This window comes from Lactuca serriola, chromosome 4 (assembly GCF_051521515.1).
Source record: "Lactuca serriola cultivar US96UC23 chromosome 4, Lser_US96UC23_V15, whole genome shotgun sequence".
Lineage (NCBI taxonomy): Eukaryota > Viridiplantae > Streptophyta > Magnoliopsida > Asterales > Asteraceae > Lactuca > Lactuca serriola.
Window position 1 is genome coordinate 70,458,191 of NC_136411.1, and position 72,089 is coordinate 70,530,279.

Below are 72,089 nucleotides of genomic sequence, written 5' to 3' on the forward strand. Positions count from 1 at the left end.
TGAGGAAAACCATAGTTGCCAGAAGTAGACATCTACAGAAGGGAGAAACTCAAGTTAGTTGATTTAATCCTTAATATAACACCCAAATGAAATATTAAGGCTAGGACCAACACAATAATTCACAATTCAGAAGAGGGATGCCGTAATCCAGTTGTAAACATTTGAAGGTAGGTAAATGGCGATTTACCAATTCCACCACGAAAATAAAATTTTAACGACTTAGGTTTTAGATCAAACTACTAGATCCTTTGAGACTCATTGGACTTTTCAATGACATGCTTAATCTTGATTATGCCCTTCAAGTTTGTGACTGGGATACCGAGGGTCACAAACAAGGTATGAATAACCATGCAAATTAGCTTGGTACTCTTGATGTCATTTATCATCTAATCAATTTGTCGGTTAACCACACACGCTCCATTGATCAATGATAATTTACGAGCTACCCATTACCATCCTTTACTAGTCCCATATTAGTGTGTCAGTTAACCACACACGCTCCATTAACGACCAATAAGGTGTAATGTGCAATTTTCATGGATTAGCATCGAATTCACATTTTCCTAAAGTAACTAAGATTGGGAATTTATAAAAGCAATTAGTTAGTTTATAATTCATTATACTTATAATGAGAATTTAATTTCCTATCCTACCCGTTCGGCTAACGATCCTCCACTCGTCAAGAGTGCGGTGGGTAAGAGTGGATACCTAAGGGCGGTCATTTTACTGGCCGCTTCCTTAAACATCCCTTATATACGAGCATCGTAAATGAGGCCTACTAATGGTAAGACTGACTTTTCTTATATATATATATATATATATATATATATATATATATATATATATATATATATATATATATATAAATTAAACTATTAATATTATAATAGTATAAGGGTGTATTTTAAACTTTTAAAATACTAGGTGGTTTAATCTTTTAATAAATTAAACTTTTTAATTTAATTAAATCTAAACCATATTATGGATTTATTAATTCCCTCTTTTAATTAAACACTTAATTAATTTTATTAATAAAATCCGTGAAGGTGTATTTTTAAAATATTCAAAAAATAATAAGGTTTAACCATTTAAATTTCTAAAATCAAAACTTTTAATTTCAAATTTAAATTATAAAACAAAAATGGTACACTTTTGAAACTTTTCAAAATACTAGGTTAAATTTAAAACCAAAATAATCTTATATTATCCAAATTTAACTAAATCTTTAATTTTGATAAAGATATTGTGTTACCCATTCAGAAAAATCGATTTTAGGCAATAAAACGAGTTATGGTAATTATCCTATTCAAAATCTGATCAAAAATTTGAAAAATCTGGAAACTGACGAGTTAACTCGTCGAGTTCAGCCTCCAGAAAACAATTTTCGAATTTTTCCTGCTTTGGAAAGTCCACTCTTGCACCAATTCAAGTGAAAAACATCCTAGGCTTTGATACCACTGATGGGTTTTGAGCATATCTACATTCCTATGTGATCATGCAATTCTAATTGCTTTGGATCTAAGTTTTTCCCTATTGAACATACAAATATGAATACCAAAGCAATAACCCTAGATCTAGTATATACAATTTCGAAATCCACATATATATTAGGGTTAGAAGATTACTTCACTTGTTATATTGTAATAACAAGACAATCCTTGAAGTCCTTGACTCTTGAAAGCTTAGTGCCCCAAGTGTTACACCTCTAATGGAGTTACAATCACTTAATACAACAAGGATGACAATGAGAGACAATAAATCGGATAGGGAAACTCTTAGAAGTCATAGGCCGAAATTCCTTAGGTTAAAGGGTTTTATATAGGGCTAGGTTGCTTAACCTTTAAGCTGGACTTGAATAAGGAAACCCTAGTTCCTAACTTAAGCCCAAAGAAACCCATGGAGCTCCTTAGTGAAACTTTGGATGAAATCTTATGGGTTTACCCATATATTTCGTCCACTCCACTTACAAGGAGTCCTAAGCCCATTTTCACAACTATCAACGATTTGCAAAACAGCCCTTCCATTATTAATGAGTTCCTTTAATCCTAAAATTAATATCAAATTAATTTCTGATTCATTACTAATTAATAATATGATTTCCCAACAATATATTAATCTTGTAATATATTAATAAAACCATTTTGAGTAGCAATTTATTATTCAAATAATAAATCCTACTCTCTCTCTCTCTCTCTCTCTCCACTAGTCATCCTGTCATGTTGCATAAGTGAAGGAAACCCAAAAGGACCATGCTACATATCAAATCAAGTACATACCAATTATAGTTATGGGCTTAGATACCTAATCAAACATTATCATTATATTGTACATTTTTCTACCAGAATATAATGATAAATCACCCATTCTTTTTGGAAGATTGGAGACCATTGTTCATCTTCATCTCACACACTGTTACATCCAACCTTCAGACCCCTGATCATCTTGTTCCCTTCACGTAATCTATGAGGATAACTGTCATGATATCGAATTATGTAAGAATAAAATTAAGTGAGAATGTTATTATGTGATAAATAATAAAACAAACTTTATTAATTATGACATAATACATACCACATGGTTAGAACCAAGTAACGTCAATAATAAACAAGTCAAAATTCTCTGTGTTCTATTAGAATATGAACATCAAACTTTCTTTTAGACTTTTCGACAAACACTTGCCGTGCAAGATATATAGACAATATAAAAAATATTTTTTTCGTATTCATTTACAACACATGAATTTCGGAAAAAAAAACATTTTACTCAAATATAATAGACATTTTGACAGAATACACATGTCTATCACTCAATATTTTATTGAAAAGGTTGTCCTTCATTGTCATCAAAGGGAATAAATTTAACCATTTTTATGTTATTGTAGTCATGCAAGGAAGTCACTTGCAATGATATAAAACAGAGTTTTAAATGTTAAAGATACTAAACAACAAAAACTCAACTGATAACTATAAAAAATACATCTCAAATAACATTTTAATTATGTATTTAAAAATTGCATACACCAAATAAGATTTGAATGAAAATAGAAATCAATAAGACATCTTCAGTAATATTTCAATTAATAAAAACATGTACACAATAAATGGAATTTGATTGCATATAATTTCTAACATAGAGTAATCAACACTCTTTTTTAATAAAAAGAATCGAGTATAACAATACACATTACACCAAAATAGATACCGAGTTGAAGATTGAAAAAAAATAGGCAAAGCATACAAACAGGAGCAAGTATTTATGAATTAAATTATAAAGCATAACACCATGAAAGTATGCCATGTAATCATTTGGATGAAACTAATAGAATTCCAATTAGAACTTTATGCCCGTTTATCATTATTCGCATTTGGTCCTCAATGAATTGCACATTTTTTTTAAAAAAAGAACCAATAGAACTCAAAGTTATAAACACCACACCAAAAGAATTTTATAAATCTCCTGTGATGATGTTTATCCCACTTAGGAACTCACCTCACCCACTGTACATATATATATTATCCCATTAATTGTTATTCCATACTGATAAAGTCGAACCTTTTGGTGAAATTAATTAGATTAGGTGGTATTAATGCAAGAAAATAAATTAGAACTTTAGGTCAAATGTGAATGAAAAGTAGTTAGAATGACTTACCCAATGCCTGGAGAAAAAGAGAAGGAGGGTGGCACCAATAAGATCCTCCAGTAACAATCCCACAGTTGGTTGCCATATCGTAGGCTGTTGGTTCACTGTGAACTACTGATCACAGACAACCAATGAATTGTAGAGATCTTCGAGAAGTGTTGTATGATGTTTGTGGCTGATGAAGATGATGGTGCAGAAGATAAATAGGAAGAAGAATCATGAAATCGAGTTTGCTTTCTAAAACCCTAAATCAGGCGACGATGTGTGTTGATGGTGATGAGGGATCGGTGGTTTTGTAAGGTTGAAAAATTAAATCCCTGATTTAAAGGATATTAAATGTTTGAAATGCTTAATATAATTAAGTATGGCCAAGATTACTATTATACCCCTAATCGGATTTTTGAAATGATTGGCTCACAATCATTCCTACATCCACACAATAATTAGTTAGAATAATTGAACCTAGCTTTCTCTCTCTCTCTCTCTCTCTATATATATATATATATATATATACATATATATATATATACATATATATATATATATATATATATATATATATATATATATATATATATATATATAGGCAGTGGTTCAAATGAGAACACAAAAGCTTAAGAACCCTAAGAACCCCCATTGCATAAGTAAAATGTATTGTGAGTATTAGTAAATAAGGGATTGAGAATATACATTATATCCCACCTAAGCTTAGGTACGAAAGCTCTAAAATTTGTCGTTCTTATTTGCTAAATATAACAGGTTTGGTTTTCACTTGGTAAATATACCATCACCGATAACATTAATGTCCTTCATTATCATTTTACCATCCGTGTTTTCTTTCCTCCATTATTGTTTATTACATCACCCTAGTGAACATTATTGTTTTCCACCATCACGAAGGTCGAATATAATCAATATTCTTTCTTCCCTATCAAAATTGTTGTTTCAATTTTGAATCTGCAGCTTAAAGTGTTAATTGTGAATCCCCTAATGACAATCTTTAGTTAATAAAATGATGTATTTTTATAAGGCTTAATACCTAAGCTTAGGTGAGGCTATATTGTATATTCACTTTTCCCTTGTAAATATGTTAAAATCCAATTTTTTTTTTCCTTTTGGTAAGAAAAGGGCAAAATTGTAATTTTTTAGTCTAATATTTTCATTCATACATTCATTCATATTTTAATACAATTTAAATAAAATACAAATTTATACAGTCCATTTACAGTTTAATACACCAAATTCACAACTTAATACAATCAATTTTATACTAATTCACAAATTCAGAGAATTGTCAAAATCAAACTCTACCACCACCAGCTACTTGTGACAACATCACAACCATCATTCCTCACAAATCAGATATGTATATAAAGTAATGCAATGACAAGTTAAATACTACATTCATAGTTTAATAAACCTATATATTAATTTACTCATTTTGAATTTAATACAAAACAATTATAAAAACTAATGCATTCTTACATATATATATATATATATATATATATATATATATATATATATATATATATATATATATATATATTCAAAAGAACATTTATACAAAAAATCATACATAAATCATTCATATTTTAACACAAAATTTATATAAAAAAATTCACAACAAAATGCAATCAATTAACGGCTTAATATAGTCGATTACCATTTAATACAAAAAGTTTACAACATAATATAATAAATTAACAATTTAATAGATAGAAATGTCATAATCTTATCTTAAAACTTACATTTATACCTTTAGATCTGGAGGTTGGTACTTTTTTCAAAGTTTAATTTACACAATATTCATTGTAAAAATTTTATATAATTTATTTAAATTTAGGGAAAGCATATATGTGTATAATGTTTCTTTCTTTACATATTTCTGAAGCAAACAAAAAATTAATTCATAAAAAGTTGACAGATTAATATAGTCAATTCAAATTTAATACACAAAATTCACAACTTCATACAATAAATTCACAGTTTAATACACAAAAATTATGTATTCACAACCATATTTTCAACTTAAAACTCACACTAATATGTTCATATCTAGAGGAATTATTGTATATTAAATTGTAAATTTATTATATTAAGTTGTGAACAAAATTTATAACTTAATTCACAAAATTCGCAGTTTAATACAATACATTCATAACTCACTTACAAGTATAATCTCATATTTCATTGTATAAATAGTTCATTCATAATTTAATACATACATAAATTATCGCATATTTCATAGGAAAACAAGAAAAATAAAAACATATGCATGAATCATAAAAGATGATAGTTTATCTAAAATGAGCGAAGAAGATGAAGATGAGTGAGAAATATAACCTATCATTACTCTACCACCATCATTAGCATCAACACCGTCAACTACTATACGTTGTTATCAACCATCTTCACCAACAACCATTGGTGCTAACACCGCCAACATCCTTCCCTCAAAAATCAAAAATCATATTTGGATAAAAAAAATTAGAATTCACAATTTAAGTCATCATTTTATACACTAATTCACAACTTAATTTGATCTTTCAGACACCAATTCACAACTTAGTGCATCAAAAAAATACACATTCACAACTTAATAACTTGCATATTCACAAATTAAATACGTAAAACACATATTTACAATTTAATACACTATATTCAGAACTCATCTACAAGTATAAAATTCAGATTTGGATAAAAAAAAAAGTAGAATTCACAGTTAAATACAACATTTTAGACACTAATTCAAAGCTTAATTCAGTATTTCATACACAAATTCACAAACTAAAGCATAACAAATCAAAATTCATAATATAATATGCATTCTAGACACCACTTCACAACTTAATACAAAATTATAAACAATTATTCATAACTTAAAAACATACAGTTCTCGTTGAGGCATTTCATCAAACACTTTGTGTGCACATTGTTTCCAGATCTGAGGTAGTTTACAGATTTGAGATTGTGATGTTCCTTAGAGTCTCTAGATATTGTTTTTCATCAAACACCTTATGTTGGCATTATTTGTAGAACTACTTTATCTAAAGACCACCACCAATGAACATATCAAATAAAAAGAGAACGTGGAGGAAATGAGGCGGTGGTAGTTGAATAGATCTGATGCGGTGGTGGAACCACCGTTAACCACCATGAAATGCCCCTTAAACACTAGATCCATGCTTGAAGATAAACCAAACACAACCAAATGTGATCGGATCTGAGAAATCATCTCGTCTTTGGCTTTAGATCTGAAAGGTTGATGGTGATTGGTGACTTTTTCAGGCAATATGAAGCGAGGAAGCTTGCCGAAAAACAAAAGTCTTTATTATATAGAATCTAAATATCAGATCTGATCAAATCTGCATAGAAAAACTCCATGAGGAATAGAAGAGGAGGAAAGATGTTATGTATATATATATATATATATATATATATATATATATATATATATATATATAATACTTATTGCAAGATTAAAATTGAGAGTAATTCTGAGTCTGGGGTATAATCTATAAATATGGAAAAGTTATGTTCTGAGTGCGGTGTGATATTTTTGTTGTGTTGGGTGTTTTTTGTATTAACTTTTATCTTGCAGGAACCGGGGATCGTTTTTGTTAAATGTAGAAAACACGTGAACCCTTCCAGACGAGTTTGAGTCGGGTAAAATCCGACTTTGATACATGGTTCTGACCCAAAGTATATATAGTTTGGTTCCAGTTGTGAGAGCTTAATTTTTACAAATCAATTCACACACACACATACACACACTCTCTTTTATCTCAACTTTTCTCTCGTCTTCTCCGTTTTAGGGTTACAGTCCAGATTTGTGTTTCTCTGTTTTGTTCTGAAAATCTTGTTCATTGTTTTGTAATTAATTTGTTTTTTTATTTTTTGATTGAGTGAGATTGATTTCTTGTAGGTGAGGTTTCAGTTGTAAGTTTCTGAAAACCAACTGGATCTTGTTGTTCATAATAAACGATATGTTGTCGTTGTCATTATTTTTATGTTCTGTACATTTTTAACATGGTATCAGAACGGGTTTATTTCTTCTTTGTATTCGTTTGATTTTTGTTTCTTGAGTTAGGTATTTTATTCACTTTTCTCTAGTTTGGTTCTTCAGAGAGTCTATGGGGCATTTGATTGGTTCTCTTCTGTTCCGATCATTTTTCGATCTGTTTGATTGTTGTTTTCTATTTCGATCGTCGTTTGATGTGTATGCTCCTAGTGCTAAACTATCTCAGACATAGTCGATCTTGAGAGCAAAGGATTTCTGACTGTAAATGTTGGATTTAACATCTTGTTACTTCTAAGGACAACATTAAGCGACAGGCAACGTCAAGGTTGCAAACGGTGCAATCTGAGTCGTTTGGTGGTTGCCTGACATTTTAATACATGTCTTCTTCAGTGTTAGAATCTGTTTCATACTGATCCAATGGTAAACTACTTTGCTGCTCACTGAGCATTATTTTTTGGTGGATCACTATAAGGTTTTTGCACACCTTCTATTTATTTGTTCGGTTTTATTATCTTTGGTGCTTCTGTGTCGCCTATGCTTATATCTGTTATTTTTTATTATTCTTGTGTTTTTTTTATGTCTCTTACAATTTGTTGATAACCGAGAACTATGGTCTTGTGGTTGTACTAGTTTTTCTTTCCCAAGAAAGGTGGTTTGAATCTAGTTTAGTACAATCATCGGGTTTGCTAAGAGAACACAATTTGGTTATTGTGTAACTTATATCAGTCATGGTTAGAGATACTCCATATTATGGTTTTGGTTCCAAAAGTCCAAATGGTTATGATTTTGATGATCACTTGTTTTTACATCGAGTGTTATAAAACTCACTAAGTTGGCTGATTACTCATCCGAGTACTCACTAATCAACCCCTTACCAAGGCAAGTTATAGGATCCGAGTACTCCCCCATCGACCCTTTATTGAAGCGAGAAGTGTTGTAAAACGCGGCCAACTCGGTGATTAATATAGATAATATACTTAATGATTTATTATTTAACACACACATATGTGATTATTACTATATATATATATATATATATATATATATATATATATATATATTAAATTTGAAATAATTATTCACAAAGTGGGGTCATTGTGTGTTTTTTCAATTTTTGTGTATTCACATGTATCAAATTTTGTTATATATTTCAATCAACTTATGGTTTTAACTTATGATTTTTACATATATAATTTCCCTAAAAATATTTCTACATGAATTACCGAATCTGAGTACTCATCGAGTACTCGCTACTTGGTAGTCTGCCGAACAGGTACCAAGTAGCGAGTTCTACAACCATGTTTACATCCTTCTGATAATGGTGTGGTGTCTATTGTTAGTTTCAAATTAATCCGTACTGAAGATTTTAGGATTTGGCAAAGTTCTATGACTAACGCTTTGAATGGTAGGAATAAGTTAGGCTTTGTTGATAAAACGTTTACTAAAGCATCCTAGGATGAAACTAAGATTCGTAAATAGGAACGTGTTAATGTTTGTAAGCCCCTAATTTGTTTGTGTATCAATCAGATCCATTTGATGGTGCGGAATCCCAATCAAACGGATCATGTCAGATCAAATAGAAGAGAAGGAGAAGAAGAATAATATGAATCTTGTTTGAATTGATTAGAATGAAGTTCCTTTACATGAGATACACACACATAAGCTCCTCTATTCTCTTCTGTTCATCAATCTCTACTCCTCAACCCTAACACCTATATATATACTAGGGAATATGGGCTTGGTGAACATGGTCCGTAAATGGGTTTATGGCTGTAAACCTGTTTACGGCCGTAAACACCAAATTGTTTACGGTCCAAGACACAAAAATACATTTTTCTAGAAAAGTAAAGTATAAACCATATTTTTGACCCAACAATCTCCCCCTTGGTTTATAACTTTCTTTTCTAAATGACCAAAAAAGCTCCGCTAAAAAGTAGCTGGCTTTTCTTGTTAATCTTCAGTTGGAGATTGGCTTCAGCATTTATCTTCGATGATTTCACAGCTTCAAGATGAACTTTATGAATCTTCAATAAATGACTTCATCTTGAGCAGTTGGGCTTTTCTTCAGAATTTGACATTGAACGCCCATTGGGTGAGAAGGCTTGGCGTATTGATTCTTGAAAGATAGCGCTTTTAGCTTGAAAATCTTCAGAGAGAACATCAGAGAGAAATAATCTTCTGGATCGCTTCAGCATGTTTAAGATAGCATCAGACTGATTGAGGAGGCTTCGATGCAATCCATCACATAATCCTCAATTTCAGCTTCACCTTGCTTCTGGGGTTGAAAGATTGAATTTGAAAGAATAATCTTCATTTCTTGCTCCTTCGAATGAGAATTCTTCGATGCTCATGGACGAGGCTTTGGCTCAAAAATTTTCGACACAAACTCCATGAGTTTCATCTTTACTTGAATTCACCTTTCAAGACAAACAAAACTAAAAGAAAACTTAGCAAACAAATTAAACAGAAACAAAAATATTTTTGGATATATTTTTTTTAATTTTTCTGAACAAGAAATAAAACAGAAATAAAAATATTTTTGGATTTTGAATTTTCTAATTTTTGTTTGATTTTTGATTTTATATATATATATATATATATATATATATATATATATATATATATATATATTAAATTCTCCCCCTTATATTTAAATTAGAAGAACACTATGAACAAAATTAACAAAAACAAAAATAATAGCTAACTTTAAGAGTAATTTGGGATCAAAGTTTTTAGACAGCCTTTATCCGTTTATTAGTTTCTCTCCCTTCATGAATAGAACTGGTCAATCGTCGGTATTGTGGTCCACTTAAACACGAGAGATTGTGACAAAATTAGGACATATTATAAGTGACAAGACAATGTGATCCTAAGTTCCTAGATAATATTCCTTAAGGGTCATTCAGCTGACGATGACCAAAGATATTGTTGTCCACCTAAATTGAGCAGGAAGATCTACAGATAATCTGGTGATTGTTCAATTTTAAATGTACCAGAATGTGTTTCCCACTTCCTGATATGCCCCGGCCATCAATGACTTCCAAAATACTCCTTACACCGAGTGAGTAGACAATTATTATGAGAGAAGATAGATTTAGAATGCATATGTTGTACATCCAGGTCGGATCTCTTCCAATCACGCAAAAGTTTTAGAGGGATTGAGAAGAGAATGGTGCATATACTCTGTACCAGGTCGGATTTTGAGTCACGCAGAGGAGACAGTATATGGCTAACAGATAGAAAGAATTGCATAGATAGAAGATGCAGAGAAATAGAGTTGCATATGTTATAGTCCAGGTCGGATCGCCCCATCACGCAGAGGAGGCAACATATGACTAACAGACAGAAAGAAAAAAAATAACCTTCTACAGACCTAGTTTATCAGAATTCCCCAGTCACCTTATCCAACCGGAAATAATGACAGAATCCACACATCGAGGAAAAGTGAATCCACAGTTCTAGATACGGGTTATTTAATGTGACCGGTAGATTCCCATGTATATCTCCCTGCTCAACCTATCCGAGCGTCGTGAAGTCAGGCTAAATGGATCTAATTAGGTCAAAGTTTGTCAAGTCCTTAAATTTATTAGATTCAACTTTCCCTAGTCAAGTCCGTTTAAAAACTTTCGTGCCTACCAGCGCATCAAGCACAGAGCGTAGACGATTCAACTTAGGTACGTTACGCAGATTCAGATTGCCCTTTATCACTTGTTAATTTCATTTCCCAAAACATCTCCTGCAAGCACATTCCATTAACACCATATTTTTTATTTTCTAATGTTTTTGGATTTTTTTTAAATTAAAATTTTCTAATTTTTGTTTTGTTTTTATTTCTCCCCCTAAATTTGTGCATAGGAGAGAATAAAAGTAAATGCACAAATTTAAACTATCCTAAAACTAAAATTAGTCTTTAAAGCGAATCAGCTTAAGAAAAACTCAGGAGTATAGAGAAGAAAATTCAAACCGTAAGTCACCGATTGAATTTGCATCCAGAAGGTCTGAGAACAACACGCGTAATCTCATAACAGATCCAAAAATTCTTCACATCGTTAAGTAGTAACCCCATTAGTGATCTCTTCCTTTCTTCCTTTCCTGCAAAAGGACACATACTCTCAAACAATGTTCTGAGTGTTGTACAGTTGAGAGATGCCCCCTATCATGTGCCTGGAACAACCACTACCAACAAACCGAAGTCTAATGATATGCCTCCATAGCTGCTCCGACACAGAGCGGGATCAGTTGGTCTTTGGAACCCAGTCCATTTTGAAACTGGGTCGACCTTTGTCATCAATGCACGATACTCTCTCCCATGACATATCTTGCTTATCACAAACAGAAGACGATGAAATATTATAGTCATTAGAAGATTTGGGAGTTTTCACCTTTGGTACCCATCTATATTCGGGTTTAACCCATTTCTTGTTCGATCTGATGGGTGCCTCGACACTTGATTTGGAACTTGAAGCCGATCTTCGAGATGACTTTGATTTTGACTTCACAGGATCATCTCTTTGATTTGGCTTCTTGGCCTGCATTCCCTTCTTGCCTTTGGGATTTGGATTCTTGGTCTTGTGGGCTTGATTCTTGGCCTTCTGCGCGTTCCAGTCATCATGTTCTGAACATGACCTGGAGGGGTTTCTTTTGAAGTATCTCCTTCTTGGCGCGTTCTTCCGGCCTTGAGCATAGTAGGGAACGTATGCGCGATTAGGACAATTTCTGGCAATGTGTCCAGGTGTTCCACAGTGAAAACAAGTCTTTTTCTTCACTGTAAAGTTGTTTTTTCCTGCCCATGGTGGCATATCCATGCCTTGTATCTTCTTGATCCCACATGCACACTTGCAACAAGCACTCTGTTGCGCTGGAATTGGAGGCATGTATTTCTCAATGGCAGGTTTGTTAGGAGTAACAGAATTCAAAGCAACAGATTCTAAGTTCAAGGTGTCATTGGTTTGTTCAGTAGTGCTCTCCTTGTTCTCATCTTCTGCTACTTTACCTGCACATGAAATAGAAACATTAGTATTTTCAACATTAATAACTCCTCCTGACATAAATCCAGCTCGTTTTCCATATTGAAGATGTGCCTCCCTGACAATTTCTTCCTTGTCATAGGGATGGATGTGTAGTGATGATTGAAAGGTGGACGAACACTATCATACCCTAGACCCTTGTTTTGGTTATCTTTAAATTTTAATTGGGTTTCAAATAAGGACTCGACTGTCTGACTTGACGCAGTATAATTTTTGAAACTGACATCTGTTTTTCCACACTTAATTTTCAATGTGTCAAGTTCTTCAGTTACAACAGCAAGTTATCTCTTAATATAGTCATAGTTTTCACACTTGTTGCTATACTCTTCCTGAAGCTTCCTAAAGTCTTTGGTTTTTGCTTCTAATTCAGCCTTCAGGGGTTTCTGTCGTTTCCTGAGTTGATATCCTTCGTATTTTAGGTCCTCAACTTCTCTTTTTAATAAATCAATTTGCTCCCGAAGAAATTTAATCGTATCTTCACTAGATAGTGTACATGAAACTTCACATGATTGAGAACATGAAACTTCATTGACCGGAAGGTTTGCGGAACTCATTGTTTCTCAACATTTCAAAGCATCAAGCTCTTCAATTACATCAGCAATACTAAGACGATTGAGATCTTTTGTCTTTTTTACGACAGCAACGTTCATATCCCACGATTTCGGAAGTAAATTCAGTAGCTTTTTGTTTATCTCAGATTTGGTCAAAAAGACCCCCAGATATATTCATCTTAGTAGTGAGAGTGGTGAATCTTTGCAGCTGAGCCTCCAGGGTTTCTCCGGGAATATAATTGAACATGTTGAAGTTTTGTCTTAACATCTCCTGACGATTCTCTTTCATGTCTTTAATTCCCTTGTTAACCTCAAAAGTCATTAAAAACACAGCTCAAAGCTAAAATAAAACTTAAACGACAAACTAAAATTTAAAAAAAAAATTGCCTTCTGACTATAAACCTCAAAAGTCAACCTTAAAATTCAAATTTAAAAAGTCAAACTCGAAAAGTCAAACTTAAAAGTCAAACCGAAAAGCTAAATTTGAAAATTTAAAAGTTAAACGAAAAAGTCAAAGTTTAAAGTCAAAGGTCAAACTTGAAGGTCAAAGTCAAAATTTTAAATAAAAAGTCAAAATTGAAAAGAAAAAAAATAAAAAATAAAAAAGTTATTATTATTTATTTATTTTTATTTTTATATTATTATTATTATTATTATTATTTATTATTTTATTTTATTTTTTTTTATTTTGGATGAAAAAGGAATTTAAAATTAAAAGAAATTGATTTTTGGGCTGATTTTGTCAAAATTTCGAAACCTGCAAGCGAGAAAGACGGGTTATGAATTAAATTCGGAAGGGAAGTAACAAAGGATCATGTAGCCGAGTTGGATAAGGCGCTGATTTGATGAGTTGGAGGTCACGGGTTCGATCCCTGGCACCCTCAAAATCGCGTCGTCTTTTTTTTTAATTAAGATGCTGCTTGCGAGGCCGAGGTGCGAGGCCATAAACCGAAGACCGCAAACTTGGACCGACCGTAAACTCCGAGGCCGCAAGCCCGGACCGCAAACCGAGGACGTGAACTTCGGGCTGCAAACTCCGGAACCCTAGCCGCCGGCCGCAAACTCCGCCACACCCTCGCAAGTTTCAACCAAAAACACCGATTTTTTCCCATTTTTGCTCCAAAACTTGATCAAAACCCCGTTTTTATGAAAAATGCAAAGAAGAAACCCCCCCCCCCCCCCCTAATTTTCAGAGATCTATCCAAAAACGCTATTATCTTTTCAAAATAAGACCAAATAAGCTCCAGATATGACAAAATAGACTGATATAATCCATGCTCTGATACCAATTGTAAGTCCCTAATTTGCCTGTGTATCAATCAGATCCGTTTGATGGTGCGGAATCCCAATCAAACGGATGATGTCAGATCAAATAGAAGAGAAGGAGAAGAAGAATAATATGAATCTTGTTTGAATTGATTAGAATGAAGTTCCTTTACGTGAGATACACACACATAAGCTCCTCTATTCTATTTTGTTCATCAATCTCTACTCCTCAACCCTAACACCTATATATATACTAGGGAATATGGGCTTGGTGAACATGGTCCGTAAATGGGTTTACGGCCGTAAACCTGTTTACGGCCGTAAACACCAAATTGTTTACGGTCCAAGACACAAAAATACATTTTTCTAGAAAAGTAAAGTATAAACCATATTTTTGACCCAACAATGTTGTGGTTTGTTCTTGGTTTCTTGGTTCTATTTCTATGTCTTTGTATGCCAATCATGCTTGTAATGAAATAGCTTCTGATATTTGGTATGAATTAAGTGAAACTTATCATAAAGCTGATGGATCGGTTGTTTTTACTATACATAAAAAAAGAAACTCTCTCACTTAGAGTGGTTTGTCTATCTCTAAATATTATAACAAAATTGATGCTTTGTGGAAAGAATTTGATGGATTGGTTAGTTTAACTGATTGTACGTGTGAGGCCTTTGTTCATTTTACAAATCATTTAAATTTTATGAAGTTAATGAAGTTTTTATCAGGTCTTGATGATACATTTAGTCAAGTTAAGAGTCAAATCTTGTTGATGAAACCTCTCCCTAACATTAAATCTACTCTTTCAATTGTTTCTCGTGAGGAATCTCACCAAAAGGGAGATTTCGTCACTCGGTCTTCCACTAAGACTCAGGCTATTTCTTTTTTTTGGTAAGTTCAATGATCCAGAAACATAATAAGGCTCGTGGAAATTCTAATCTTCGTTGTAAAAATTGTGGTCTTAAGGGACATACAATTGAAAGATGTTATAAACTCATTGGCTTTTAAAAATATTTAAAATTTAGAAATGAATCATAAAATTTTAATAAAACCTTTTAAACTAACATTTACACTACTTCTGATGTAAGTGATCATTCAGTTTCTGATGTTAAAACTAACAACTCTTCTGAAAAGTTTTTCCTTACAACTAAACAATATGCTAAATTTCTTAGCCTCATTAATGAGAAATCATCTACAAGTGAAGTATCTGCTAACATGGAAGGTATTTTTTGTAACTCTTATATGTCTAGTAATAGGAAGTGGATTGTTGATTCAGGTGCTAATCATCACATGACTACAAATGAATTTAAATTAGATAACATTGTTGATGTTTCGAAGCTTGATCATAGAGTATATCACCCCCAATCGGTCATCTTCCAGAATAACAAGATTGGAAACATGTACTTGTCTAATTTTGTTGTTATATTTGATGTTTTGGTTGTTCATGATTTTAATTTTCATATGTTTTCGGTTTATAAGCTTTGTAAGGATAATAAATTTCAAGTTATGTTTGATAAATTAAAGTGTGTTGTTCAGGATTCATAGTCCAAGGTGACTGTGGGGACTGGTAGTGAATCTGGAGGAATGTATTATCTTGAAGGCTCCTATTCTTCAGGTAATATATCCTCTTTAAGTAAGGTTAATTTTTATGTTTCTAAAATCACTTGGCATAATAGAGTAGGACATCCTATTATCCAGTCATTAAATCTTCTTAGGAATGTTCTTTCTTCTGGTTCTAAGTCTCTTCGTCCTTGTGATATTTTTCAAAAGGCTAAGAAGTCTAGGAAGTCCTTTCAGTTGAGTGAACATAAGAGTGTTTCTCTAGGTGATTTACCACATTTAGATGTTTAGGGTCCTTATATGGTTGCTACTACTGATGGTTACAAATACTTCTTAACTATTATGGATGATTACACCAAAGGTACATGGGTTTATTTGTTGAAGTCCAAAACTGAAATGTTTTATTGTTTTTCTGTGTTTTATAATATCTTGAAAAATCATTTTAATTCAAGTGTAAATATTTTTAGGTCAGGTATTGGTACTAAATTTGTTAATTTTCAATTTAAATATTTTTTTTATAAAAATTGTATTTCTCATCAAACTACTTGTTTATATACTCCACAACAGAATGGTGTTGCAGAGAGAAAACATAGACATCTATTGAATGTTGCTAGGTCTCTCTCGTTTCAGTCTGGTTTGCCTCTTAAATTCTGGGGGGAATCTATTTTAACTGATGTTATTTTAATAAACAAACTTCCTATTTTGGTTTTAATAGGGAAATCTCCTTTTGAAATGATTTGTAATTGTTTATCTATGTTTGAAAATTTGAGAGTGTTTGGGTGCTTGTTTATTCTATTAAACAAAATCTTTTTGATAAATTTGTTGAAAGGTCTAAAAATGTATTCTTATTAGTTACTCTAATGAAAAGAAAGGATATAAGTTGTTCAGTCATGATAATTCTACTATTTTCTTTTCCATGGATGTGATGTTATATGAGGATGTTTTTCCTTTCCAAATGAAAAAGAATTTGGTTGATGAAAATTTATTTTCATTTTTTAACAATCCTTTTCTACTGACCCTATACACCCAAGTCCCTATGATGAGATACTTTTGTTATCCTACATGGATGAAATACCTGAAATTGGTACACTTGTGATGAGCCACCAGACTGAAAACACTAGTGCATCTACTCCTTTTGAGTCGTCTAGTGTTAATAGCTAGGATGGCTTTGTACAAGTGTCTCGGTCTCAGGAGGTTGGTCTATGTGTATCAAGTTCTTCTGAGGGAAATAGTTCTGAAAATGTTGAACCATATGGTAGTAATTATATTAGGAGGTCTAGTAAGGAGTCTAGGATGCCTCTTAGGTTTGATGACTATATTGTTGAAGTATAGAAAAAACTTTAAACTATGTAAATTTGAATTCTAAGAATTTTTGTTTTGTTTCAAATCTTAATAAAACTGTTGAGCCTCAGAATTTCTTTGAAGCTACTTTTGACTCTAATTGGGTAAGTTCCATGATTGATGAAATGGAGGCTTTGCATCGTAATAAAACTTGGGAAATTACTGATTTGTCCCATAATAGAAAACCTATTGGTTGTAAATAAGTGTGTAAGATTAATTATAAGGCTAATGGTAAGGTAGAAAGGTATGAAGCTAGACTTGTAGCTAAGGGTTATAGTAAAAAAGAGGGTATTAACTACGAGGAGATCTTCTCTTCTGTAGCAAAAATGTTTACCGTTAGGATTGTTATTTCTTTAGATGTTAATAACTCTTGGAAATTGTATCAGTTGGATGTCAATAATGCGTTCCTTTATAGGAATATTGACGAGGATGTTTACATGTCCTTTCCTCAATGGTATCATACTCCTAGTGATACTCGTGTTTGTAAATTATTGAAGTCTTTATATGGTTTGAAACCGGTTCCTAGGAAATGGAACAAAAAAGCTTCTTTGTCTTTATTTGAATTTGGATTTGTGAAAAGCATACATGATTATTCTTTGTTTATTATGAATAAGAATGGTACTGTTGTTTTTTTTACTCATGTATGTTGATATAGTTATAACTAGTAATTTGAAATTGATGTAAATAAAGTAAATGATTTTCTGAAATCTAAATATTTGATTAAAGATTTAAGGAAGTTAAAAAAAATTATGAATAAAGGTCATCGATAAATATGATGGAATTTGTTTAGCTTAATGCAAGTATTATTTGGAATTGATTCATGAGTTTGGGAAATTAGGATGTAAACCTGTAAGAACTCCTTTGGATTTGAATATTGTTATTACTAAAAAAGGAATTGATGATAAAGATATTTTATTAAGTAATATAACATAATAGAAAAAGCTTATCGAGAAGTTAATTTACTTGACTATAACTAGACCTGATATTTCCTTTACTGTTCAAACACTTAGTCAGTTTATGCATTTTCCAAGAAAATCTCATTTGGACATTGCGATGCATGTTTTGAGGTATTTAAAACAAAATCCTGGTAGAGGTATTAGTATTTCTAAAAGTTAAATTCTTCTTTTATGTGCTTATGTGGATGTTGATTGGGTAAAATGTATTTCTCATAGGAGATCTATTACAGGCTATTGTGTTTATTTTGGAAATTCATTAGTCTCTTGGAAAAGTAAGAAACAAGAAACTATATCCATATCATTTACTAAGTTTGAATACAGGGCCTTGGCTAATGTTACATGTGAGATAATATGGATTCTTAAACATTATTATGATTTAGGTGTTAAAGATTTGTTTCATGTTAGTGTTTATTATGATAATGATTATGCTATAAAACTTGCACTTAACCCTGTTTTTCACGAGAAAACTAAATACTTTGAAATGGATGTTCATTTTGTGAGAGATAGAGTTTCAAAAGGAATTTTGAAGATTATTAAAATTGCATCAAAAAAGCAAAGAGCAAATATTTTTACAAAATATTTAACGTCAAAACAACATGAGTTTTTATGTTCTGAAGTGGGTTTATATGATCCGTTTAAGGTTGAGTAAGTTTGTTTCCTCTCTCAATGTTCATCTTGAGAGGAGGTGTTAATATATATATATATATATATATATATATATATATATATATATATATAATAATAATAATAATAATTATTATTATTATTATTGCAAGATTAACATTGAGAAAAAATTCTGAGTCTAGGGTATAATCTATAAATATGGAAAAGTTTTGTTATGAGTGTGGTGTAAGATTTTTGTTGTGTTGGGTGTGTTTTGGATTATTTTTATTTTGTAGGGACTGGGGCTCATTTTTGTTAAATGCAGAAAACATGTGGACCCTTCCAGATAGGTTTGAGTCTGGTAAAATCCGACTTCGATCCATGGTTCTGACCCGAAGTATATATAGTCTGGTTCTACTTGTGAGAGCTTAATTTTCACAGATCATCTCACACACACACGCTCTTGCCTCACTTGTTCTCTCGTCTTCTCTGTTTTAGGGTTAGAGTCCAGATTATGGTTTCTTTGTTTTGTTCTGAAAATTTTGTTCGTTGTTTTGTACTTAATTTATTTTTTATTTTTCGTTTGAGTTAGAGAGATATTGTAGGTGAGGTTTCAGTTGTAAGTTTTTGAAAACCAATTGGATCTTGTTGTTCGTAATGATGATCGGTTGATGTTGTCATTTTTTTTTATGTTCTTTACATTTTTAACAAAGGTGCAACAACTCTGATCACCATGAAGTACACAACAACCACTAGATCTGCACCTGAAATTCAACAAACACATCAGATCTGATGGTATGTCACCGAAGATCATTGTTGGAGCATTATCAAAATGAACACACAAAAAATTAACACAATAATATATATATATATATATATATATATATATATATATATATATATATATATATATATATATATATAACCAAATAATAATATATATTCCATATTTCCATCGCCATGATGTTGGATATGAAAAATCTAATTTTATATCTTCATTGGCATTATATATGATTCGAATACGACAAATGTTTGACAATGTTAATGTACATTATATTTTGTGAGACAAAAAAATCAAATTTTCTGATCCCAATTGATTTCTTTATGCCCATATCTTCAAACATATATGATTTAAAACATTATCATGTTATATTCTTGTGATATATAATATACTTTTCTTTAAAAAGTAATAGCTAAAAGTGACATACCTTTGAAACACAAACCTACTCTCAATAATTATTTAATCTTTTGCCCCCCATCTAGAAGAAGTATATATATTTTTATACAAACTACTTTTTTTGTTCTTTTGAGATTTAAAAAAAAAAAATATGTAAGTTAGTATCCTAAAAATATTTAATTACATGGCTCATTTTAGAAATAGTTTAGTTGCATGGTTATGGCATCTAATATATGAAGTCAAGTGTATGTCGTTAGCTCATGTCACGTACCAAGCATAATTGTATGAAAGTGGTATAAAAATTTCGATAAGTGTTTTCCAAACTTTACTAAATCTTTATAACGTTTCAAAAAATTATAACTATTGTAAGTCTTATTACAATTTTTAAATAACCTGAAGACATCATCTGTAACTACTCATTAATATGGTTGACCATCTAAAACTACCGCATGTGGAGACCAACAATGCAATAGCAGAGAAGATACTCCACCCCCACCAATAAAATAAAGAAACTAAGTTATAGAACTGAAGAACCATAATATCATCTATATATGAAAGCTAAATGATCCACGAAATGCGATGTGAATGTTTCGATTTTATTACTGCAAATTGTTGTAGCAGATCTCATTGTATCTCAAGCAGAAACTCTGTTAACCTGTACTTGGAGTAATCAACAATATACATAATACATACATGACAACAATTTCCAAAAATAGTTGAAGAAACTTGATCAACATTTCACGGCTTAAGTAGTAAGAGAGATATTGACCTCAAAGATCTTAAAATCACATAGGTAATACATAATGACCACAGTTCGACAATTGCAAAATGACTAATATATTAAAAATCTTACAATTTCGAAGAGCATAAAGTTTTAGCCACATATATTCTTTATATTTTATTCGAAATAAACTAATTTTCAAACTGCTTTGTTATACATTAAGTATTCTGAAATTTTCTATCATGTATAAAAATTTTCTAATCTATGAAGATGACATATAAAAATTTTCATATCTATGAAGATGACAAGACATTTTCTAAATAGGTAAAATTACTTTAAAATTCGAAACATGTTCATATCATTTGTCTAAAGAGAATCTTAGAAAATTTCAATGTTTTAAAAAACACACTCTTAGAACCGTAAAAAACCTGAAAATAGGTCTCGCATTCCAAATATTTATAGGTGTACTAGACTCTTATTTTTTTTTACTTATAACCAAAATTCATTAATTCTATCATAATTGTTATAACAATAATCAAAACAAAAGAATGATAATACAACAGATAAATTTACATAGTTATATAAATCGCAAGACTCTCCTAGTAATTTTGAAGACAGTTATTTAGAAACACTTTATAATCAAATCTCTAATATCGTTCTTAATGACTATCATCGTCAATTCATTAAGTCTTTATTGTGACATTGAGGACCGCAACTAGGGATTCAACAACTTTAATTTTAAGAAACGTCTTTCTCTAGAAGTCATCATTACTGGAATACTCAACAAGATTATGTAGGCAATAGTTGTATTAGAAAAACAATCGAATTTTTCATATATTTTAAAGCTAATGCCATAAAAGTCCTTAAGTTCCCCAAAATATTCTCTTTTACCATTTGAGGTCTTTTAGGTTCATTAAAACCTAAAATTTGGTTTAATTTTTGTGTTTGAGCCCTTGTAATGGGTTTTCAGGTAACCAGCCAGTTACGGGGGGCGTCACATCAACTATGATTGGATTGTTTTTGCTGACATAGTGCTGACTAGGCACATGGTTATATTGCTTACTTAAAAACAACACTTATATGGAAGAAATGAGGGAACACGATTCGAACGACCGACCTCCCACACCAAACACACCTTACCACGAGGTTGAAACTTCTTTTGTGTGAATATACCATAATTAAGGGTGTCAAAAACTTCTATAGGACCCCGATACTGTACGATATTATTATTATTATTTTTTTAAATTTGGGGGTGGGCCATGATTAAACCCCGTTTTATTTTCGGGATCGGGGTCGGGAGTGGGTATTTCCATTTCGTAATATTCTGTTAGAATATGTATTCTTTTATGGTTCATTAATATTTGTTATTTTTCAATATATTGATAAACATATTCTTTTATGGTTCTAAAATCCGAAAATTTCCTTTTTAAATTTGTGTTTCATTATTTTGAAAGTAATCGAAATGTATGTTTTTACCCTTCTTTTAATTAAATGGTGTTATTCTATTTTTTTTAATTTAATAATAGGGATAAATGTCTTTCATAAAATAACTAAAATGATTGGTCCACAATCATTTCTACATCCACACAATAATTAGTTAGAATACAGTTACCTAAGCCCATATATATATATATATATATATATATATATATATATATATATATATATATATATATATATATATATATATATATATATATATATAGAGAGAGAGAGAGAGAGAGAGAGAGAAACATAGGCCGGTGAGATTCCGAAGAAATTGAGATCTTGAGATTCAATTTCAACCACATATTTTTCATTTGCTGCTATAGCGCTCCGGCGTACCGGCATGACGGAAGAGTTATAATCATAAATGATTATTCAACATCGCTCGTTCTTTTTTCCCCCCACCACCACCACTGCCACCATATGTGCCACCAACCAACCCCATCACTGCCACCTTTGTCACTTATGTCACCGCCACCTTTGCCACCACCACGTCCTCCACCACCAACCATCATAATCATATATGATTACTCAATTTGTGAACACACACACACACACACACACATATATATATATATATATATATATATATATATATATATATGCATAATAATTTATGATTACAAATATATGTATAAACATGTATAATTATATATGATATGGTTGTAGATGACACTCCACCAAACTCTCTGGGTGACAATCCTCCTTCACCTCCATCGACAAATCTCCCTCAACCATCTCATCCTCCTCCTCGCACTCCTTCAGCTCCTCCCAACTCTCATCCCTAATCTGATGCTGCCAAAAAGGGGGAGAATAATCAACGGTTGTCTGATCATCAAATGCGCATGGTTGTAATTGCACTAACTCCATCTCAGCCTGAGATGTATGAAACTAGAAGGGTTAATCTTCAAAAAGAAATTGTTGTTGCTGATATTCTACATGCTAATACAACAACTGATCCGCCCAGTCCAGACACTAGTGGCCAATAAGAGACCGTTGACTAGCAAGGGTTTGTTGATCTTGGTTTCATGCCATAAGTTGTTGTTCCTTTGAATGGTGTCTACCTTGATTCTTACTTTTAGGGGGAGATTCCTCAAGATGTTCCTCAAGGAACTAATAGTGACACTGACTCTGACAATGATCAGGTCAATCCTTGAAAGAGGAAGGCTTCCTTCTCAGGGGAGCTCATGACGCTGGAGTTGGAAGCTCTTATGTTGCCATTGTTAGTGATCCTTCAACACCTCCTCTTAAAAAGAAAATCAAGCTCATATTTGATCTAAATGAATTAGTAGAAACATGGAGGTTACCCATTGAGGAAGTTAGCAAAATGATTTAGAGTATAATGTTGTTGTTTGACAAAAGAAAGAAGCAAGAAAAGAAGAACGTATGTCTGCCGAACTTGCTCAAGCTCTTGCTTCTGATGATGAAAGTGCTTATGTTCAAAGCACTGATAATCAGGTTAAGAAATCTTTAATAATAATATGGAGAAACAACATATTGTTTCAGACTTGAATGACTAGATCGATCAGAAGAAGTTTGGAGACATTCTTACTCGCAGATCAAAGCTTGATCCCATTATCAAACTAAGATGCACCAAACCAAGAAACAAGTCAATAAAGCTTCATCTGGCTAGGAAAAACAATGAGTATGAGTACACAAAAGTTATATTTGCCCATGAGTTAGTCAAATTTGGATACAATGAGTGGATGCAAATTCAAGAAATTATCGACAAACACAAGGATATTCATGCTTAGGAAGTGAAGATGGAAATTCAGCAGCAACTCAACGAAGTCAAGAAGGTGAACCTTGTACCATCCGCTGGTCCATCTAGATCATCATCCTCATGAAGAACAGGTGCTCCCAGACAGTCCAAGAATACTAAGTTTCTTCATCCTTATGGTACTAGGTACATCAACAATAAATTGGCAGCGGGTGTTGAACAAATCCAATACATCTTTATTCCAGAACCGGAGCATGGGATATTTTATCTTTACAGTTAGAATCAAATGTGCTTTCAACGCACTGATGATCTTCCTTCTGCTCCCACTGAACATTTGTTTCATCTTCGCTTGGAAGGACTTAGTCACTTTGAATTTGAAAGAGGATGTCACGTGCTGATATCTATGGAGCTTAGTAGAAGATTGGATGACGTTAAACTTGATCAATTCAGATAGGTCAAGCCTAAGATCTTGAAAGAAGCTGACAAGTTTTACAATGGCTCTTCTGATAAATATGAAGAAGATTAGTTTTGACATCATAAGATAGGGAGACATTGTCAAGTCACACCTTATGATCTAATGAACCAAACACTCTATACTATTTGTCAGTGTCAGCGTCTTCTCAACTACCAGCGTCAACATATCAAGCATCTCAGCATCAACGCATAGTATAATTATCTAATCTTTTCTATATTAGGTAATGATATAGATAAGTATAGAATAGATAGCAGATCCAGTATCTTTGTTATAAAGATTGGTTCTAAGTATAGATAAGATACAATCCCTTATATCTATTAACCGACATATACACCCTCTGTATATTTCTGGTTTTATATTAATTGTGTAATTAATGTAAATTATTCCTTACTTATTTAGCCTAGATCTTCCCTAATTTCCTCCTGTAATTTCTCTATACAGTGGGTATTTAATCCCATTATTGATCAATGAAAGGCACGATTCCTTTGTGAATTATATGGTATCAGAGCCAAGTGCTCCTCACCTCAAAATTTCTCCCTGTCATCTCAGCTACGGTTGGACATCTTCACCTCTTTTGCAATATTTCTCTTTTCTCTGATCATCTTCTCCATTAACGATGTCAGACAAACAAGACCCAACACCTGTCAAAGCTCTCCATCCCGTCTACACTGTCACAAACATACAGAACAAGATTCATACCCTTGACGGTACAAAGGTATCTTACTCTTCATGGGTTCGATTGTTCAAACTTCATGCTAAAGGCTATAGAGTTCTTGCCCACATCGATGGTTCCAACCCTCCATCCATGACTGACCCGACCTACGAAATCTGGTCTGAAATTGATGCCATTGTCCTCCAATGGATATATGGAACGATATCAGATGATCTCCTTGCTCGTGTGCTTGAACCGGACTCTACCGCATATGAAGCTTGGTTCCAAATTCAGAACATCTTCCTTAACAACAAAGGATCCCGTGCTGCTGCTCTGGAACACGAATTCACAAACCTTACCCTTCGAGCAATGTCGTCCCTTGAAGCTTATTGCCAACGTCTCAAAGACCTGGCAAGCCAACTGAATGACGTCGATTGCCCTGTAAACGAGAAACGTCTGGTCCTTCAACTTGTCCGTGGGCTGCCATTAGAATTTGATACAGTCGGCGCCTACATCAATCAAACCCTACCTCCATGGGATACCGCATGCTCCATGCTTCAACTTGAAATTCAGCGACAACGTGCTCGAGATTCACACTCATCCACAGAAATCGTTGCTACTGTTGAACACGACCCACCCGCAAACTCAAATTTCCGACGGGGCGTATCTGGACACAAAGGCCACCCTCACCAGTAGCGCAACACCAATCGTCGCGCACCAGCATCTGCATCTCCTTCTCGACCTAATTATCCATCTTCTGGGCGGCAACCACAAACCCAATTGAATAAGCGACGAGGTTTTGTGTCCAATCAAACACGCCCTGCATGGGCTGGCTACCCACCATCATACTGGACCCAACCCTACTAGGCTTCTCCACCGCCGTGTCCATATCCCACTCAAGCTGGATGGGCCTCTCCCTGGCCTACCTCTTTTGCCCAGCAACAACCAAGACAAACACAAGCTCAAGCCAATCTCACAGAGGTAAACCCACTTGAACCTTTTGAACTTGGGGCTGCCTTTTCAGCTATGACTCTGGACCAAGAAAATGATGATTGGTATATGGACACTGGATGTACATCTCACCTCACAGCTAACGCAGGTAAAATCTCAATCCCTAGTTTGTCATCTATTAAATCTGTGTTTGTTGCAAATGGAAATCAAGTACCAGTTCTTGGATCAGGTCATACCACCTTACCCCATCCATCTAAACCTATTCATCTAAAAGATATACTCCACACACCTCACACCGTTAAAGATCTTGTATCTGTTCGTAAATTTTGTCGTGATAATTTCTTTTCCGTTGAATTTGACCCATTTGGTTTTTCTGTAAAGGACTACAAGACCAAGAGGCACCTCTCTAGACACGATAGCTCTGGCGATCTCTTCCCCTTCACCAAGAAAGCCAACACTCCAGCTTCATCCTTTTATGTTTCTTCTAGTTCGCCTCTTTGGCATTTTAGACTCGGTCATCCGGGTCATCATGTAATAAATTTTCTTAGTCAAAATAAAAATATTTCTTGCAATAAAAATGATCGTTTATCTGTTTGTCATTCTTGCCAACTTGCTAAACACAAACGCCTACCATTCAAAAATTCCACATCACTCACTCTCAAACCATTCGATCTTGTTCATGCCGACCTTTGGACCTCACCCATCCTTAGCAAAACTAATTATAAATACTACCTCATCATCATTGACGATTTCAGCCATTTTACATGGGTGTTTCCCCTAAAATACAAATCAGAAACTTTTGATAAAATCAAGACGTTCCACAAATATATCTACACCCAATTCAATACTTCCCTCAAAAATTTCCAATGTGACAAGGGTGGTGAATTCGATAACCAAAAATTCCATAATTTTGCTTCTACCACCGGTCTTCACATTCACTTCTCATGCCCACATACCTCCCAACAAAATGGCACGGCAGAACGAATGATTCGTCACATAAACGAAATCATGATGACCCTACTAACCCACGCTTGTTTACCACCTTCCTTTTGGGTTGAGGCCCTTCATACCGCTACCTACTTACACAACCTCCTTCCCACTTCATTACTTGAAAACCGAACCCCTACATCCGCCCTCTACCTAAAACATCCAACTTACAACCACCTATGCACCTTTGGTTGTGCTTGTTTTCCCAACTTAACAGCCACCCGACAACACAAACTCGCACCTAGGTCTACACCTTGTCTTTTCCTCGGTTACCCAGCCCAATACCGAGGCTATAGATGCCTTGACATGTCCACTGGTAAATTCATTCTCTCCCGACATGTAACCTTTGATGAAACTTCTTTTCCTTATGCATCTTACACACCAAACCCACCACACAATTACTCCTTCCTCGAAACAGAACCCTCTCCTCTTCTCTTTCACCCTCCAACCACATCAATCTCTGCTACCACTCAACCACCGTCTAACCACAACTCCACTCTTTCTGCTCCCACTGAAACCCCCCACTCACCCTCCTCCTCCCTCCCAACCGACCCCAACACTTCTTCCTCACCCTCTTCCAACCAAACCTCTGATATTTCGTCCGACCCTACCTCTCCCCCACCCTCGTACTACCCCCTCACTTACTCCCGGAGAAGCCAACCACCCCCTCTACCCCCACCTACGTCCCATCATCCCATGACCACCCGCTCCAAAGTCGGAATCACCAAACCCAACCCACCACTCAACCTTCACACCAACACAAACACCTCCACTATCTCCCCTCTTCCAAAATCCCACAAACACGCCCTCTCTGATCCAAACTGGCACTCCGCCATGACCGATGAACATCGAGCTCTAATAGATAATAACACATGGGAACTTGTACCTCGTCCTACCAATGCTCATGTCATATGTTGTATGTGGATATACCGGCACAAATTTCATGCCAACGGGACTCTTGCACGATATAAAGCACGCCTCGTGATTAATGGAAAATGCCAACAAATCGGAGTAGACTGCGATGAAACATTCAGTCCCGTAGTGAAACCTACCACCATACGCACCGTTCTTAGTCTTGCCGTTTCCCGATCATGGCCTATTCACCAACTAGACGTAAAGAACGCATTCTTACACGAGAGTCTCAACGAGACCGTGTATATGTTCCAACCCCCCGGTTTCACAGACCCACAACACCCAACACACGTTTGTCGTTTACGAAAATCTTTGTACGGGGCTAAACAAACCCCGCGGGCTTGGTATCATCGCTTTGCAACCTTCATTCACACATGCGGTTTTAAAAGCACCAAAAGAGACAACTCTCTCTTTGTCTTCCAACAAGGCACCAAAATGGCATATCTTCTTCTTTACGTGGATGACATTGTTTTGACCGCTTCCAACGAAACAACTCTTCGACACTTTATCACTCTATTATCCAAAGAGTTTGCTATGTCGGATCTTGGGCCTCTTCATCACTTCCTTGGCATCCAAGTTAAACATCAAAATGGGGGATTATTTCTTACCCAAGAACAATATGTGGATGATATTCTTCACCGGGCGAACATGCAACAATGCAAACCATGCGCCACTCCTGTCAACACCAACTCTAAAATCAGCGCAACCGTCTGCGACCTCATGCAAGACACTACTCTATATCGTACCCTCGCTGGAGCATTACAGTACTTAACCTTCACTCGCCCCGACATTGCATATACTGCTCAACAAGTGTGCCTCTTTATGCACGCCCCTCGCGATCCACACTTCAACTTTCTGAAACGTATACTACGATACCTCCAAGGCACTCGTCATCATGGACTTCATATTTCTCCCTCCAAATCTACAAAACTCACAGCCTACTCCGAAGCAGATTGGGGGGTGTCCCGACTCTCGCCGATCCACGTCCGGCTACTATGTAATTCTCGGGAATAACCTCATTTCACGGTCCTCCAAACGACAACCGACTATCTCCCGATCCAGTGTTGAAGCTGAATACAAAGGAGTTGCTAATGCCGCAGCTGAAACTACATGGCTCCGCAACCTACTCCTCGAGCTACATCTTCCACTGCACCAAGCCACAATCATATATTGTGAAAACATTTCCGCCATATATCTTACTCAAAACCCGGTTCAGCATCAACGCACGAAGCATATCGAGATCGACATCCACTTCGTTCGAGAAAAAGTTCGCATGGGTTCCCTTCGTGTTCTTCATGTTCCTTCCGATTACCAATATGCCAATATATTTACCAAAGGATTACCTCATCAACTATTCACCCGTTTCCGTTCCAGTCTCTCTATTCGGCCAGCCCACCATTCGACTGCGGGGGAGTATTAAACGACATATACACCCTCTGTATATTTCTGATTTTATATTAATTTTGTAATTAATGTAAATTATTCCTTACTTATTTAGCCTAGATCTTCCCAAATTTCCTCCTGTAATTTCTCTGTACAGTGGGTATTTAATCCCATTATTGATCAATGAAAGGCATGATTCCTTTGTGAATTATAATATCAAGGGATTCATATGTATAAATTAGTATATAATCTACATTAAGGTATACCCTAATGTAGGGAGTTTGAATTTGTGTTAATCGTCTTTGTGACAACCCGTCTTCTTGGTGAAGTCAAAATCATTTCTTGGTGAAAGAACAATGTTGAGAACTCTCTATGGTATTTACTTTCTGTTCTTTATTTTCTTAGATTAAGTTTTACATTAATTTTTTATACTTGAAGTGTATCTGATTGATACAAACTTCCAGTCTTTGGTGACAATAGTGAAAGAGTTGTTATGGGTATTGGAAGTTTTGAATGCAGGACGATCAAGTTGAAGGATGTGTTCTATGTTGAGGGTCTAAAAGGCAATTTCATCTCCATCAGTCAACTTTGTGACACTGGTGATAAAGTTCTTTTCAATTTCCATGAGGGAAAAGTGTTTGATTCTGAGAACAAAATTGTGCTTACTGCACTCAGGGAAAACGACATTTATATGGTTTGATTTTGTTTGTTTAGACATTGATACTTTATTTTTTTACTTCGCTACTTTTAAATTTCTGAACATAAGTTGCTACAATTTTAGTTTATTTTTTTTTTTGTGTATTAAAAGACTTCCTTTAACATTGTTTTTCGCAAACATTGCCTACATGTTTTTCTCTATCGATAGTGACCTTATCTGACTAGTCTACTTTGAAGGGATCAACGTGTCATTCCATGGATGCATCACCCTCCTTATGGAGATAGTTGACACTAACTATGCCTCTTTTCTTCAACACCAACTACTCTCTCCCTAATGTTGATGCCCACGTTGATTTACTAAGTGCATCATGTTAATGAGACCAGATAGGAGAGAACTGTGCCACTTAGTGTTCTTCTGGGAACATATCTCTTCTATCTTGAACAACCTATTTATGTTGCAATGAGATGAAGTGAAGCCGATCGATGTAGAACTTCTTATTCATAGATACTCTCACAACAACACCGACTCCCATCATAAATCCAAAGGCGTCTTCAAGAAGACAGTTGTCCCACCTTCCCTTCCCCAATGGATCACAACGAGTGGAACCTTCGATTTTTTTCTTCGTGACTCTTATAAATCGAAGGTTACAAAGATTACATCCTCTTAATTCGTTGGTTACAAAGACTAGTTCATAGTCCTCTCTTGTTCTTGGTGAACATGAAGCTTGGAATCAATGTGCAAAATCTCAATGATTAAAGGCATTCTCTCTCTCTCTCTCTCTCTCTCTCTCTCTCTCTCTCTCTTTTGTTTACTATGAATTGTGTTTCTTGTTTGAGGTAATTTATCTTTGCTTGCCTTCTTTTATAGGCAGACTTGAAGGACAAATATCTTGGAAAATGGAAGTGCATTAATGACCATTCAATTCAAAAGATTTAACGGATTGAGTCTTTATCATGATTCTGAAAAGCTGCAAAAATAGTGCTTTGTAAATATTTCCTTGTTTGACTAACTCTTTTGTTTGTATATTATTATTTTGTAATGTTTAGAGGATCTGATGGTAGCAATTCTAAGCCAAGTATGAAACTTTTTACAAATCATCGTCCCTAGAAGCATGTTGTTGTATGTGACTAAATCTCTCTAAGTCTTTCATCAGCGAGACCATCTGCTAAGAACATTGAGTCACCCCTCACGTTGATTGTTTAGCACAGTCTAAACTTTCTAAGTGAGATTTCCTGGTCCAAATATAAAAAAACTGATAGAAAGGCTTGGGTGTTTATTCTTAGTTAACTATTTCACCTGACTCTGTCCCTGGAAGCATGCTTGTCGTATGCATTAAGTCTCATGTATTGCTGAAACATTGAGCATAACCCAATGGCTTACCCTGACTGCACAATAATCAGCATAAGATGTACTTGTTAGTTCCTTAAATGACAAAGGATTGATCATGTCCCTAACCTCCTAGATTGAGGTATGACATGATACCATTATGAATTGACGGTGAATCTTTGATCCTAGACTATAACTAAACTTTATGATGCAAGGATCAAAACATTTCTTGTTGATAAGTTATACTTGTTGATGATTCATGTTGATTACACCTCAGCATGATTGAAACAATCCATTATTTCCCTTATATTCTTCTTTAAAGCATTATGATTCAGTGTAATGTACCATAAGCTGATGAGAACTTAACAAATCTATGTCGATGGTTAAGCTAAAACACCACAACTTATCACAAAGATCAATCCATTCTTTCCATATATTCTTCTTTAGAATTTCATGATTCGGTGTATGATACCAGACGGTGATGAGAATTTGAAAACCCTGTGTCAATGGGTGTATCATTGTCCGTGATATATGTAACATCCCAAAATTCAAGACCAAAAATTTCGTTTTAATTAAGTTATTATATAAAACCAACAGTATAAAAACATTCATATTAATATCTCATGTCAAAGCCAAAGTCTAAATAATCGAAACATGTCAATATAAAACAACATTAGAGTGTAATCCCAAAGATCTCATGTGCAGAAAACATAGTGTGATGCGCTGCAATCGAGCCGACTCCTTTCCTTGAAAACAAAGTACCTGAAACCAAAACTGAAAACTGTAAGCACGAAGCTTAATGAGTTCCCCCATCATACCACATACCATACAATCCCATATTGTCAGACATATCTGGGTGCCCGACCTACCCTGCTGATCATATCGGGGTACTTAACCTACCCCACTGTCAGGCATACCTGGGTGCCCGACCTACCCCATGTCAAGCATATCTGGGTACCCGACCTACCCCTTCGGTATTTTTCAACCGGTAACCGAGGACTATTTCACCCCTAACACTACCACATAAAAACATAGCATAAACACATAAATCACATACTGCCTAGCATATATGGGTGCTGGCCTACCCCTTCGGTCATGTTGACCGGTAACTGGGGACTATTTCACCCCCTTCTACCACTATCACATAACATCATATAATGCTAGCACATAAACATAACAGGTAGTAGCAAACATAGACAATTTTCACAAAGACAATCATCTAACAACAACTCCTACTGGTGGGTCGGCATTGTGGTCGTAGACCCACCGCTACTGGAAGGTAACTCACCTCACGTTGTTGAAGTCCTGTAGACACAATCCCACACTGCTGAAGTCCCGCAGACTCAACCCCAACTATTGGCTGACAGATTCGCGAACTGTCAACACCAAAATAACACCCAATTAATAATTGGGTTCTACTACACAAGCATGAGTACATACTTTGGATAATTACTACATTACCCCAAGCTTGGCTTTATGCAAGCCCAAGGCCCAATCCATATGCCCAAAGTCAATTAGGAATCAAAGCCCAACACATGGCCCAATTTTCCAAATTGGGCCCAGGCCTATACATGGTCTCATTCTAAGTTCCAACATCATATAATCATTGAGGCCCAAACCCCTTACATTGGCCTTACCCTAGGCCCATTAAATTATTTTAGCCCATTTGTTTGTTCTTGGATGGCCCATTATTATCCTAATCTTCAAAGCCCAATAGAAAGGCCCAAAAATAAACCCAAGTGAAATTAGGGTTTCTCATAAAATGGTGATTAGGGTTAAGTTTCCTACTTAACCCATTAAGGACTTAATCCACTAAGGACTTAATCCATTAAGTCAAATATTGGTTAGATTAATTTTTTTTCCTAATGATTATTAATTAATATCTCAAGTTATTAAATAATTCCCGTGTGTCCCGGTTAATTCCCCAAATTAGGGTTTTATTGGCATTAGGTTTTTCCAAACCCTAATTAGGGTTTCCAACCTAAATATTAGACCATTTATCAATTTGTTAGGCTTTGAGGTCAAGTAGGGCTTTATTGGGCCTAAGAGGCCCACTAGAATATCATTAAGCCCATCAGGGTTTTATTTGGGTCAATTAGGGTCCACTGGAGCTTACAAGGCCCATTAGGGTTTCAAGCACCCCAAACGAATCAACACAACGAGGCTAAGCACACCACCACTCGACATGGCTGCCGATGGTGGTTTGATTTTCCTTTCATTATTCCAATTTTTTACAATTTACAATGAACTCATGAAATAAACACACACACTATATTGAAACAAACACACACCTGCAACCACCCTTGTGGTGGCCGATGGTGGCACGTGGCGGTAGCCACCACCTCACGGTGGTGGTGGTGGTTGTTTTCAGTTTTCCAGCCAACCCGCTAATACCTACAACATTACACTCATCATAACACCCATACGCACACTAAAACACACCTACTGTTGGGTTTTGAGCATTCTAACACTCCTAAGTGTACATGCAACCCTAAATACCTTGGATCTATGTTTTCTCTATTAAACATGCAAATAAGAACTTCCAAGGTAATATCCTAATCTAGCATACAAATCAATGAATGTAACAAGATAGAATACATACCTTTTGATGTAGCTTGATGTCTTCAAGCTTTAAGAGCTTAGCCCCAATAGTGTGGAAGCCTCAAGTGGAATCACAATCACCAAAACACTTAGAATAGCTTGAGAGAATTCTACAACTCATGAAATCGGCTAGCCCTTTCACTTCACACTCTAGTTCCGATTTTGGTCAAGAATAAGATGCTTATATAGTTAGGGTTACACCATGTAAACCCTAATTGACATGGCCTTTCATTTCCATGATCCACGGGTACAAATACACCATGGAGCATCCATGGACCATCCTATGGGTTTTAGCCCAACTTGATTATCCATGGAGCATTAGCCCACTATACAAGTATGGATGATTTATACAATCAACCCATATATTTAATTAGACTTCTTTTGATCACTTAATTAATCCTAGATTAATTCTTGATCAATACTAATTAAATAATCTTATTATTCTTATTATTAATATACTAGAACTTATAATATATTAATAACCATAAGTGTCTTATTTCTCTCATTATAGTCTATCCAAGTGCATGATGGTATGCAACCCAAATGGACCATGCTGGGTCGGGTCAAGTCTTACCAATTATAGTTATGGACTTAGAAATTAATCCAACAGTCTCCCACTTGGATAAGTCTAAAACTATTATTGCGTATGACTTCAGGAACCAACCGGCAATCGTAGCTCTCAAAAGCTTCTGTCGAACTCTGACCTTGTAGATGAACTCTGACCTTTGTCAGTGACTTGTCCATTAGATAAGGGATCATATATTCCTCCATTCTAGATATCATATGGACTGAGACATTGATTATAATCATTCTCTCTGTCCATTTGTTGTTTCCCGATTTGCAATTTATGACGACTGACTAATTGAACAAATCAAATCAGTCCTGGCCCGGCCGAGCACTTCCATTTGTCATCATCAAATCATCGAGGGGCCCACAGATATCGCTTTTATCCCGAAGGTAAAAGGAACGGATAAACTTCGACTCATATGGCTTGTTCTCCTACTTGTTGAATCATACACAAAGGCACGTTTTATAACACCGAGTTACCGTATGCGTTTACGTGCAATCAATGTACTATCAACTCATAGTAACAACTCATATCTCTAGGTTTGAAGAATATAAGATATTATCGTCTCATGATCACTCGTGATAAAATCCATGAAGTGATTCCAATGAGCGCGGGTTGAATCCAATACTCAGAACTTATGAGCACTCATGATTGTTGTAGCCTTGTCCAACACCTTAGACCTCTACAACCCATCATGACAGTCTTAATTCATATCTACTTCCAACATATGACCGACTGTGGATGGTTTGAATAACTTAGTCATTCCGGAAGAATAACCCAGTTTATTCGGGAAGTCAAAACATGCAAAATGAAACACAATAATAATTGAATCCAATATGGTATCAACCCTTTGAACATAAATAAAACACCTTTTATTTATCACCATATGATTACACATTATTCATTGTATACTGTTTCAGCTATCAACTTTATTCTTGAATTTAAAACAATAGTTGTCCCATGCTCCAAGCATGTACACTATGTTTTCTTAAACACTAGTCATGCCATACACCAAGTATGCATACTATGTTTGTCTATGATCTTTACTTTGTGAACTAGATCAATTGAACATTACTTCAATGATTCTCTTTTCACACTCCCAAATCCTTACCGCAATTCCAAGAATTCCAAATTCATGCCATTTACTGAAATCTGTTAGATTCTAAACTTATATGCATTGGTCCTCTTGTAATGATTATGCACAAAGTCATAAAGACTTGACAACAAACATTACAGAGCATTCCAAAGGAGATCAGTTCCTTAGAAACATCCTTCTTGCATTAAGTTTCCTTAATCTTACACAGATTGAAAAATCTTAACTTTGAAACATTTCCAGATTCCATTCTGACTTATCACTTCTGAACAAGAGTTGCCTCCTTACAGATTATGTCAATATGGTCCTTCCAGAATTATCACTATACTTCCAAGTATCCTTGAGCAACCAATCTTTGGTAAACCTTAGATTGTCCTCGACAATTGTTTAATCCTTTTAGTCATATCCAGTTCTAAACCTTTTCCCTTCTTAATGCCCCAGGCATTTGGAAAATTTTAGAACGGATGAATATAGCATATGTAATCGATCCTATATCCGAAGCATATGGGACACGATTCATGATGTCTTACATAAAGACTAAACCAGTCTTTTGCTATAATATTTCCATTTCAATTTGCCAAGTTCTCATAATTCAGATTATGAAAAGGGATGCCGTAATCATAATCGAATTTTAGAACGCAAATAATGGACCCATATATAGAATTTCCTTATGTTGAGCCATTCCAACATGAAATTCATATATATATCCTTGACTAAATGATTAAAACCCCACGATCTAAGCTTATAGATTTGAGATGAAGTATAATTTCCTCTCCCTTAATTATAGCAAAACAACTTTTTCCCAATTGAAACTTTTGTTTTCTATAATTAACATTGCTAACTTGCAATACTTATCATAATTATCATGCTCCCACTAACATGATGATTATTAGGATAAAACTTATGCTCCCACTAGCTTTGACATGTACTCAGAAATCAGCTGGACAGTCTGAAATTTAGATTCATACACCCTTTCTGTAGATAGCTCACCTGTATGTCTAAGCAATTTCAAGAACCATGAAAAGGGATACCGTAATCATAGTCTCAATTGCTTAGGCATTTTCCATTTCTCACAAGTCCATGTTAGTGTGCCGGTTAACCACACGCGCTCCACTAACGACTTTTGAAAATGCAAATAACACAATTGATATCTACGTAAAATCTACTTAGTGAAAGCGTTTCCTCACCATCATTTTCATGAATCGGAGAGAAACCTTATGACACTTAGATTTATATGGTGTATGAGTTCCTACCCATATGAATTTGTCAAAACCATAATCACAAGACAAAGATAATGACAAATCCAAAACCATATGGATTGAACTCAATCTTAACTTCTTGCCACCTGGCAGCTCAAGGGCCTGCCATTGCTTCCAAGTTGTTGTGCAACAAATTGAGAACTCTAAGAACTCATATGCAAAGCCAACTTTAACTGGAATGGGCACAGAATATGTCAACACGATAGGTTATAAACCTCAAGTCGTGTGCTAGTGAAGAACTTCAGGTTCTATTCTTGATTAGTTCTTGAGACTTTCAAGACCTTTAAGACTCCCACTGTCCTCTTGACCTATAAGACTCCCTTGTCAAATATCCAAGAGATAGTGTGGATTCTAATCAAGACAAACACTTCACACATTTGGCCTAAGTTGATCTTTGTTTTATCCAAAACATCACAACTTACCAATTTCAAATGTACAAGAGTAGAAAACTTTTACTCTTACATTTGACAAGTGTTTTAAACCTTCTTTAAGACATGTCACTCAAGTTACAATCTTGGAGTATGACTCTAAGACTTGTATTGGAACGAAGTATGACTCATCTTCTTGATTTAACCACTTCAACAATTCAAGTTCCTCTTCTTAGTCATAAGAATGCACTAAGATTTTCCTTAGAGAAATAATTTTGATATGGTTTCTTAATCATTAAGATGATCACAAACATGATACTAAAGTACTCTCCCATTTTTTCAGATTTGAGAAACTTTTATCCTTCTGCCTAATTTGATTCTTCTTATTCGCTCTGCCATACATTGGAACCTTTTCCAATGTCTCAGAGTTACACTTAAGCTTGTAAGCATAATCATATTTACTGAGCTTTAGTAAACTATGACGAATAGTTTTATCAATCTTTTTGTGGTGGACTTGACCAGTGCACAAGAATGTGTACTCGATCCCTTAGTCCATTACTTGACTCACACATCCATGTGAACGAGTAATTAGTCTTAATTTTTTCCAATACTTGAAAGTTCTCATTCATCATGCTATACAACTTGCATGATTCCAAGTTCCGGTCCAATTGAAACTTGGGTGATGAGAATCTTTCCTTATTTGGTAAATTTAGACATTACCACAAATGAAAGAATCAATTTCATATTTCCACTCTTGGTGTTAATGGAATCTTATAAGCAACAATTTTTCCTCAAATGCCATTGTAAGGATATTTTAAAATAAAATCAAAAATTTTCTATTATTTTAAAACTTTGCGGAAAAACTAATCCTTACAATCCATATGAAAACTTGTTGTTATCTATTCCTAAGCAAAAATATCATAACTCCTAAGAAGTAGCTCAAGAATCCGATTTTTCAAGCTATGCGATAGAAATCCATCTACGCGATCAGATTTAGCATATTCTTTCTTTAAGTTTCTTCACTTTTCTTTGATTCTTAAACATCACCACCCAGTCACATCATGTATCAAGAATCTCAGAATAGAAACTTAATAGAGTTAGATAGTGGACTTTTATCTGAAGTAGAGTCAAACTTATTGACTTTAACATCCTTAGGTAAATTTGGCAGCTTCGTGACCAATGCTCCTTCCTTTGGCAATATAAACATATGGACCCTTTGATAATGGTACACGGGACTATCACAGACTTAGCTTTTCTCTTTACCATTTGGTCAACCGAGTTGACTATGGCCGATCCCTTTCCATTGGGAAGAGAATGCTTTCCGGGATTTCCTGTGTCACTATTGTCAATGTCCATCAAGTTTTAAGGAAGTTGATCTTAACAAATAGATCAGATCATTAAGGGTCCTGTCATAGTCTGTTTCATAGGTGTCCCAAAGGAACTCACTATGTGACTTAGAAAGTGATTGAACCACCGACTTTCTCAAGACTTTGACACCCAACTCTCCCGACTTGTCAATATGTGACTACATCTCCAAGATGTGATCACACCTAGACCTTGCCTTGCCAATAGGGCTTGAGTGACCTTAAACTTTTCAAGAACATGTGGGTTAGGGAGAATAGTTGGAGGAGGTGAAAGAAGTATGATATCCAAGCGACATCATCTTCATTTAGGAACCCTTGTTTCAAGACATTTGGGAAGATCATAGGTGTCTATTACAGACATCTTTTGGGAGATATTCAAGATAGTTGATTTAAAGTCCTTAATATGACACCCAATATGAAATATTAAGGCTAGGACCCAACAAACTATTTTATAACTTAGAAGAGGTATGCCGTAATCCAAGCTATAAAATATTTGAAGGTAGGTGAATGACGATTCACCAATTTCCACCAAGATAAACGAAATGAATTATTAGGTTTTAATTGGTTTTGAAACTCCTAGATCTTTGAGATTCATTGAACTGTTCAAAGGCATGTTTCAATCTCGAGTGTGCCCTTCAGGTTTTGTGACTGGGATGCCGAGGATCACAAAACAAGGTGTGAAGTAACCATGCAAATTACTTGGTACCCTTAAGTGTTTACCCCTCAATCGATGTGCTGGTTAACCACACATGCTCCATCGATACTATGATAAACATTAAGTCACCCTTTACCTACCTTGTTAAGTCCAAGTTAGTGTGCCGGTTAACCACACACGCTCCACTAACGACTTAGACAAAGTGTAAAGTGTAATTTCATGGGTTAGTACCTTATTCACATTTTTCCTAAGTAACTAAGATTGGGTATTATTAAGAGTTTAGTTACTTATTATTATCATTAATACTTTTAATGAAGGGAGAATTCTAGTCCTGTCAAACTCGTTCGGCTAACGACCCTCCACCAGTCAAGCAAGCGGTGGGTGAGAGTGGACACCCATTAAGTTGCCATTTTATAGGCAACAACCTTATACCCACCTTATAGACCGGCTTCGTGAATGAGGCGTACTAGCGGTAAGACTGACTTTACTCTTATACATATATATATATATATATATATATATATATATATATATATATATATTATTAACTTATAATATTATAAAGTATAAGGGTTGAATTTTAACTTTTAAAATTCTAAGGGCTAACTTGGAATTAAAGTATTCATAAGTGAAAACTTTTCAAATTCCAAAACTTGAGGGCAAGTTTTGAAACTATTCAAAACTAATTAATTCCATAACTTATGTGTTTAAAGTAGTTTTAATCCAAAAACTCTTCAAGTTCCATAACTTGAGGACAAGTTATGGAAGACTTTAAACTAATAAAAGAACTAACTTTTTCTTTATTTTATAACTTATGGATTTAATTATGGTTACATATTTTTCTTTTAATGAAGTGACTCTTGAACTTCCATAACTTGAGGACAAGTTATGGAGTCATAAAAATTATTCAATGACACAAGACTCTTCATTTTGTAACCATTGCCAACTCTTATGAATTTTATGAGTCTTTAATGTGACTCTGCATGTAACTTGAGGACAAGTTACACAAACACATTTTATACTCAACTCTTAGATTAAAATGGATTGAAAACAACTATTTCAATTAACTTTTCTATTAATCTAAGCAACTCATAAGTACAAGATAATTCAAATCAAACTTTTTCATGTAATTAGTCTAAACCTTAAACTAATACAAAACATGAATCTATTGACAATTATCTTTGAAAATGGATTAGCATGAACATTACCACATCAAAAAACTAGTTTATAAGTTCAAAAACAACTTAGGGTAATGTTCCTAGTCCATTTCTAGCCAAAAACCTCGAAAATATGCTGTCTGGGGGTCCAACTCGTCGAGTGCATGAACCAACTCGGCGAGTTGGATCGAATTGATCACATTTTAGGCATGGACTCGCCGAGTCTGATGATCAGACAGCACCAAATTCGTTTTTTCAGCTTCTATTGCAGGTATAACAAGAAAACAAGCCTAGGCTCTGATACCACTGTTGGGTTTTGAGCATTCTAACACTCCTAAGTGTACATGCAACCCTAAATACCTTGGATCTATGTTTTCTCTATTAAACATGCAAATAAGAACTTCCAAGGTATTATCCTAATCTAGCATACAAATCAATGAATGTAACAAGATAGAATACATACCTTTTGATGTAGCTTGATGTCTTCAAGATTTAAGAGCTTAGCCCCAATAGTGTGGAAGCCTCAAGTGGAATCACAATCACCAAAACACTTAGAATAGCTTGAGAGAATTCTACAACTCATGAAATCGGCTAGCCCTTTCACTTCACACTCTAGTTCCGATTTTGGTCAAGAATAAGATGCTTATATAGTTAGGGTTACACCATGTAAACCCTAATTGACATGGCCTTTCATTTCCATGATCCATGGGTACAAATACACCATGGAGCATCCATGGACCATCCTATGGGTTTTAGCCCAACTTGATTATCCATGGAGCATTAGCCCACTATACAAGTATGGATGATTTACACAATTAACCCATATATTTAATTAGTCTTCTTTTGATCACTTAATTAATCCTAGATTAATTCTTGATCAATACTAATTAAATAATCTTATTATTCTTATTATTAATATACTAGAACTTATAATATATTAATAACCATAAATGTCTTATTTCTCTCATTATAGTCTATCCAAGTGCATGATGGTATGCAACCTAAATGGACCATGCCGGGTCGGGTCAAGTCTTACCAATTATAGTTATGGACTTAGACATTAATCCAACACCTACACGGCGGCACATTGTGGCAACGACATCAATGGCGGCCAAAGGCGGCGACAGCATACACACGAATGGCGGCAAAAGCAGTTAACGGTGGTGTGGACGGTTGTAGCCACCATGGCTGCTTGCCATGGTGGTTCTTCACAACCCTACTCGACGGAGAGTCGACACACACGAACACAACACACTTCGGGGTGGCAAACAGTGACCAGAGCAACGAAACGTGCCAAATGGCGGCGACAACGGCGCTCACGATGGCATTTTACGACAGCTAGAGTTGCGACTCGAGCCAGGATGGCAGCAGCAACAGCGACGACGCCACATGTGGTGTTTAATGGTGGCGGTGCAGCCCAACAAGGATCGACTCTGAAGAAAGAGAGGGAGAGAGAGAGAGAGAGAGAGAGAGAGAGAGAGAGAGCAGCGTTCAGGAAATAACAACAGCAGCCACGGTCTCGGCCTTCACGCTTGACACCGGAGTCAACCGATCGGTGGTTAACAATATCGACGGAGGAGGGAACGGCCGTTGGAGATGAGGGAGGTATAAGATGGTAGAGGGTTGGCGGCTACAATGGGTCTCTAAGGTTAGGTTTTCATAACCTTTATATACCGGCTCCTTATACAAGTTTTCCATAATGACCAAATTGGTCCCTCTTGCTCCCATTTATTACAAAATAGATCCTATATTTACCATATAAACCCTCAGCATTAAATCTTTTACCATTCAGGTCCGGTTTTTACTAAAGCAGCCCCTCCTCTACAAATTCTTTTCAAATGAATTCCCAATAGTTACCAAGTAATCCTTGCCCTCATAATTCATTACGGAACCCATCTGAAACTTTCACTTTTAGCCCCCGACTTCTAAAATTGTGGCAATTAGCTCCTCAAGACCAACCTTTGAAATATAATTATTTATTTTAGGGCTACTATTCGTTCATTAATTAATTAATTTATTTAACTAATAAATAAACGGGGTGTTACAACTCTCGCCCACTTAAATTAGATTTAGTCCTCGAAATCATTCCTTATCATTTCTTATGCGCCAAACCCCTCAAGTAACATGGTCACCATCTTGGGCACACCCTAGCCTTCCCAGGGTAGCTATAACCAATCCTCACGAAGCCCTAATCATTCGCAGGTGAATGAATTTCTCACAACAAGATCACACCTACTCTGTCCAAATATGTTGTCTTGAGATGGTCTGATCCCTAACAGACCACTCATACTGAATCATTATCTTTGAAGAGTTTGTTTATCCCTCAACTGACTACTCAACTTCTAATAACCTGTAGTTTCCCTCTAGAAAACTGAGATCACATACCCATTTATCCCTGCAAGTCATTTAGCATAACCCAAACAATCTGGTATTCCGTCCGAACTTGCAACCTAGAACACAAATACTAATGCTGCCTAGACACTGAAATTGCCCGAACACTGAACTGCCTGAGGAGCAGTATGTTGCGACATAGCTGCCTTCCAAAATCTAACTAGACCTCCTTGGTCTCTATTTGTTCACCAATCATCTGAAATACCGGGTTTCGGCCCGACTGCGGAGCCAAGGGACTCCCGCTTTGTCGCCTCACACGACTTCCATACGAAATCCTTCTCTGGAACTAGTTGCTACTAGTTATCATTACACTGTGAATCTAACAACTTTATGATCTAACCGATCGGGTCCAGGCATCGAATCCTGTCATCATCAAATCCAAGGCTAAAAGTGATTGCTACTTGACCATTGGTAGCCTTATATCACAAGCAATCTTATACAGTCCATTGCTTCCCCGATCCCATAATTGTAGTGGCAGTCCTAAAGTCTTATCATTAGCTCAACCTGGTCTAATCCTTTTGGGCAATCCCGAAATCCAATCTGTGGGTTTCCATATCCTCCCTGCTGCACCCGAACTGGTGCGTACTATTGTTCCTTCCACGTCGTAACAACACACTCATGCTATCTACCAACCTAGTGAATGCTACGACTACACTCGCAGACTTACAACACTATCACTATTTGGCTGCTAGTAAATGCTACGGCTACACCTGAACACTTACAACACTCTAACACTATCTGGCTGCTAGTGAATGCGACGGCTACACCCGCAGACTTACAACACTCTAATACTATCTGACTGCTAGTGAATGCTACAGCTACACCCGTAGACTTACAAAACTTCCCATGCTAACTAACCACTAGTGAATGCTACGGCTACCCCCATAGTCTTACATCACTTTCCAAACCGGTTCGAACACGCACTCGACCTAACAGACCACTAAACTTGAGTTTTAACCGGAACTCTAACCTGGTTCCCGAAACTAGTTATCACGTGACCCCACTGTATTAGTATCGTACCCATGCTTGTGATCAAAGCATCACAGTAAACCATGAAATCATCTATACCCTCTGGCAGGGTGAGATTCGGTGCCTCGCACAACCACTCTCTGAGAGTCTCCAAGGCTGCCTGCTACTCAGGCCCCTAGCGAAGGGTCACCGACTTCTTGGTCAGTCGGTTCAAAGGAACCTCAATCTCGGATAAGTCTCGTATAAATCTCTGGTAATAACCCGCTATACCCAGGAAACTACGAATGTCAGATGGAGACCTCGTAATCTCCCACTGCATCACGGCCTCTATCTCGACCGGATCGTTAGAATACCCTTCTGGTTGACAATGTGCCCAAGAGATTGCACCTTGCGCAACCAGAACTCACATTTGGAGAACTCTACAAAAAGTATCTCCCCCACTTAGATTCTACTAAATCTTCACAGCATGCGAGAATTGAAGGATTCCCAATCCTTCTCGCTTTCTAGTATCCCCTTATGACAACTTGTGCTTACCAACTAGTGATTAGTCACCGGTTAAACCTTAAGATCGCCTATCCTTGGAAATCTTGATGAGTACTCTTGAAATCTGGTCCAGTCTGACACCTCAATCTAACTCCCACGCAGTCAACTGATGTGACATCCCCATTTTCACGGCCAGAAAAGACCGATTTTGTTTATGCTTTAAAAAAATCAGAGTACCTCTTTTAATAAAAATGTTAAGGAATTTGTTCCCAGTAAAACATGATAAATACGTTATCAAGGCATTTTCGAAGAAAAGTATTTTTATTCATTTTAAAACATTTGGGATGTCATAGTCAATACAGAAACATAAGCATAAACATAAACAGAACTTACATTCATTATCACTAGTGTTTTATATCTCCTTAATCTCTCAGTGTAATGTGACTTCATATCAGCACGGGTGATATAAATAAACTGAGTGGGTCAGGTTGGGAAACCTAGTGAGTACATAGGGTTTTCAACCCACAATAATATAATTATTATGTTTAATCATCAAACTGTTAACCCAATTACCCATCCCCATTATCTTCTTTACTCTTAAGGATCTACCCTAATAATCAACTATTTCTCATTCATTAATTCCTAAAGATTATCCTAAGGAATAGGTATGAAGTCAATCGTTTTCAATGACACAACTGCCAAGCACATCTGCTAGTTCTATCACTTAGGCGCAGCTGCCATAAATGTGATATTCTATATGAGGCGCAGCTGCCAGTATTGTCCTTCGAGCATAACTGCTAGGGTTATATCATTTATTCACAGTATCGTTTTCGAGAGTCCACTCGCAATACATGTCAATGGGTTTTTAGAGTACACCAGTGAACACATCGTTCACAACACCTACAGGTTGCGAGCCTGCTAGTGTTCCACTAGACTGTCTAGAATAGTCCGTGGTTGTCATCCATACCCTGCTAGATGACGGGGCCATCATTTGGGAACAAGGCTTCTCACATCGTCCACCTCTCACCCTTACCTCATGGTCTATATCACCTCTCAACTCATCATCCAACTGATATTTCATCTACCCATGTTTTACCCAACATATTACATAGATATAAATACATATATATACAGTTTAAATCATATAAAACTTGTATAAAAGCATTCATCCAGCATAGATAGCAAATATATAGATAATACGCACACATAACACGTAGTTTATATAAAATACTTCATATCTATGTGTAAGATGAAAGGGACCATGTACTCACTTGAAAAGGTGGTGATTCCGAACTCAAACAGCGCTTCGCTTCTTAAAAATAATTTCCTTCGACGAAACCTAGTATTATTACCACTAGAGTTGAGTCTATTATTTGTCGAGAGTAATTAATAGTCTAGCTATTATTACTATTATATAAGCGTTAAACAATACTTATATAACCCATAATAATAGCTCAAGTACTTATTATAAGTTCCTAATAACGTTACTATAATTATATAAAACTATATTAAAAATAGCATAGGCGTAGCTCACTTACAAAAGGTTTTATAGAAAACCGTGTTTTGCTTGGAGCAGCGTTGCCGAGCCGAAAAGCTCTTCTTCTTGGAGTCGTCAAGCACTCCGGGGCTTCCGCCTCGTGCTAGGGAGGTTCCCTAGGCTTTCCGGGGGGTTTCAGGGCTAGAGAGAGGTTCTAGAGAGAGAGTAAAGAGAAGAAAGAATGGGAAAAGTGTGAAGAAAATGAGGGTGGGAGAGGCTCTATTTATAGGGTGAAAAATGGCTGAACTTGGTCTCACATGTCACCATCTAGTGGCATGACTTGGGGAGAAAGCAATGGCCAAGATTGTGCCACATCACCCATTTTCGCACAGCACACTTCCGACTTCTAAAATCCGTAACTTTGACATAAGTCCTCCGTTTTTGACGATATTTATATCCACGCGAGGTAAAAATAAGATCTACAACTTTCATTTTGTCTCTGTCGGCTAATCCTCAATTCATCTTAAATTTAACAGTACGAGGAGATTATACTGTTAAATGTCTGCGTAAAATTCATAACTTCTACATACGGACTCTGTTTTCATCTGTCTTCAATTCTCATTTAGTTCGTGTAGGCCAAAAACCGCTCGATCTAAAATTCGAGTGTCGAGCTGTGCACTGCTAAGCCAAATCTTAGAAAATTCATAACTTCCTCATACGAAGTCAGATTTGGGCGTTCTTTTTTTGTATGTTCTCGGTTTAACGTATACTACAAGTTTTGTTTAGATTTATAAGGCTAAAAATTCCTCCATAGTAAATTCACTATTTACGTCTCCCGGTGTCGTGCCGGTTTTGCCGTAAAACTTCGACGGACCATAACTTCTTTGTTATAACTCATATTTCAGCGTTCTTTATATGTACGGAACCCTTGTGACATATACTATAACTTGGTCAAGATTATTTATTCTAACTTATATTATATCAAAAATGTCATTTTTGACGCTCATTGTCTCTAAATTGGCTAGCCCGAATGTGCAGGCGTTACAACTGTAGGCCCTAATCTTCACTCTGGCTGATGAATCCTCGTTCCCCCTTCTAATCTTATAGCACCCTAATCTTCTCTTGACATCCAATGACTGAACACCCATGCGTCTAACACTCGCAACTGACTCCACTATCTTCATGCTACCAGTCCTCCCCTAACAACAGTAGTGTCTTGAACTCTAAAGTTCATCCATAGACAATTGTCAACCATACCTGAACCATGATAGAATCACTGAACGCTGACTTCACTGGAGAACTATCGCTCTACTCCTAACCGAGTATCCTCTAAATAATACTCCTGTATAGATCTCGACAAAGATCTGGAATGATAATGGTACATGCGGAACCCACTCTACAAGATGCGTCCCTGTGTGGTTTCATCAAGGACTTTTCGACATGCAGGATGGCATATATGATCCTTGATAACCCAGATACTAGTAGAAAACCGACCCGAGATTTGGCTTATCCGAACTCACTCACAATTCCAAAGCGATGCATATTCCCAACATCCACCTAATAGTAGTAGAAGATGACTCACCCGCAACATCTGGAGGAATCCTAATCACATTCTGCTGACATAACCGACCCCGCTACATTGTAGTAGCCTAAACCCTTGGAGCGAAAAACTCCCTTGTGCACTTTCGTGTACATGCTACACTGACTCCGGCCCTGCTGGCCTTTCACCCGATGATCAGAAGTCATGGGTCTCTTCTCGGGACCCTCTACTATACACACCTGGCACAACCCTCTCTTTCCAGGGTGCTCCAAATCGATCTCGCATTTGCAACTTCCTGGAAATCATATCCTTTAGTGTCTGACACCCAGCCACGCTCACTAACTCACTTTCCATTGGCTAAGCTGCAACAAGTGGAACATCCTCTGTCCCTAAACTGGGTCACAAACTCTTCCCTGAAGCTTCTCAGATTCTCTAAGACTCTCACCGATTCGAGTATGGATCATGTGCTTTCAATAGTACGGGCCCAATACTACCTTCCACACCTATCCATACTTTCCTCAGCAATCCTCCTGAATCCTCCGAGTCACTTCTTCAAACTGGTATCCAATACTCACTGAGCCTCACTACTAACCCACTGAAACATATCCTAGGCTTTCCTAGGTTCCCGAACCCACCCAGTCCTCATCTGTTGAAAGATTCCTAGTAATGTCAACTAGCTACCTCGTGAATATATCCACATGCAATAGAGATCAGATAATCCTTTGATTAAAAGACCCATCCACGGTTGGACTCAAAGAAGAGTTGCGCAATAGGGTCAAATCTATCACTCTGAGATCATCCAGCATGTGTCCCATGTGACTTAGCATATTCACTTAGTAGCTAACTCACATCGCTAAGAGTCCCACAAAGCACAAAGCAAACAACATTCAGATAATGGAAAATCTAACCATCATAATCCAATCAAACCATTATATCCTCTAATCAGGAATCTATACATGCAATTCAAAGGCTTGTACAATCAGGCATAACCTAAACAAGCTATCCTATAATTGATTGATCAGTACTATCATGCAACTCATTAAGCACATACAGCAGGCATATAAGGCATCTTCCTAGATCCTTAGCCCTAATCTAGCATGCAGTTTACATAATCATATCATAACATGTATGGGTATCTTGGGGAAAACATACTTGAGCTCGGCTGATTGCACGCATCACACACCTTGTTTTTTTCAAAGTTCTTTTCTCTTTCAAATTCTTTCCAAACTTCTTTTTATAAAATGATTTTACTTTTTTTTTTGAAAATTTTCATACCAAGTCCTTAGTTTGAGTTCAGACACACCGGGAGTGTGCCCGAATCACTCAAACCAAGGCTCTGATACCAACTTGTAACATCCCAAAATTCAAGACCAAAAATTTCTTTTTAATTCAGTTATTATATAAAACCAAAAGTATAAAAACATTCATATTAATATCTCATGTCAAATCCAAATTGTAAATAATCGAAACATGTCAATAAAACAACATCAGAGTGTAATCCCAAAGATCTCATGTGCGGAAAACATAGTGTGATGCGCTGCAATCGAGCCGGATCCTTTCCTTGAAAACAAAGTACCTAAAACCAAAATTGAAAACCGTAAGCACGAAGCTTAGTGAGTTCCCCTATCATACCACATACCATACAATCACATATTGTCAGGCATATCTGGGTGTCCGACCTACCCTGCTGAGCATATCGGGGTGCTCAACCTACCCCACTGTCACTCATACTGGGGTGCCCGACCTACCCCATGCCAGGAATATCTGGGTGCCCGACCTACCCCTTCGATATCTTTCAACCGGTAACCAGGAGCTTGCCTCCCCTTCGGTATCTTTCAACCGGTAACCGGAGACTATTTCACCCCTAACACTACCACATAAAAACATAGCATAAACACATAAATCACATACTGCCTAGCTATCTGGGTGCTGGCCTACCCCTTCGGTCCTGTCGACCGGTAACTGGGGACTATTTCACCCCCTACTACCACTATCACATAACATCATATAATGCTAGCACATAAACATAACAAGTAGTAGCAAACATAGACAATTATCACAAATACAATCATTTAACAACAACTCCTACTAGTGGGTCGGCATTGTGGTCGTAGACCCACCACTACTGGAAGGTAACTCTACCATCTACTTCTTCTCCTCGAACTCCTTCAACACCTTCTAGTTCTCCTCCCCAATTTGATGCTGCCAGAAAAGGGGAGAACAATTGCACCGTATATCTGCCAAACTTGCTCAAGCTCTTGCTTCCGTTGATGGAAGTGTTGGTGTTCAAAGAACGGATGATTAAGCTAAGAAATTCTAGCTCTTCAATAATAATGCAGATAAACAGCACAAGGTTTCAAAGCTGAATGATTGGATTGACAAAAAAAAAGTTTGGATATGTTCTTACTTGAAGAACAAAGTCTGATCCCATTATCAAAGCGAGATGCACCAAACCAAGCAACGAGTCAACGAAGCTTCACTTGGCCATAAAGAAGACTGAATATAAGTATACTAAGGTTGTATTTACTTGCGAGCTAGTCAAATTTCGCTATAGTGAGTGGATGCAAATTCAAGAAATTCTTGAGAAACACAAGAGTATTCATGCTCAAGAAGTGAAATTGGCAATTCAATAGCTCGTCAACAAAGTCAAGATGTTGAACCTTGTGCCATCAGTTGGTCTATCTAGACCATCCTCCTCAAGAAGAACAAGTGCGCCCAGAAAGTCTAAGAATACTAAGTTTCTTCTTCCTTATGGCACTAGGTGCATCAACAAAGAACTACCAGCAGGTGTTGAACTAGTTCAGTACATGTTCATTCGATAACCATAGCATGGCATTTTCTATCTTGACAGTCAAAATCACATGTGATTTCAATGCACTGGTCATCTTCTTTCTGCTCCCACTGAACATTTATTTCATCTTCACTTAGAAGGAATTAGTTATTTTGAACTGGAAAGAGGATATTGTGTGTTGATATCTCTAGAGCTTAATAGAAGACTGGATGAACTTCATAATCGATGAATTCAAATGGGTTAAGCCAAAAATCTTGAAAAAAGTTGACAAGTTGTACAATGGTTCTTCTAATAACTATGAAGAAGAAGATTAGTTTTGATATCAACAGATAGGGGGAGATTGTAAGGTCACACCTTATGATCCGATGAGTCAAACACTCTATACGTTATCTGTCAGCGTCAACGTCTACATAACCACCGACGCTATCATATCAAGTTCATCAATGTCAGCACTTAGTATCATTATTCTATGTAAACTTCTTGTATATTAGGTAATGATATAGATAAGTATAGATTAGAGAGCAGATTCGATATCCTTGTGATAAGCATCAATTCTTATTATAGATAAGATATAATCCCTTCAATCAAGGGATATACTTGTATATACTAGTATATATTCTACATTAGGGTGAAACAATAATGTATCCCTATGGCTTGGTGTTGTTGATCGTCTTTGTGACAGTCCTTGTCACAAACTTGTTTTATTGGTGAAAACAAACTCTTTCTTGGTGAAAGAACAATTCAGAGAATATCTTATGTTCTTTACTTTCTGTTCTTTATTTGTTTAGATTAATTTTATTTTTTTCTTTATACTAGAAGTGTATCCAATCGATACAAACATTCACAAAAACAACCTTCATCAAAATTAAAGTTCATAAAACCGACCGAAAACAAGTTCTCAAAATTCTAAGTAAATGAAAACTCAACGACATGTCAAAAGTGGTATCATCGATAAAATATACTAATGTAACTACCCCGATATGCCCCCATCCTCTCCAAGCATCATATCACGCTACCTGTTCTAATGCAAGGCAAATAACAAGCAAAGAAACAAGTGTCAGCATAAGCTAAGTGAGTTAATCATAACACAATGTTATGGAACGCATATATCCCAAATAGGTGAGGCAAGACATCATATAAGCATGCATTCAAATACTCACATAACATGACAGCGGATACATCATATAATCATCACATACATTACTCACATCACATACACCACGTACGTCACATACATCACTTACATCACGTACATCACATACATCATAATAATTCTCATTAATATAATTCAACATTAGAGCCTTTTAGTTACTTTTATTATTTAGGTTTGTAACTAGTTATTACTTTATACACCGCTATAATATTATGAGATAATATTAATCTTCATTTTCATCATTAATAATTACTCTCCCCTTAATCATCTTTATAATTGTTATTATGTAATTCCTATTCATGGGTCTATATAATCATCAGTAACCCCAAGGCAAGTATTCCATTCAATACTAACGTGACCGGAATGACCCAATACACTAAGTGAGGCACGACCCTCACCTGTAACATTGCTTCCGGTTCGCTGTGTTCGCTACTCCGACATTGCATATACTAGTACACGCGTTGTCGTTAAGGTTCGGTCCAAGCGGTGCCAATTCCGTTGCGTTACACCTCCCGAATCCCATGTGATGTTTGCACCAGATTTCCTCGTAAAACCAACATCACTACATTTCACCTATCTTTAGGTGAACCATGTGTCAGAATGGTCGTCTAGAATAACCATCTGACTGTATTTCATCGTAGAACCAACATTAACTAACTTTCCTCGTAGAGTCATCCCTAACCGGTTGTCCTCTGTGATCCGAAACCTATTGGCTTTCCTTGTGGAGTGAACACATATTGGCTTTCCTCGTAGAGACAACCCTAGTTGGCTTCGCCAAAGAGACAACCCTAATTGGCTTTCCTCGTGGAGCCAACATTACCCTTCACCCCACTAGTGTATTCCCCTTTGAATTAATTTATTATTAATTCATCTTTTAAGGAATTACACATTTGACCTCCCTAAGTAATCATACATATTTATTAACATCATTTTCTAACATATTACTTCACAAGTTCTTATGTAAACATGCAAACTAATAATTACAAGTTATAACATTTTACATCACATATCATCTTTACATATATCACCACACTAGCAAGCTTTGTCCTAAATCACCGCAAACAAGTATTTTCAAGAAATTAGAGCATGCACACATCACATAAAATCAACACAAGACACTTTTTCTATCATGACCCTAACACACATCTCACATCAAAAGAATAAGAATCTAGCATGTAAGCATCCTAAATTCTCATACACATAAGGAAGCATAATAATCAATAATACATCACACAAAATTGGGGTACATGCAACCTAAAAACCTAGGTTCATTCCAATCCATCTAAGATATGGAATTCCCTAACAAATTATTTAAAACTACAAGGATTAACTCACATATAATAAACAACCATCAAAAACAAAACATTCGTAAATTTCATCTTGTTATATCTTTTAATCCGCCAAAAGACCTAAACATAAATATTACTAGGCGAATGTCCGCGCGTTGCACAGAAAGACCTTTATAATTGAAATCTTTACAAATAGATATATATATATATATATATATATATATATATATATATATATATATATATATATATATATATATCAATTGAGAAAAAAAAAGGTTGAGAATGGCGGAATCATTCTTGGTCAATCATTTATTTTTGCCGCAAAAGTCTCCAACGTACCAGCGGAAATGGGAAAAGAATGCACATGTGTTTTCCAACAAAACATGTTTCCTTAAATTATGCTAAGCATTACCTTAATATATACAAAAACATAGTTTTTTCGTTTTTTTATTTTTAAGAAGCTATTTTTATCGAAAAATGATTTTAAATATACCAAAATTCATGATTTTTTATTCTCCACAAATAGACATCCATATTGATATAGTTTTAAGATAAAATAAAAAAGTTAATTTTTTTTATATTTTCAGCTATCGTTATTCATAAGTGAATAAAAATGAATCTGGTTTTTACTACAATACATTCGTTATTCACTTATGAATAAAGCTATGATTATTTTTTTTTTACAATTTAAGTATCATTCATATATGAAATATAGCATATACTAAACATAGTATATTCATATTTACATAGTATATTCACTTGTGAATGTTAGATGGTATATTCACTTATAAATATTATATGATATTTTCATATGTGAATATTATATAGTATTACATGGTATATCACATGAAAATAATACATAGTATATTCACTTGTGAATATTTGATCGTATATTCACTTACTGATAATAGTTGGTATATTCATATGTGAATATTGCACAATATATTCATATATGAATATTACAATGTGTTTTCAAAAATATATATTTTTTATATGTTATTCACATATGAATAACATACAGACTTGCATATTTGTTTTGTGTTTTAATAATCACATATTGATTCAGGTGAGAAAACATATTCATATGTGAATATAACGTGGTAATTTAGTTTATGCATTTTATCAAACAGTTGGAGTGCATACAAGTTAACTTTTTTAAAAATGTGATAAATATGATACTTTGACTGCTTAAATCTTACAAAATAGTAGATTGGTGGAGAAATATCTGAAAATTTCTAACAAAAAAGGATTTGATCTTTTTCTAACCTTAATTTCGATGTTTTATTTGATGAACGATGTTGAATGAATGATACGAATTGATTTTTTTGTTGATTATCGATGATGTTCTAATGATGTTGGGAGTATAATTAATCGTAGATATTGAAGATATGTTCATATTCAAACAGAATTGAAGGTTCGATTGAAAGAGCAAAAAACGAATGAATTTCAACTGTTCGTGTGATTGAAGGCTATTATATCATATTTACAAGTTTGCCACCGTGTCTTTTATGTTTAGAGGCTAATTAAATGAGTGACTGAGAATGATTCCCCCCATTCTCAACCTTTTTTATTTTCTCAATTGAACCCACCTCTCTCTCTCTCTCTCTCTCTCTCTCTATATATATATATATATATATATATATATATATATATATATATATATATTAAATATAACAATAACAATTTTGTTAAATTTAATATAATAATCTGTATACTAAATTGATATAATATATTGATTATTTTGAATTATATGATAATATATACATCTATTATAACTGTATAATCTCAACCGTTTGAATGACTTCTACATGCGGGTTACTCATGAATAAAATTAAATATAATATATGGCTTAATGTTATTTATAGTTTTTTTTATTGTTAATTAATTTTTTAAAATTTAATTTGTTAACGTTTTAATTTCTATAATTATAATTATTTAAAACATCAGACATTGTTTTTTGATTTTAAAGGTAACAATATAATAATTTATCTAGAGTTATTTTTAACTATTGTTATTGTCAGTTATTTTAAGATACATATTTGAAATTTTTTAACTATTGTTATTGTCAGTTATTTTAAGAAATATTTTAGTTAAATTGAGTTAATAATTTAGTTTTTGCATTTAGCACTACAATTTATCACTTTAACTATTCACAAAATATTCATTGGGTTTTTCAAGTGGAAATGAAATTTATATTCATTAGGTTTACATACAACAACGTCTTAATATAATAAATTAAGTATAATCTGTTAAAAATTAAAGACATAACTTTATAAGTAGAAGTAAAGACGTTATTTTAATATTAAAATTTAGTTTATTTATTATTAAAATTTATTTAACCTTATTAACCAATTTATAATCATTATTAGAAACACACTACAATTTATCACTTTTAACTATTTATAAAATATTATTTGGGTTATTTAAATTAAACTAAAATTTATATTTAAGTTGGTCCTGTATTGTTATATTCAAATTTATAATTTAAGTATTTTATACAAATTATTCAAAAGTTGCAGCTTTAAAATGATAAAGATTTACACCCAACAATATATTAAAACTAATAAATTAAGTATAATATGTTGAAAGTTAAAAAACATAACTTTATAAGTAGAAGTAAATATATTCTTCTAATATTGAAATTTAGTTTTTATATGATTACACTTTATGTTTGAAATTTATTTAATCTTATTCCAACTTATAACCATTATTAGGAAGATTTTGAAAAGTCATAGGAGTTTCAAATGAATGTGGTGAAAAGAAAAATAAATGGGAGTTTCAAATGAGTGTGGTGAAAGGAAAAAATGTTAGCTTTATAAGATATATCAATATAATCATTTATCTAGAGTTATTTTTAACTATTGTTATTGTAAGTTATTTTAAGCTACTTATTTGAAAACTTTTAACAATTATACAAATATCTTTTGGAAATATTTTAGTTAAATTGAGATTATAATTTAGTTTTTCCATTTAGCACTACAATTTATCACTTTTAACTATTCACAAAATATTCATTGGGTTTTTTAAGTGGAAATAAAATTTATATTTAATTTGACACTATAATGTTATATTTAAATTAACAGTTTAAGTATTTTGTCCAAACTGTTCAAAAGTTTTAGCTTTAAATTGATAATGGTTTCCATAAAACAATGTCTTAATCTAATAAATTAAGTATAATATATTAAAAATTAAAGACATAACTTTATACGTTGAAGTAAAGATGTTATTTTAATATTGAAATTTAGTTTATTTATTATTACAATTTAGGTTTGATATTTATTTAACCTTATTAACCAATTTATAATCATTATTAGAAAGACACTAAAATTTATCACTTTTAACTATTTACAAAATATTATTTGGTTTATTTAAGTTAAACTAAAATTTATATTTAAGTTGGTCCTATAATATTATATTTAAATTTATAATTTAAGTATTTTATAAAAATTATTCAAAAGTTGTAGCTTTAAAATGGTGATGGTTTACACCTAATAATATATTAAAACTTATAAATTTGGTAAAATATGTTAAAAGTTAAAAAACATAACTTTATAAATAGAAGTAAAGATATTCGTTTAATATTGAAATTTAGTTTGTATATGATTACACTTTATGTTTGATATTTATTTAATATTATTATCTAACTTATAACCATTATTAGGAAGAAATTAAAAAGCCATGGGAGTTTCAAATGAATGTGGTGAAAAGAAAAATACATGAGAGTTTCAAATAAATGTGGTGAAAGAAAAAATGTTAGTTTTATAAGATACTAGACGAATTCCCGCTCGTTGCGCGACGCAGGTTAAAAATATATTGTTAGAATATAGTTTTCAGACACCTTTCGATTCATCAATTTAGGTTCTTTTATTATTATTATATTTAATGTTTTCCTTTTAACTATGTTAAAATATATATATTGAATTTTTTTTAAACATTATTTAATATTTTACTTTATGTTTTAAATTTTACACTAAATTTTTAAGCTTATTTAATATATTAATATATGTTATTTATTTAACTATGTATTGAAGTTAACAAATTAAGTATACCATATTGATAAGTCACAAATTCTTCCATTTATGATAATGTTTACAACTAAAACCCTATTTAAGTTAATAAATTAAGCATATTGTATGGAAATATGAAAAATTAGGAGTTTCAAATGAATATAATGAAAGAAAAAAATGCTTCATTTATAATATAGCATGATGATATGATTTGCCTTATGCCTTTATATTTCTCATAACAATTTATCGTCTACGTGTGTAATTGTTTAAAAACTATTAGATCATAAATTATGATTTCATAATTTATTTGCCTTTTAAAAAATATTATCTTCCATCTAAACTCATTAATTACCTTTTAATATTCCATACGGTTTAACTTGCATAAACCATATAAGTAACAGAATTCGTTATCGCAAACGTCATTGTTTAAATTAATTCCCACCATTTACTTGAATAAGGATTTTAACTTTAAAAGTTGTATTTAGGGTTATTGGTATAAAGGCACATCAAACTTTCATGTTTGGTTTTAAATGATCATTTAATTTTTTTTAAACCTTTTAGCCATTAAACCCAAAATTTACCTATCTAAAATATCGTTTTATCAATGTTAGTAGGTTTCCCAATTGCATATTACTGTTAACATTGTTGAATGCTGATGTGTAAGTGGCGAGTCTAGAATAAAAACTCAAGTGGTTAACCAACTAAGATCGGTTCAAGAAAAAAATTGGGTTTATCCAGAAAAATAACCAATTCAACACATATAAAAACTAATGATGAAAGGACTGAGCCCAAACCGATCAACCTTAATTTTTTGTTTTTACTAAGATCAAATTAAATTTAAAATAAAGCCGATTTGTTAATTATTATTCACACATCTAATAGTTGATAGTCAGTAATAAAAAAAAAATGTGTGAGTAAAGGTTTTTCTTTAAAGAAAAAATATATGAAAATCTATTTAAAAGTAAATAAAAATAAAAAAGAAATTAACAAAATGGATATAAATTCACGATCAAATAGGATATGATTTATCCGCGAGTTCCCCTAAATAAGCAAAAGTCAATAAATAAGATATATGTTTATTTTTATTATCAAAATAAAAAATAAAAAATAATAATAAAAGCGAGTCCATTATTAGGAATGGCAACGGGGCATGGCTTTCCAAACCCGAACCCAATTTTTAAATGTGTACCCGAACCCGACCCGAAACTTGATGGGTTTCTTATTGGAGCGCCCCGTTGGGACTGAAAATTTCCCCGAACCTGACCCTAAACCCGAAACCCGATAATTACCCGAAAACCCGACCCTAAAACCCGAAATATGGCAGAAAAAAAAAGAAGGAAAAACTATAAATACAATGATAAATTAAGAAGTTGCATAGTGTAATTATATATATATATATATATATATATATATATATATATATATATATATATATATATGTACTCTGACATTGTTATGATTTATAAAATGATTTCCAGTCACGCAACATCTTTTATGAAATGATATGGTCAGTGAATGTTTTAATTCTAATGCTTTGCAAAGTATATGTTTTAAAAATGAAATTTTTGGCTCGTATTTTTGGGACGTTACAAGTTGGTATCAGAGCCCTGGTTTGAGGGATTCGGACACACCTTCGGGGGTGTTTGAACTCAAATCGAGGGATTAAAAGATTTTGGAAAGAGAAAATGTTTTCTAAAAGGGCTAAGTAAAAGGGTTTTAAGAAAGAACAAAGTGTGTGATGTGCGCGACCGGCCGAGCTCAAGTAAGTATTCCCCAATGTACCCATACAAGTTTATATATGCTTATCAGTTTCAATAGAACAGCATGCTAGAATAGGACTAAGGATCTAGGAGTGATGCCTTATGTGCCTGCTTTATGTGCTTCAGTGTATGAAAAGTTGCATGCTAGAACTAAATAGACAGCGGTAGGATGGCCTGTTTAGGTTATGCCTGATAGTACGAGTTTAGCATTGTATGCTAGTTCAGTTTTTTCTCTACAAGGATAGAGTTGCTTGAGATTGTTTCCTTTTTGTCCAAATGTTGTTTGCTTTGTGCTATGTGGGCTTTGAGTGATGGGAGTTAGCTGTTAGGTGAATACGTTAAGGTCGCATGTGATCAGGGTTGAATAATCTCAGAGTGTTGGATTTGACCCTATTGCGTAGCTCTTGTTTGAGTCGTAACCGTTGTAGGGATGAGTCCCTCACTCGAAGGATTATCCGAGCCTCGTTGCATGTGATTGTATTCAAGTAATAGCTAATTGGCATCACCAAGAAACCTTCAGCAGCTGAGGACTGGGTTGGGTGGAGTCAGAGGTTTCCTAGGGTAAGCCTAGGATAAGAGTAGCAGATCAGCGGTAGTGAAAGGAACCTGGTAGAGTCTAGGCAGTCCTTGGAGAAGGTATGGATAGATGTGGAAGATAGTATGGGCCCGTACTACTGAAAGCAAAGGATCCGTACCCGAATCCAGGAAGGCCAAGATAAGACCAGGGAACTTGTAGTAGATGTGATCCCTCTAGAGGTATCAGTATCGCTAATAGGTGTTATTTCTTTTGTGTTCGAGAATGGTGGTACTACGCTCGAGGCCAGCAGTTGGCAGTACAGGAGAGGGATCGGGTTCGGGATCAGGTTCCGATCCAGTAGATGAGGGGCTACGCGAGTTCATCACGTCAGAGATCACCAGAGGCATCCTTGAGTCGACCCCTATCATTTTCGGGTCGATCAAGGAAGGGATATTGGAGTTGATGGAGGATCGCCTCCGGGCATTCATGAGCGACATGGCATCTGGCCAGTCAGGATCTCGCACACTGTCCTTCAAGGACTTCCGGGGCAGTGGTGCACCATATTTTCACGGGGCGAAGGACCCCATTGCTGCCAAACGATGGATTGCACACATTGAGTCTGCACAGACGATTAGCTTCTGCCCTGAGGGGTCGAAGGTGATATTTACAGCAGGATGTTTGAGAGATCGAGCTAGGGATTGGTGGGACTCCGTCGGTGACTCGTTGGGGGCCTCGGCTGTCGAGGATATGACCTGGTCGGACTTCGTGACCAGGTTCATGGCAGAGTTTGCACCGACTGTCGAGCTTCAGCAGCTGGCCAGGGAGTTCCTAGATATGAGACAGACGAAGGAGACTGTGGTGGAGATCACCGCCAAGTTCCGGGAGAGGGAATTATTAGTGCCCCAGTATACGGGTGATGAGGACATGAGGAGGACCCGCTACCATGACATGCTCCGAGCTGATATTCAAGAGCATGTCAGGTTTTCAGCTTGCCCTACCTTGGACTCTATGATTGCCAGGGCGAGGGAGAGAGAGATAGATCTGGAGCACGTTCGGAAGACGAAGACTGAGGAGGGACAGACAGGAGGGGCTTCGGGGAAGAAGCCCAAGGGATCAGATGGTAGGCCGAAAGGCCAGTCAGGACCGAGCCGCTGCAGGAAATGCGGCAGGCCTCATGAGGGTGCATGTAGATTGGGATCGTCGGGCTGCTATAAGTGCGGCAAGACGAGACATTTCAGTAGGGATTGTACCGCCCCTGCACCTGTGATTCAGACATCAGAGTTGTTGTGTTTTCACTGGAACCAGAGGGGCCACAAAAAGGCCAATTGCCCCCAGTTGACATCATCAGCGCCGGTTAAGGCGCCAGCTCCAGCTACCCTGCGGATTACGGACGGCCCGCAGGGCTAGGAAGAGGCTCCAGTGGTGAGGAGCCGGGCGTTTTAGCTGACAGCAGAAGAGGCAAGCGCCGCACCCGATGTGGTGACGGGTATGATTCTTTCTCTCTATTTTATTTTATGATGTTATGTTATTGATTTGTGCTCTGTGTATATGCATTAGGATCGTTCCATGTGAACGATATTCCGGTTCAGGTGTTGTTCGACTCAGGTGCCACCCGATCATTTGTTTCCCTTGCGCTTAGCAAGAGGTTTACTGAGTCCTCGGGCATGTTGGATTGCCCTTTAGAGGTAGAGATTGCCGATGATCGATCGGTGCAAGCATCAGCAGTGTTCAGGGATTGTGTTTGAGGTTATTTGAGGAGCGTTATTTGGTGGAATTGGTTCCCATACCGTTGCGGGGGAACAAGGTGATTATAGGCATGGATTGGTTGAGCCCTAATGGGGCGGTGATAGATTGCGCACAACAGCTAGTGCGGGTCAGGACCCCAAGCGGGGGGGAGTTGGTGATCCACGGCGAGAGGCCACAACGTGGACCTATAATATGTTCAGCAGCGAGAGCTAGGTGCTACCTTCAGCAGGGATGCACGGGGTATGTCGCGTATGTTATGGATACCCGGGAGATGGGTAAGGCGACGGTGAGCGAGGTTCCAGTGGTACGAGACTACGCTGATGTGTTCCCGGAGGAGCTTCCTGGAATACCTCCGGAGCGCCAGGTAGAGTTCAGGATCGACCTAGTTCCTGGTGTGGCTCTGATAGCCAAGGCACCCTATCGGTTGGCTCCTCCCGAGATGCAGGAGTTGTCTACGCAGCTGCAGGAGCTGCTGGACAAGGGATTTATTCGTCCAAGCAGTTCGCCCTGGGTAGCCCCGATCCTGTTTGTGAATAAGAAGGATGGGTCGCATCGGATGTGTATAGATTATCGAGAGTTGAATAAGGTAACGGTGAAGAACCATTACCCACTCCCGAGGATTGATGATCTCTTTGATCAGTTGCAGGGAGCATCTTGGTTCTCCAAGATCGATTTGCGTTCAAGCTATCATCAGATGAGGGTTAGAGAGGAGGATATACAGAAGACCGCGTTTCGGACGCGTTATGGCCATTATGAGTTCGTGGTGATGCCGTTTGGGCTCACCAATGCTCCTGCCACGTTCATGGACCTCATAAACCGCGTGTGCAGACCGATGTTGGATCGGTCTGTGATAGTTTTCATTGATGACATCTTGGTTTATTCCAAGACTCAGGAGGAGCATGAGGAGCATCTGAGAGACGTATTGGAGACCCTGAGGAGGGAGAGCTTATACGCCAAGTTCTCCAAATGTGAGTTTTGGTTGCGCGAGGTGCAGTTTCTTGGGCACCTCGTCAATCAGAACGGGATTTCAGTAGACCTGGCCAAGGTGGAGGCCGTGATGAGGTGGGAGGTTCTGAAGTCTCCATCCGAGATTCGGGGTTTCCTAGGATTGGCAGGCTACTATCGGAGGTTCATTCAGGATTTCTCCAAGATAGCCGTACCCCTGACACGGTTGACTAGGAAAGTCGTGGTCTTTTGGTGGGGACCTGAGCAGCAGGCAGCGTTCGAGACTCTGAGGCAGAGATTGTGCGAGGCGCCGATCTTAGCGCTGCCCGAGGGCGTGGAGGATTTTTTGATATATTGCGATGCGTCGATCTCTGGTTTAGGCGCAGTGTTGATGTAGAGGGGGCATGTCATTGCTTATGCCTCGAGGCAGCTAAAGCCTCACGAGACGAACTACCCGACGCACGATTTAGAGTTGGGGGTGGTGGTCTTTGCCCTCAAGATTTGGCGGCATTACCTTTACGAGGTTCATAGTACCATTTACACAGACCACAAGAGTTTGAGGTACCTCATGGATCAGCTGAATCTGAACATGAGGCAGCGTCGGTGGTTGGACGTGGTGAAGGATTATGATTGCGAGATCCTTTACCACCCGGGGAAGGCCAATGTGGTGGCCGATGCGCTTAGCCGCAAGGCGGCGCCGACCAGGGATGTTTGCGTAAGGATGACCGTGGTGACTCCTTTGTTGGAGCAGATTCGGGAGACTCAACAGGAGGCTATGAAGGAAGAGCATCGGAAGAGTGAGCGAATAGTGGGTTAAGTCACCTCCTTTGATTATGATAGTCGGGGGTTGTTGACACTACACCATAGGGTGTGAGTGTCGTATCATGGAGGCATGCGCCAGATCTTGATGGAGGAGGCGCACAAATCCCAATTCTCTATTCATCCAGGGGCAACGAAGATGTATCGGGATCTTCGCCTGGACTATTGGTGGCCTTGCATGAAGCGGGATGTGGCGTGGTACGTCGAGCGGTGTTTGACTTGCAGGAAGGTCAAGGCCGAGCATTAGAGACCGCACGACAAGATGCAACCGTTGGATATCCCGTTGTGGATATGGGAGGATATTACGATGGATTTTATCACGAAGCTTCCACGAACGGCGCAAGGAGTAGGTTCGATTTGGGTGATCGTGGATCGGTTGACCAGGAGCGCCCATTTTATTCCGATTCCGGAGAGTATCTCGGCCGAAAAGTTGGCCGATATCTATATCAGGGAGATAGTGGTGCGGCACGGGGTGCCAGTGTCAGTGATATCAGATCAAGATGTGCGGTTCACTTCCAGGTTTTGGAAGAGGTTTCATGATGAGTTGGGCACTCGTCTGTATTTTAGCACCGCTTTTCACCCGCAGACGGATGGTCAGAGTGAGTGGACCATACAGACTTTGGAGGATATGTTGCGGGCGTGCGTGTTAGATTTCGGTGGTAGCTGGGATACCTATCTTCCTTTGGCTGAGTTCTCGTACAACAACAGCTATCACGCGAGTATTGATCATCCCCCATTCGAGATGTTGTACGGTCGGAGGTGCAGGACCCCGATATGCTAGGGTGAAGTTGGCCAAAGGGTCATGGGGAGTACCGAGGTGGTGCTCAAGAAGACCGAGAGAATCCAGCAGGTTCAGAGCAGGCTTCAGACTGCGCAGAGTCGGCAGAAAAGTTACACCGGCAAACGTCGATCAGACCTGGAGTTCAGGGTCGGGGATATGGTTCTCCTGAAGGTGTCGCCTTGGAAAGGCGTCATTCGATTCAGGAAGCGGGGCATGTTGGGCCCAAGATTCATTGGACCGTTCAGGGTTGTAGCCCAGGTGGGCAAGGTGGCATATAGGCTGGATCTGCCAGCCGAGCTCAACCAGATCCACAATACCTTCCATGTCTCCCAGCTGCGGAAGTGTCTCGTGGATGATTCAACGGTGGCGCCATTAGAAGATACACAGGTTGATGACAGCCTGAATTACATTGAGCGCCCACTCGCAATTCTCGACTGGAAGTCAAAGGATCTAAGGAACAAGAGGGTGGAGCTAGTGAAACTGCAATGGCAGCACCGCAAGGGTTCGGAATGGACTTGGGAGTTGGTGGAAGAAATGATGGAGCATTACCCCGAGCTATTTCAGGATCGAGCGGCAGACTTCGAGGACGAAGTCTAAAATAAGTGGGGGAGATTTGTAGCACCTGGTTCCTGGTACGTAAAATTTATCCTAGTAATTGTCATTTTAGCCTTGGACTCAGCGAGTTGTAGGTCCGACTCGCCGAGTAGGGACGCGGTCCGGGGGGCACGTTTAAGTTGGCGACTCGGCGAGTCCATATTCTGGACTCGGCGAGTCACCGCTGTCTGTTGAAACCCTAAATTTCAAGGGTTTGCACCCTATTTAAACACTCATTTCCGCCCCAACCTCGCCCCCATTCACCCTCAGAGCTCCCAACATCGTCTTTGCCCTTTTCCTTGTGAGATTGAAGTGTTTTGGGTGTGTTCTTGAAGTTTTTTTTAGGAGAAAGAGGAGTAGATCAAGAAGAGGAGAAGGAGGCCAAGCATTTTTGTGATATCTCAACGTTTTCCTTGAGGTATAGCTCATTTCCGCTCTGTTTTCAAGCTTGTAGTCCCTAATAGCTTCATGAAAGTCCCCTTTGAGCCATTCTTCAAGCTTGTTTGTGCTTGGTGGGTTGTAATAAGTTGTTAGCCTTTAGATCTAGGCATGATTTAGTCCCTGGAGCTTGGATCTACTGCCTTTATGGAGTCATATTACATGAAAGTCCTAGATCTACCCCTTTTGGTGCACTTTGAGCCCTAAAACCTTCATTGGTGATTATCTACACGTAAAGTTGGAAACTTTACGTGTAAACCAGGCCCTTGGAACCCAGATCTACGATTGGCATGGACTGGATTCAAGCAAAATCGCGTGTAGAGTTTTTGCATGAGGCAGACTCGGCGAGTCGTTCATCTGACTCAGCGAGTCGGGTCGCGAGTCCCCGGGTTGTTCCCTTTTTTGTGTTGCGAGTTGGAGTGGTGAGTCATAGGGTATGACTCAGTGGGTTGGAAGCCAGACTCATTCATGAAGTCACTCGTAGAGTCATTGCAACGACTCGGCGAGTTCACGGCAATCTCCTTGTCTCAAGAACAACTCGGCGAGTTGTTCATACAACTCGGCGAGTCACATCGTAGAGTGTTCTTCGGATGAAGATGAACTCGGCGAGTTGTTCATACAACTCGGCGAGTAGGATGAAGGACTATTGGCCTTGGGTATAGAAGGAAGACTCGTCGAGTCTACGCTTAACTCGACGAGTAGAGACGGACTTATGGTCAGACTAAAGGTAAGGGACTCGGCGAGTTGGCTAGCCAACTCGGCGAGTCTGGTCAACTGGCAGTTGACTGTGACTTGACTCATGAATTGTTAAGGGTAAATGGACAATTTACCCTGAGGGAGGTTAGCAGTATTTGACTAAGTGTTTTGTGGGAATTATTAGCTGGAGGATTTTCGGAGCGGCAGCAGCAGAAGACAGTTAGTTCCCACACCGATCAGCAACTACTTTGAGGTGAGTTACCTTCCAGTAGTGGTGGGTCTAAGGCCACAATGCTGGCCCACCAGTAGGAGACGTATGATAGATGATTGTCTCTGTGATATCATCTAGGTTTGCTACTACCTTATATGTTATATGCTAGCATGATATGTTATATGTGATAGTAGTAGAGTTCGGTTGTTAGGACCGGAGGGTAGTCAGACACCCCAGATACGTCTGACAGTATGTGATGTTATGTTTATATGCTAGCATGACCTGTTATACGAGTTAGAGGTAGTAGGAGGGGAGCAGTCCCCGAGTTCGGTTGTTAGGACTGAAGGGTAGTTCAGACACCCCAGATATGTCTGATAACATGCTATGTTATGATATGTGATAGTGGTAGTAGTATAGGGGGTGAAATAGTCCCCGAGGTTCGGTCGTTAGGATCGAAGGGTAGTCAGGACCCCAGAATGGCTTGACACGGGTAGGACGGCACCCCAGAATGGCCGCATGGGTAGGTCGGCACCTCAGAAAGGTCGTACCGGGTAGGTCGGGCACCCAAGAAATGCCTGACAGTATGTATGATATGTGATTGTATGGTATGTGGTACGATGGGGGAACTCACTAAGCTTCGTGCTTACAGTTTTCAGTTTTGGTTTCAGGTACCTCTTCTTCGAAGGGGAAGGAGCTGGCGCGGTAGCGGCGCATCACATACACGCCCTGTATTCCGTACCATGAGATCTTCCTGGGGATTTGTACTCTGACATTGTTATGATTTATAAAATGATTTCCAGACACGCAACATCTTTTATGAAATGATATGGTCAATGAATGTTTTAATTCTAATGATTTGCAAAGTATATGTTTTAAAAAATGAAATTTTTGGCTCGTATTTTTGGGACGTTACATTTTCTAAGAGATCGTAAGACAATCCTTACTTCATAGGCTAGGTAATTATGCTTCATGTTGTACTTGTGTATGAAGCTTAGGTTTAAATCAGTCAAACATTAAAAATAATCCAACTTTGTTTCTTTTCGGTTAGATATAATCTACATGCAAGTTTTTTTTTATTTAAAACAAGATTCTAAGGTAGCTTACGAGGTAGCTTACATACAATGCAATTCTAGTCCCACGCTTCGTACAACCCCTGCCAAAAATTATCTTTCAAACCCGCTGCACAGTAGACTCCTACTGGAACCCTAGCTTCGCCGAAAAACTCCACAGCGGGCAGAGCCGGTCCAAACGTATATGGGGTCCGGGACGAAAAGAAAAAAAAAAGTCTCTTAAAGACAAACATAATAAAGACCCAAAAAACATATCATTTATTCTTCACTATAAACCGCATTTAATTAGAAATAACAATCAATTCAAATTGTTTATGTTTTGAGTTAGTTTGAGTTTAAACCAACTTTAGATTTAAAAATCATTTAGGTAATAATTTTTTATATATATACACTACATAGCCCAGAAATTTTAGGCGCCTAGAGACGTGGGCCCTGGGCGGTCGCCCGGGTTACCCACCGTCTGGACCGGCCCTGACAGCGGGTAACACTTTTGCCCCAACCCTTCTTCTCTGATTCTGCTGATTTCCTTGGTCGTTTCACAAGGACTCAATCAATCATCACGGTTCATAGGTTGTTGCCAAAAAAAAAAAACCTTGCTGGAATTTTAACCACTCTCAAGGAATCACGATCTTCCGTCGAAAACGGCCCCAACCTTTCCTTTCTCTCATTGTTTCTCTTCATCGTTGTTTCCTTCGATCGAATGTGCATTGAGCCTGCAGCAGTTGCGTTCATTTTTCTTTTATATCTTACGAAGGTGGAGTAACCAACGCAGAAGAGTAAAGGAATCGACGAGAGTTACCTCTTACTCAATATTCAATTCGGTGATTGAATTCTAATTTACAACTATGATATTAAACTTTCATACATATTCCATTATTAACCCTAAAAATATTGAATATGATCTCACCATTTTTAATTAAAACTTTCCTTTTTTTTTTTCACAATTAACCCTCAAGTTGCACAATTTAATTTATAAATTCATCGTTTTTAAAACTTATTCAAAATAAGTTCCATTTATGCCCGGGTTAAAGTTTAACCCGTAATCTTATCTTGTTTATTACATTAATTTAGTTAATTGATTTTATTATAATTAAGCCCCAAACTTAACTAAGCAGCTTAAATTTATAATTTTAATAATAGACTTTAATCCTCAAATCATTTTTTTCATATATTTGTTTATGAATTTATAATTAAGTCAATTTCTATTATCGGGAATACCAACATAGCTTAACGGAAGAATTTTAGGCCGTTACACCTCCATTTTCAATTTTATAAATTATCACTTTCATCGTATTACCGCATAGTATATGTAACCTCTGTAAATTAGAGCTAGACATTAAAGATATTATAGACAATATCAGCTAAAGATGTATTAGTTGTAATGATTATCTCGTGGATATAAGAAGCGCTTAAATCCAATTGCGTATGAAAAAGTTATGTTTCTTCGAAGTTTTGCAATCAAACCGACACCACCATGCACGTCTTGAAAAGTACATTAGAGTTTGGTTTCTTATTAGGCTAAGTAATCTAAACGAAAATCATAGAAGTCGTTAAACTGAGAGCGTGCATATATAGAACGCCTAAATCTGACTTTATATGAGGAAGTTATGATTTTTCGAAGTTTCAGCGCAGCAGAAAAAAAAAATCCAAATCGGTTGAGTGTTAGAGAAAACAATCTAAATAAGAGTCTGTGGATATAAAAAAAAAACAGAGAACGGATGTCATACGAAAGAGTTATGATTTTTATACGGACTTTAACAGTTTAAGTCCGCTAAAAATATAACTTTAAAACTAAACTGAGAATTAGCCAATATAGCCAACATGAAAATTGCAGTACTCGTTGATTGTTACGCGTGGATATAAAGAATGTCGAAAACGGAGCTCATATGAGAAATATACAAAATTTCGAAAAATTAAAAAATTCGCATGCGCACAACGTGCAGGTGCTTCTAGAAGCAGCGCCATGGACCAGCCAAAATTCGATACGTGGCAGCATGGTAGAGGATCGACGTCAACGAAGCACACGGCTTACCTAGCAAAAATTGCTATAAATAGTAGCGTTTAGCTTCATTCTTTCTCACACCTTTCTAAATTCTTTCTCAACTTATTAGTCTAAATTTTAAGGTCTTTTGTTCGAGGTTTCGGAGTTTCTTAGCATAACGAAACTCTATGTATCTAGGACCGGAAACTAAAAGCCCTCGAGTCGAAGTTCTGCTAGTGCAATTTTTGACTTTTCGCTAGAAAATCTCTATAAGTTAAGCTACACCTATTTAAATTCATTCAAGTGTAACTTATATTTATATTCATAGTCGTTATTATGAATCCATAAATAAGATTTATCATTAAATCCATTTCATAATACTGATTGGTCTACTTATGGTGGTGATGTCTAAGTTAGATTTCGTGAGGTATTTAAAGTGGAATTTCCAAAAAGCATACTCTGTATACCAAACGGACCCTACCTCCGATATGATCTTACCTGGTTGCTCCTTATCTGCTATAGATCAGTAGACATTCAGATTGTTGAGGAATCTAGACTATCATTAATCATAATAAATATAAGACTAAGGCTTAGTGATAATCATATCTAGGTCACATCAAAGGAAAAGCTAAATGCTAAGGTGAAGCGTTGCCCAAATATCAAATCATCCACTTTTAATAAGTGAGTGCATAGCTAATTTCATCTTACGCGTAGATACGTAATATTTAACTACTTGATGCTATGTGTGCCTACTGTTTGTATTTGCAATATTTGTGCTCAATATGGCTTACTTGGTTATACTATATTTGAATAAAGTATAGAACTATTTATCATATTATACCTAAAGTATATTGGGTAGTGAAGGGTTATAGAAAGTAAAATATGATGAGAGGTTGTAGCCAACATGGTATTATTGTACTACTAGGTATTAGTCATCTAGTAGGATATAGAGGATGGGATATAGACTATTCTAGACAAGTCTGGTGAAACATGGACGGACTTGCAACATGCAGGTGTTTATAAGTCATACACAAATAGGTTTACAATCATGTATATGTTAAATGATCATACTTGGGCAGTTTTACAATCCGTAGATGTTAATAAATTGTTTGTGGACAGATCTACGACCTATAGGCATTAACGAATCCTATGCGGACATGTCTAAGACATGTAGGTGTTACTGAACTATACATGGGCAGGTCTCTGACATATAAATGTTAATAAACCAGATACATACAAGACTACGATCTATAGGTATAAAAGAACTATTCATGAGGGTACTCTGTTCATGCCATGTTTGTCTTATTAACACAAATTAATTATAATATTGTGGATTAAAAATCATATGTGCTCATCATACTCTCAAGCTTGACTCACTCAATTTCTTTGTATCGCAGGTAGTGGTATGAAGGGTACATGATGTTTGGAACTGATGAGAAATCTGAGGAAATGTAGGTCATTAGATGTTGTAAGGCCTATAATGTGACATCCCAATTTTTCACTGTCAGAAAAGACATTTTTATTATGCTTATTTTAAAACAACGTTTACTTATAAAATCGGGGGCCCATAAAAGTATTTCCGAAGAAATGTTTTTCATTGATTATTAAAAACTTTGGGATGTCATAACTGATACAAAAAACATAAGCATAAACATAATTATTACTGGCCTTACAATATCTAATCGCCTACATTTCCATTAATCTCTCATTAGGTCCAAACATCATTACCTTTATAGGGGTGATGGAACATGGACCTTCGACGAGTCTTATGGTCTTCTGCTGTGGCGAAGATCTGCAAGTCACCATCAGAGAGACGCGTTAGAGCCGCCCCAGGGACTGTGCCCCGGGAGCGGGCTCCAACGGTCAAGTTAGATCAGCTAAAAGATCTGAGATGGTCCTCCATAGCTGGAGAGAACCATCTTGCTGCTGGTGGTGGCTGACGGCGGCGGGTGGCGGCTGAGCCACCCGGCCGGAGTGTAGTAGCGGCTGAGCCATGGGGAAGTCTAGTGGCGGCTGAACCACTTGGGGTAGAATCTAGGGAAAGGTCCCCCTCCATGGAGGAGGTACTATTCATTATATAGGGGACAATTAGGTCAGGCCTTGGGCCAACCCAATTCAAGCCCAACTAGCAAGGAGTTGGGCAAGGCCGCCCGGAGGCGCCGGGCGGGGCTGGCGGGCGCGCCCCAGGCAGGGATGGCGGGCGCGCACCAGGAGAGGATGGCAAGGGAGTGCCAGGTGAGGGAGCGCCTGGCCGAGCCGACAGGAGAGTCCCCAGCAGGGCTTGCTAGGGAGTCCCCAGCAAGGGCTGGCAAGGGAGTCCCCAGCAGGGCTTGCAAGGGAGTCCCCAACAAGGGCTGGCCAGGGAGTCCCCAGCAAGGGATGGCAAGGGAACGCCAGACAGGGATGGAAGGAGTGCGCCAGGCCAAGCTGGCGCACTAGAGCAGTCTAGGCCACGCTAGCGGACCATACCTCATCAAGTCCCCCCAGTCTGGTGTTATTGGTATGTGGCCAATGACATCGGACTGGAACTTGTCATATAAACCAACAGGAGAGTCCTTAGCGAGGCTGGCAAGGGAGTCCCCAGCAAGGTTGGCAGGAGAACGCCAGGCAAGGCTGGCGGGAGCGCGCCAGGCTAGGCTGGCATGCTAGAGCAGTCTAGGCCGCGCTAGTGGACCATACCTCATCAGGTCCCCCCAGTCTGGTGTTATTGGTATGCGGCCAATGACATCGGACTGGACTTAGTCATATAAATTGTGCATCGTCAAGTGCCCCTAGTCGGATGCGATTGGGTTGCTGGCAATCGGATCGGACTAGTTAAAGCACCAAAGCATTTAAATAATAAAGAGAAATGACCAAACCTTGCCCACGAACGCCGCGGGGTTATGCGATGAGCCAAACGCTGCTTAAGTTGACTTGATACTCCTTCATTGAGAGGAATGTGAGCCGGTCGATGAGATGCAACGTAACTGTTGATGCGATCATGCAGACCCAGGCTGCTAAAGAGTGTTACGCGACACTGATGTCGGTGGAATGTCGGACCGAGGTAACTACGAAGCGTAAGCTTGCCATTCAGTCCCTGAGACTGTTATCCGACGTGATTGTTGTGGTAGCCATGTGAGATGGGATGCCACCAGTAACCATCTACATAGTCTGCATTGCGGCGTACCAACCCTATTCCCCCCCTTTTCTTAGGGGAAGCAAGGAATAGATTCCGAGAGCTTGGAGACTAGGTTGCTTGGCGAGGGTCACGTAGTAAGACTATTGTCGATAGCCAGACAACAAAATTGTTGAGGGATAGGCAGTCAGACTATAGGGTGGGGCTGCACAGCGAGACCATTTCCGAGAGCCAGGAAACAGAGGTGTTATGGGGTACGTGGCTAGGCTACAAGTAGGGTTACACAGCGAGACCATTTCCGAGATCTAGGAAACAGAGGTGTTGTGGGGTACGCGACGAGGCTATAGGTAGCAGGGCAGCTGTCGAGATGACCTTCTTCCTGGAGAGTATCTTCACTATAGCAGGTTGTAATGTGGATAACACTTCATCGATCGTCCGAGCATAAGAAAACCATGATGACTGTGAGATGATGCGCGACTTAGGGGAATAGCTTGGGCTTAGCAGCCAATGATCATGGAGGTGTTACGTGGGAGATCATCACACGGAATGGATCGGGCTTAGCTGCTAGTGATTGTAGATACATCACGCAGGAGAGCATCGCAAGGAATGGATCGGGCTTAGCTGCTAGTGATTGTAGATACATCACGTGGGAGAGCATCACATGGAATGGATCGGGCTTAGCTACCAACGACCATAGATACCTCACGCGGGAGAGCATCGCGTGGGATGGATCGGGCTTAGTTGCCAGCGATCATAGATAAATCACGCGGAAGAGCATCGCGTGACATGGTCGGAGCCTGTTGCTATAATGGAGTCGGGCTGAGAAGCCAGACGA

At 36.8% G+C, this 72,089-nt stretch overlaps 1 protein-coding gene across 1 annotated transcript; it reads left to right on the forward strand.

Annotated features, from left to right (window-relative positions):
- The first annotated feature begins 25,160 nt into the window (after positions 1–25,160).
- LOC145098497 (uncharacterized) lies at positions 25,161–25,892 on the forward strand. Its single transcript, XM_079036133.1, has one exon. It carries the CDS (start codon positions 25,161–25,163, stop codon positions 25,890–25,892), a length of 732 nt encoding a protein of 243 aa, XP_078892259.1.
- Positions 25,893–72,089: the final 46,197 nt, after the last annotated feature.

Excerpts from the sequence above, each read along its gene's own strand:
- LOC145098497 (XM_079036133.1), top strand. The coding sequence starts at position 25,161 with ATGTCAGACAAACAAGACCCAACACCTGTCAAAGCTCTCCATCCCGTC.